We start from the raw sequence: 72,089 nt of genomic DNA on the forward strand, positions 1-72,089 counted from the left end.
ACTTCCACTCCCCTCTGTGTTTGCCTTTAGTTTTGCAAGCAAATGCACATAAAGTCAGCTCAGAGACAGACAAAAATAAAGAACCAATCCTTCGCTCCCCTCCTGCAGTGCATCTAAAATCAACCTTATATATGTATATATATATACAGCTATACATATACAAATATATACATACATATATGCATGTGTATGTAACATACATATATGTACGTCCCATCTAGACGACGGCTTTGTCAGGAACAGCGAGAGTTATATTCGCCTTTGTTACCATGGATGTTTGCTTGCTTTGACTTTTCCCTCCCTTCCTCCCTCTGCTGTTACTCTTCAGAGTTACATTTTAGGCTTCCTACAGTTTCCACTGACTTCACTACACGTCTTTCCATTCAGCAAAAAGAAACCAACCTTTGCAACTACTTTTCAAAGAAGTATATATAAAATAATGTGTGGAATCAGAAGAATGTACGTGTGGGACAGTCTACATTTTTACTTAGTGTTTCGGACATGTTTCTGACATCAGGTCCTACAATGTTCACTTTTATGTATGCTCTATCCCTGTAACAGGGAGAAAATGCAAAAAACCCCTTTCCTCTCTCCACTAAAATCATCCAGACAAGGCTTTTGCACCATTGATACATTCCTAATGTTTCATTTACAGACGGCACACATGCACTACATTACACATATCTCGTAAGTGCTCCTGTCATTACACATCGGCAGCTGATATTTTAACTCTGACTGGCAAAGCAAATCTTGATTGCCCAAAGTAAATCTAACATCATACTTTAAGAGTAATAAATGCATGACAGCCGGGCTGAGCATCCTTTAAAAGTAGGCATGGGATTTTTAAGCTACAGCATGTATGCATATAATACCTATACACACACATATATATAGAAGTATATAGTACATATATATATGTGTGTATTCCATACATGCACCATAATTTCCAAGACAGCTACAAATTTCCACATGCATTAAACTATCTAAAAACATAGAAATAGGCAAGTCTAATAAGTGGAATTTTCTTAAATTATATTTGAACAATAAACAGCAAGAGTAATACTGCAAAGTACTGCTCTATTCTCATGTATATCTACAATAAAATTCTAGGAACAGTTGTCTCCCAAAACATCCCCCAATAAAATAAAATAAAAAAAAAGGTAACACCCAGTGTCCTATATTTGTATATTCATTGTCAGTTCAAAAAAAAAAAAGTAAACAAAAAAAAGAGAAAAAAGACATCCCCACTCAGAGTTGCATATTTACATTCTTCAAACTGTAGCGGTGAAAAATAATTCTATTAAGTGCAGGACATTCCTAGTGTTGCAGTAGTGACATTTTAAAGAAGTTCTTAATGAAAACATTTCTTTTTGTCTTAATAGTGATGCATTCCATGACTACGTGAAAATTCTATTATCCCCTTCACTTGCAGCCAGTGGTTGAGTCTGGATTGAAAAGCTCCTTGTATAATGGAGGAAACAGTGTGTTCACTATATCTGGATGAGATTGCTTAAATACCTGTAGTTTCTCTCCGTGCAAGTTGCAAAGTGCAGTAATGGTTGGTATCTTGGATATTAACTGTGAGACATTGAAATAAAAAGAAAAGGAAGAGGAACAAGGCAAATTTAGTATAAATTACACTTTCCAAAATGAACTATGTTAACATCTTGTTGGGAAACTGAATACAATAATCTGAATTCCATCAAAACTACCCATCCAAAGGATCAGACATTGTTCTTACTGCAAGAGGCTAAAAACAATTGTCCTGGCACTTAGCCAAGTGCCAAAAATGCGTTTAACAAGGAACCGCCTCCAGTAGTACTTTTTTAAGGCAACCTCATTCTTGCTAGGGTACCAATTAAGAAGACTAGTGGATTGAACAAAAAAATGGAATAAGAGGAACCAGGGACAAGAGTAAATCAAGCCTTACTTCTCCTATACATTACAAGCATATCGTGTGCTGCTTTTAACTTAATTCATGCAGCAGTATATGGAGAAATGGCTACCAAAAAAAAAAGAGTCGCAAGCAAGGACTTTTGATTCTTTGTTATAACAATTTACCTTTGTCAAAGTCTCATCATCGAGGTGGTTCTTCTGGATCACATGTTGAAGTGCAAAGTAAATCTTTTCCTGAAGCTTCTGGACCTTCCTTGGCTCTATTAACCAGGCTCGATCTGCAAAAAAGGAAAGGAAGAGCTAGAGTCAAGAATGCACAGACATGGGGCATGCTCATGGATGGAACATAAGGTCCCATCCTCGCAAGCATTCACAGGAATCATAATTCCCGTAAGGAAGGACTGCATGAATTAAGATATGATTTCAGAGGCAAAGTATCTTAATCCACTAAAGGATCACCTAAGAGTTTAAGGAACAGATACAAAGTGTACAGGAACACAATGCTGGCTCTGCATCTCTTTGTCTAAACCAGGATGTTAAAGATGGAACTAGAAATTAAACAAGGCCCAATAATTTTATTATTCTCTGTTGGTACAACCAGTGTTATTCTAACTTCATACTGGCTAGGTGATAAACATGTCATGTTATCTCAGTGTCTTAATACATAAATAACACAGATCAAAACAGTTCTTGAAAATAATAGAATACTATTATTTAAAAATTAAAATAAAATATATCTCATTATTTACTAGGCTAACATTTTGAGACCAAATATTATATTCTGAATAAAAAGAAATGGCTTCCTTCAAAAGAATTTCTTTAATAATTCAAAAGAATTATGAGTTGTTGCAATGTCTTGAAGTGCAAATTTCTCATTATTTAAAAATGTTCTCTTTTTAAACAACAAAAATTAAAAGACTATCTGGGCGAATAACAATTACAGACACAGTTGTCTGGAAACCTATATGGCTTCTACTGAACTCAAACCCCAAGTGTAGGAGGTCTTCCTTAAGATCTATATTCTCACAAGTCATAGCTTCTGGAGACAAACACACAGAAAGAGAAGTAGCAGATCCCAAGACAACACCAACACCATTAATAAACACAGCATGTTTACAGCATCATTAAACCTTTTGTTTTCCCATGTTGCGAACTTGTTTCTTTCTCCCTCAATCCAGACCAATTTTGGGTATAGATTTTATCTTTCAAAGAGGAAACAAGAAAATCTACTTTATCACCGGGTATGAACCTTTGTGTACAAATGGAAAAGTGTAGGAAAATCCCTTTTGCTTTCAAAGCTGTTTTGCCCACTCCCAGTCACTAAAATAATCCACAGAAATAATATAAATTGACCATTTCAATGAGCACACATGCCACAGAGGCTGGAGCTGAACAATATTTCATCACTAGAGGAGCAGGATTCTGTGACTTGTCTGACTGTCTGTGGAGAGCAGTGTACAAAAAGTGTCCATCACCAAGTGCTGTGAAAAGAGACAAACCCAAACCTCTAGCTGCCTAACAGATGATCAGGAAAATAAACAATCTTTTTGCAAAGCTTAGAGAATCATGCTCCCAGAAGGTAAGCCACCTGTGGCCATAGAAACAGAATTATCTGAGAGCACACGCAGCATCTACACAAATAAGCACACAGTAATATGTAGACTTCACAGGTTAGGTGCTAAATTCTATGCTACTGCAAAAAGATACCTTTCAATAGTGTTAAATCAAGGCCTAATGTGGCAGACTGGAGCTAAAACGATTCATCATAGAGAGCAATCCTTAAAGATTTATCTTTCTGTCACAAGAATAAGCTTAAAAATAGACTGAGGCTGTTGGAGGAAAAGTTTAATCACTTATCTGTCAGGGACCATGCTTTATATAACATAAGAGTTCTTAAATTCATGACAAGAGCTAGGTGAAACTTTTACAATGGATATTAAGTTTGTCTCCCCAAATATGGTTTCTACCACCTGAAAACTATCTGCACATTTGGCTGGAATTCCCCAGGTTCCTCTAGTTATGTTCACAAAAGTGCAGGAAAAAGTCAATAGATCAGTGGCTACGCATACAGGGTATAAGAAGTGGTTCAATTCTGTACTTTTCCTTTTGGGTTTTGAACATGTGTATCTTTAAAGAGTGCATAGACCACTAGGCTAGAGAATAGTGGAGGAAAGAAGATGAGGGACAACTAACAAGATCGGCTTTTGCCAAAAGGAACATGGGAAAAAGGAACAGCACCAGTCAGAATTTCAGAAGAGCGACTGGCACACAGGGAGTGCCCAGGTTAGTGTCTTGCCACTTGGCTCTGCAAGTTTGCAGGTGGAGATGCCTCCATAACCTTTCCAGGGCTTCTTCTACAATGTTTTAACCTTTGAAATCAGAAATCAAGTTGAAGAATCATCTCCAAGCATAGTGGTTAGGTCCACCCTGAAGTGGAAAATCTGGATTTGTGCTCCGAATTAGACGGAAAATGGGTCTGACAGTGGGCTTTGCAGCCTTAGCAATTGTATTAATGGATGTTCTTAGGTTCCCTTACTCCTGATGGGACCACTCTGTTTCCTGTAGACTACCTGAACACTGAGATCAAGGGCAAACAAATCACCTTTCAGGTTGGTGGCTTCTCTAGAAAAGAAACTTGAGTATGAGTACTTCCCATAGGGAATCTCTGTGTACCTATATTAGTGGATGGAAGGACTGGTGCAGGTACTTCCATGAAGCAGTGCTTAATTTTAAAAATTTTTACATATGTTCCAAAGATGAAACACTTTATTGTGAAGAAACTGGAACATCTAGTGTGGAAGGAAATTATTTCTTTCTCTATTGTTTAGTATTATCATTTTTGTAAGAAAATAAATGGCAAATTTCAATGTCAGTTCAACCTTTACTGATTTTCCCTGCCTTCCCACTTCCAAACTTAGTAGCCTTGCTGAAATGGGAATTATTTGCACAATCCAAATTTGCGGTCTTTTTATGGAAGAGAGATTGCTTTCACTCATGTACATGCTGCTGCAGTCCCTTATTTCTTTCTTAATGCACCTTGTATGACTAAAGATACACATACTTACAGACTACAGAAACAGGCAGTCAGCATGCATCAAGCACTTTAACATTACCTGGTTTTGGTTAAAGGAATAAAAGACACTGTGTGTCTATATGCCCTCTTGCTTGCAAGTATGAAAAAGCCAAGTTGGATGTTGGGGAACTGTGGATTATCAAAATATTTCATCTCATAGCACCACCTTCAACCCTGAAGCTTGATTATAGTGGAAAAAACTTTGGAATTGCTTCTGCTTATCTGTGGTACTTAGCAGAAACAGAAGCTGCTCTTTAGGAGACATCCAGCTCTGACAGGCTGTATCAGGACTGATGTATATCAGGACTGAAATGCATTACTAGAGTTAATGGGAAAACTTTTACAACACATGCTTGCAATACAGCTGGCTCAAAGCCAGTGCTAAGCTGCTAGATTTTTCAAGTACTTAGTACAGAAGTACAAGAAGTAGAAACGAGTCTGGATACTCAGGCAACATGAGATGCTGGCAGAATGGAAGATTTTTGTGCTTTGCAAACTAAAGGGACATATGTAGAACTGCATCAGAATTTTGATTTCCATCTAATGCCTACCTGCAACTAAGTACATTTCATAAATTATTTGATCCAAAATCCAGTAAAATAAATGGGAAACTTTCCATTAATGCAATAGATTTTGCCCAGGCCTAAGGCACAGGCCTCTCTGAGATGCTAGAAGCTTTCTGCAACCAGATTTTGTTGAACAGGGCTATACTTGTTGTCCTGTCCAAGATTACATGGGAGACAAAAACATGACTTCTTTTCAGTTTGCCTAGAAATTACATAACTTCACATTACATTACATACATACATACATTACATTACATTACAAACATCTTTCTTCCTACAGATGAGATGCCTTCATCTGATCCAAAGTGCTTTGATGTCAGCTTCAAAATTATCTTATTGTTTCTGTATGTTCAGCTAACTCCTACTTTTCCTGTTCCTAACTGTAATAAAATAAACTAAGAGTAAAAATACCTCTAGCTGTTACAAAAGAGAAATACAGATCCTGCTTACAAGAATCCTTGTAATTACACCACCCTCTTCCTGCTTCCCTTGGCTTCATAATGTGAAGCCAGCTGGAAACACTGAAACCATCTTCTGCAGTCTTTGTTAACATGTTACTGGAGAAATTCACAGCCCAGATCCCCCAAAAATTTCTACGTTGTCTTTGCGCTGAGTCGGCCTGGTGAACAGGCCACTAATGTAAACCAGGAGAAAGCACTGGCTGCATATCTCTGTTGTGCTGATAGCTGTGGCCTTCTTAGACTGAGAGAGGGCTGATGGACAGGGACCCATCAGGGCACTGCAAGTCCCCTGTCTCAGAGGCAGTCAGGGTGTCTAGGGGGCAGCCCACAGGCAGCTCTCATCCCTGGGACAACACTGAGGTGGAAATGGTGGCTGTTTGGAAGGTTCTTTCTGGAACGTCGTGGCCTAACATCATGAAAAGCCACCAGCTCAACCATTTCACCTCTGAGCAGATGACTGCAAGAACTGCTCAAAGGGAAAAGAAAAGCAGCAGAGTCCTTTCAGTAGGTATTATTAATGATGAGAATGAACATGTTGACACCATCTGTGCTAGTCTAATTCTGCCTAACATAATCTGCACCACAGATGTGCAAAAGGGCAAGGTGACCTAGAGGAAGTCTTTAGCAGAACAGGATGGAAAAATAATTTATGGTGGGATTATGTGTAGAGGCCTTTCAAGAGGCTACTCTTAGTGAGAACTGGGGGTCTACCTCCCCTGAGGCATGTTTGAAAATCCCCCACTAAACTGTGAGCTTATCTACTAGATCCACCTTCTGGGATCAGGAAGGGTTCAATCACAAACCCTTCTTTTCTGTGGTCAGACAGCCAGAACTCACTGAATGCATGCTTGCCTGTGCAGTGTTATGGTATATGAGTAACCTGATCTAGTCGAAGATGTCCCTGCTCCTTGCAGGGGGGTTGGACTAGATGACCTTTGAAGGTGCTTAACTACTCTATGATTCTGTGAATACATGAAAAAGAGCATGTTGCCCCTGGAATCACCACCTCTCACCTGGAACTAAATTCAGGCAGCACCTCATACAGATTTTTACTGCTTATGTTCTTATACATGCAGAAAAAGCCCATCATAGGTAGGACTATATAACCTGCTCAAAGCTGTGAGGTTTGAGCTCCCTGGAAACGACAGAAGGCACCAGAACTCACTTCCTTGAATGCTTCTCTGTACATGGTCTGAAGGAATGCCAGCCTGCACTGCTTGTCTGCCCAATCCTGTTCCACGTCTGTTACTCCTACACTTTGGATGTTTCCAGTATGTGTAATTCTGACAGTTTACCAAAAACAGAGTAAGGTATACTTGGGTAACTCAGGTATTCTTCCATTGCTTAATACATTTCTTAATACTGCTTAATAGAGCTTAAACAGCTGTTTAAGTAGGTAGAAATAGAGGTGAACAAGGGTGAAAAAAAAATCATTGTGGTATTTGGAATAAAAAATTACCTGGTGATATCAGAACAGCAGATGAAAACAAGGCAATCTCCTCCTCAGTCAGCTGTAAGGAACATAAATTCTTTGCAAAGTCAAATGCTTCATTCACCAGATCATCAGAACCTGCAGACCACAGAGGACAAAATCAGTGCTAGAAATCTATCAGCTTTTTAACCTGCCATGAAAAGTAGATTGTTCTGGTGTTCAAAAGTTGTGAGCGAGCATCTATACTTCTAAAACAAGTGCCTTTCATCAGCTATTAAAAGTCCACCTACTTCAAAAATGTATCACTAAAATACCAATGAAGCACAAAAATTATCAAGAATTAGGGGCATGAGCTCTAAAAAAATTGCAGACATCTTAGAAAAGGGTTTTCTTTTCCCAACGTAGAAAGAAATGCTATTTCTAAACCAATATTAATCTAAGAGATATGAATGACCAGTTCTAAATCACTTTCATACATATAATTTTATTAACAGTACAAATATTTATGAAAATTAGTGAAAACATCATAAAGACCAAAAAAAATCAACTAATGCACATTCATAAAAGTATTAAACTTGCAAAGTAGTGTTACATTTATCCATAGGCAAATAACAAAAACATATACCTATATGATAAATACAGACATCTGAAGCAAGTATCTCTTTTTTAGTTTGGTTCTCAATAAATTTCAGACAATATATCATTCTCATAGATGGGCAAAAGACATTCATTTAGCTACTAACACTTTACATAGCAGTCAATATCATGTCAAGAAACAAAGTAATTTTTTCAATATATGAATCTAAATGAGCTTAAAAGTTTTATGCAAAACAGTATTTTAGGTAAGTAGTTGTCTATATTTTGTAGTAGTTTGTCATTTTAGTTCTGTCATTGCTGGGGCTAAAATTGCCTTCTGCAGGACACAATTAGTGGTAGTGATTTGATATATCAAGCCTAGCTCAATGGTGAAGATAAACTGCTTGGCTCCTGCCATAAACTCATGTTTTATCAAAACTTCAGATGGCAGAGTAAGAAATCTACCTGAAAAACCTTCATGCTGCTCTTTTTTTAATAGAGAAAAAAACATCTACCACTGCTAGCAGCTAGTGGAATCGCCTTTTTTCTCTTCCAGTTCCAGCCTAGAGACCTGGAGGCTTGGGGATTCAAAATTTACTGGAGATTTTAATTGTAGGTCACTATTTTCAGAAAGACAAATCTGTCACTATGTGACTTAATGTAATTAGTTGAAAAGAAGAAGATCAACATACCCAAGGCTTTAAACATTTGCATCCCTCCATACTTTCCTTCAAACAGAACAGTATTGTTGAGTGGGTTGAAGGCACGGCACATTCTCACCAAAACCACTTCCAAGCAGCCTACCAGACACAAAAAAGATCAAAAGCACCACACATTACTGCAAAACATCACAATACAGGAAATATCAAGAAAATATTTAGGAAGATATCAGCCATTAGAAACATCAGCAGGGATAGACACTCTTTGAAGGCATCTAGATAGTATGTTTCTGAATGAGAGAAAAAAATATTTCTGTCTGCATTGAGTATAGAAAGGGGTAATTTCTTGTTCAGCCTAACAATCTTTTCTTTAGGTTGATTTTTGCCCCATTGCAGCAAATTCGCAACCTGGACTTAATTTGAATTTAGACCTGGGCAAATATGTTCAAGATGAAGTATTTTATCTCGAAAATTAGGCATTTATTGAAACACCTTTTAAATAATTAAACCTTTTAAATATAAAAAAGCAACTTCTTTCAACGTGTATATAAATCCCAGCTTCATTTGACTGAAGGGGGAGAACACGATAAAGTGTTTTTAGAGAGGAAAATAAAAGTTAAAGTACTATCACGAACACCTCTGGGTTTTACTTTTGTTTCCCTTGTTTTTCTTTCAGGTTGGGGAATAGTCAAAGGAATCCTTTTTTTTTTTTTTTCCCCCCTTACTTTTCTTATTATTTCCTAACTGCAAAAATAATGATTTGGAAAAATGAAGAGAAAAATTTTAAGCATCCCTTAACTAAATCCAAATCTCCTGTAAAGGACCTCTGAATTTGAGGATTCTTTTGAAGACATGGTTTTGAGTGAAAAGGTTGGATTTTCTAACTCCTGCTCAGCATTAACAGCAAAACAAAAAATAAAATGTGACATATTTATACATGCTGAAGCTAAACAGAGTTGTCTGACAGTACAGTAAAATACAACTGTATCTTTTCCTGAAGGTGCAGTTGTGCTGTTAGCTTTGCCAGTCAAACGAAGAAAATTACTTGGGGTGCACCGGCATCTGCAGAATTTTTGAAATTAGTAGGAGATTCTAAAAAACAGTTCTTATGCCACAACTCCATTTTTTCTGGGAGGTTGCCTGTGGTCTCCTAGGATCTCTATATCCCTTCACTTCACACGTGTGCCCACCCTCTCGGTCCAGCTCCAGGTCGAGCCACAGCCCTCTCCGTACAGAGTGCTGAAGCACACTGGCTTTCAGTCTTAATGAGGAGCTCTCTCTTGAAATAGGCAGCACTTCTTACGCTTTAACGAGCCGCCTCACACAGCATCCTGCCTTTTACACACGGAGGGAGGAAGAAACTGATATGACAGGGTAAATGCAGTTAATTACCACTCGTGGTTCACTTGGTCATACCATTTTGCCTTGAGTTTGGTGGTGTTACTACATAGTCACAATAAATCTTGTCATGATTCTTCCGGAGGACAGAAATTACCGAGTCCCGTGACAGGGAAGGAAACCCTTTTCCCCCTTGCCCTTGTGTACACACGTGCACACCCAGGCACACATGGAGAGCATGGATGGAGCACACCGCTGTAATCCGCTCTCATTTATTCTGAAACCAACTGGCGCCAGCAGGGATTTTCCCTCCTGTGCACTGGCTGGAGGGTATTTCTGTAGTCTCATTAAAAAGATTAGAGATGACCACAGAGGCAGGCCCCGGTGAGCCTGCCTTCGTTTCAGTAATGACAAGTGGGGATTTTACAGGGTGGCAGATGACTGATTCGACCAGCTCAATTTGCAGGGTCCTTCCACCACATGTCAGGTTGGAGACTGCAGTTTCTGTAATGATCGTGTGCCTGCGTGCACTTAACAGCCACAACCAACTGTAGAGGGAAGGTGATCAGAAGGCAGTAAGACGATTAATGTGGAAAAATATGGAAGGGTTAGTGTAGCTAATGAAACAGACTGAAGTTAAGGCTTCAAAATTAAAATTATTTGCAGAACAAGATAAAAGAACAGATTTCTAATGTGCTGGGTGCCAAAGCAGTCTCAAGCCTCTGAGGTTTACTCACCTGACTTAAGGAGGAGAATTTGGTCATTCTGGCAGAGCTCCATGAAGCCTGTTATGCGCTTCGCAAACTCCACCACGTACTGGATAGCGTGGGTGATCTGAATGGCACACTGCTGCCACAGAGCTTCTCTGGTCTTCCGGGAAAACAATCATGGGGAAAAAAAAAGCGGTGAGCAGGGAGGTTCATCCGTGCATTAAGAGCTCCAAGTGGCCTTGCAGAAAGGTGGACGACTCAGACTCTGCCCCCATCCCCAGGCAGAGTGAGCACCATCTCTCCAAGGTGCCCAACGCTTTTTTGTTAGAAGGCTTTTTTCAAAAGCTGATTGCTCGAGTGATCTAAACTCTGGCACTGCGTCCTCAAAGGGGGAGGATGCACTGTCTAATGTTAAAACGGGATTCTAATGACGGCTTTTGTGCAAGCCAGACAAACAGTGGCATGAACAATGTAAACATCCCAGAGTACTTTTCAGGGAAAATTGGCACAGTGCTATTAAGATATGCAACAGAATATTTTTGCTGGTTTGAAACTTAAAAAAATATATAATTAAAGCATCATTGCAATCCGAACACTGATTGCATCAAAATTTTGTTTCCTTGACAATAACTTTCCTTGCACATACAGCTGTGCAAATGTAAACGGATGCTCTTGATTTGCATGCTACAGCTTTGCAAGTTGTGATGTGTTTTTATTCCTGCTAGTACTGTATAGCCCCTCAGCTTCCAATGAACAAGCTGGAGTTTCTTCTGTCTCTTGTGTGATCAGCTAATGTGCTAACAGAAATCTGACTGAGGAATCATTGCTCGTCATGCCAGTCCAAGAAGCACTCAGATTTCTGCTGACTGGACTACATCTGAAGAGGTGTCAGTGGCAAATAGTCTGAACTTGGCCTGAGAATCACAGAGGTAGAACAAAAATGCAGTGTAATGAGATAATTTTTCCACCCAGTTTTGAAGAAACTTTCAGTTTGTCATTATCTATTGTCTGTAAGTGACAGTTATTTGTTATTCAGATTGAAAGGGGATGTGTATTCAAAATCATAAGGAAACAAAGTTAGGTTGTCTTATTTGCTTAAAATCATTACAACAAAGGATCCAATTCTGGTCTCATTAAAGTCAACTGTATTTCTGCATGATGTTTAGACCCATGATAACAAGGAAACCATGAAAAGTTGGATTCCATAACCATGTCTAAGCTTCATCATTAGCAAACATCCCAACATGCTGGAAAGCTGCTGCTTCTTTTTATGAATTGTCACTCCTTTGCTTTCACTAACCAGCTCCTCAAAGATATTTAAAAATCTATTTTGACCTATATGAAACTCATCAGCATATCCTTGCCAAATACATTACACTGTTAACAATTTCAAACCATAGGGAGCAGAAGAAAAAGCATATTACAGGACTGTACCTTGCTCTGGTAAACCTTAATTTCTTCATATGTGTGGGTCTGCCACGCTAGCTGGTGTAGTTCCTCCATTGTATATTGACATGTCTCCAAATGAGATTTAATGATATTCTGTGCAATTCGATCTGCCAAGAGGAATAAAAAATAGCTTGTATGAAACAGTGAACAGTGATTTGCAATAGCAAAATGTTGAAAATGTTAAAGTTGTTGGAAAATGCAGATTTTAAAAAAAATATTTTCTTTCCACTGCTACCTTTCTCATTTTTTTTTTTTTAAATTTCTGAAGATGACTGTTGCAAAATGTTTTAGTATTCAACAAAAAGCCAAATGATGCTTGGTAAATAGTGAACCTGCACATGAAAATAACAATGAATCTTGTGAAACTATTCAGACTCTTTCATTCTGGAAGTGAACTTTTTTTCCTCTGTGTTTTAAAAAATGTCATTTGGAGACTCTGGTTACTTGATCACTTCCGTCTGCCCCAAGCCTGTGCCGCTGCCCAGCTCTGACTGCTCAATCCTGACATGGGCATTTGCATTACCTTGGGGTGACTCGTATCACAGAACCAGGAAACAAGTCTCCTCTCTTTTTTCTCAAGTTAATTTTTCAGCTGGATCAATTTCTCATTAAGCTTGATGAACACAAACATGTAGACTGGCGCTAGCATGGGCTGAAAGCTAGAACTTGTATCCTGGGTATTAGAAGGAGAGATGGGGGGAATAGATCTTACATACAGGATTAAGTTGCCTTAAAGTTATTCTGAAATTTCAGCCTTAGAAACTACTAGGTAACATGGAATGCAGGATGCAAGGGGAAAGGGAAGCATTCAGTACTGGCCTGACATCCCACTGAAACTAAGAGTAAACTTCTCAGGGAAGTATTTTAAAGATATTTGCCCTAAAAGTCACTTGAGTGGATTAAAAAGATTTTCACAAAAACTTCCAGCACGAATTCATCAGCACTGAAAGTTCAAATGTTTTGATAAAACATGCTATAGAAATGTGGTGATTTCTTATTTTGCAGCTTTGAGACCTGTATGTCTAATGAAGCTCACTGCTTCAGCCTAAAGACATTGCTTTAGCTGAATACCTTTTAAACAATGGAACAAAGTCAAAGTCACAGAACTGAGCTGAAGCCCTTGTGGCAGAACTGGCATTTTGCAGAAAACGTTTGTCAAAAACGAAAGGACATTGACAATGCATTAGCCAAATCTGAGCATGGGAAGTAGAGAACTAGGAATGTCATCTTTTACTCATTCACATCCTCAACAGTTTGCATACAGTGGGTGGATCTGGTGCTTGGAGTCCCAAAACAAGACTGTTTCTTTGGCCAAATGTTGACTGAATTTAAAAACACCAGCAAGAAGGAAAGCTGAAAAATGAATGTAAACATCTATATGCTCCCTGCAATGCTTGCTATAGGAGTGTTATTTAAAGGAGAGATGCCTGTGCTACTGTCACAGCTAATAAGCTGAGACTCAGTGGAAAGGCGCTGAAGAAACACAAAAGAGTTCCAGGTTTCTGTAGGAACAATAAAACCTGCTCAATTCAATCTTTGCAGGTATGCCTTTAAAGGTCAACACTATCTTTAGGTTTTGATGGAAGAATTGACTCAGGCATAAAGATAACTAAAAGTGTATATTAGTAAGTAAAGGGATCTATCCATCGTTCTTTTACGGAAGGCCGGATGCAAGTCTTAACCCATGATGGTAAGCTATTGTGTTTCATAGTAAAAACCTTAAAAATAAATGAGCATGTTGGAAAAAAAGGGATGATACATTTAAACAGATTTTTTTTAATAGGGTCAGCAAAAGTTTATTCGCATTTCTTTAACCAAGAAAATCAAGCAAAATCCACCTTTTTTAGAAATATAAAATTTCATATGTTTACCGCCACATTGTTTTATTTAAAGTACAGTTTTAACAACATCATCTTTCTGGAAACATCCTTAACCACAGTAAACCTAACTGCAGAAGTTAAGCTCAAGCTATAGGTTTTGTCACTCATGTTCCTGGAAGGATTTAACCACACAGCACTGAGGTATGGTTAGAGCAACATCGAGACCTTGTATCTAAAACACCAGCAAAAGAGGTATGATTTCAACTTGTATTACAATTCTGCAGCCTGAATGGTGACAGATTTTGCTCTCTGCACTCACTGTCTGGTCTTTTTCTCTCTTGTGCTTCCTAGCCCAGCTCTCTTAGCCTCACCATTTGTTACAAAAGCTGGAACTATTCACACTCTTAACGCAAAAAAATGCTCACAACAAATACCTCAAATACTTTAATACTACTGCATAGACAGATTTTGAATCAGATAAGGCGACGTGATGCCAACAATCTGAAAATAAGACCTTTTAATGTCACTGACCTCAAAATGCACTCGATTAGCAGTTCTACACTATTGCAAAGACCTTCAGCACCAGTCCTTTTCCTACCGTTTACGTATTTACCTTAGGACCAAAGAGCTGACAAACTCTTCCATGGTTTTGCAGGGTTGGCATCCTGTGTTTTACCCTCACATATCCTTTCCTTATCTGCTTGTGCTTATGTTGGGCTGACACTAAAACCCATTTAGGTTTGTGAAGGCCTAGGGCAATCGCAGCAAGCAGCAGCTCCAAATCCCGACATCCAAAGAGGAATCAGGTGCAAGACAGACTTGAAACTCTTGTGCCGCAGGCTAGGCAAGGCTGAGTGTGTGACGCAGAGGCTACTCTAGGTCTCAGGGGAGGAGAGGACTGCTCATTCAGCACAAGCAGCAGAGGAGGCCGCTTGCTTACACTCAGTGCTGGTGTCCCTGGAAGGAGCTTTACACAAATACAGCACTGACTGGGTATGCAGAGCTGGTACGATGCAAAAAGTAAAAGAATTATAAGCTTGTCTAAACTTCTCAGATGGTCCAGCAACAAAAGATCCAATGTGGGCAGAGCAAAGAACATTAGTCTCAAAGGACTTTGAAGACCACAGCCTTTTTTCCTGACATTTGCAGAGTTTAGCATCTTTTTGCTAATAAAGTTGGAATCAGTACATATCTTGGCAAATTCCATGCAGAAAGAAGTTCCTAAACCACTGGCAATAACGTAGTGACATCTAATGCAAGCCTGTCCTGTCACATGGCACAGGCATGGTGCTGCACCCAAAGTACAATACATAGCTGTGAGACCTGGCAGCTCTGAAGCACTGCTGGCAACTGAGTTCAATGGATCAATTATTTCAGTAGAACTAGAAAGAAGGGGCCAATGAGGACAGAAAGCAAACAGCCTCACACAGCAGGAGGAGAGCTAATGCCTTGGAGCAGAGGCTGCAGCCTCAACCCTATGGAGGTACCCTGCTGGGGTAATGCTCCACAGCTACGTCCCTCCTGTTCTCCAGGCTAGAAGAATCCACCACAGTCACTCCATGCATCAAGTCTTGACTTTTGTTTACGTTGTTTTAAAAAATTTTGAGCCAGAGATTTCAAGGGTCCCCTTACACTGGGAAGCTGCACGGGCACAATTAAGAATCCTGTTTGGATGGGCTGCAAGGACTCTGAAAGACAATTCCCTTTTTGTGACCTCAGTGTATTCCTATTTCAAATGTTGTCAGCCTCCACTTTACATAAGTTACAGCAGGTTTGCAAGGTTTGCTTTATGTAAAGCAAAACAAAAGAGATGATGCTCTTGCTAGTCTATCTATAACAGGTTTTGAAACCGAAATCAAAGTCTGCAACATTTTATTATACAAGTACTGACTGCTGCAACTGTTGAGTGAAAATTAATAATTCCAAGTGAAAGAATTACTGAGCCTGCATGATAGTACACTATCAGCATTATAATAACTACTGCAGGATTCGCAAAGCTTATCTGCCATAGTGTGTAAACACAAATGCAGACTAGGTGCTTTACTCATCCCCTTTTGTCTATATACTGGATTTATTATATTGAGGCTCCGTCTCCTACCATGCATCACGATCACTAGATATTACACGATACCACGAGGAATCTGAAAGCCACAGCATATCCTGGCAGATTGACTTTGTCTGGGAAACATGGCCTACAGAAAATAACATGTTCCCAGTGTCTGAACTGGGATGCACTGTGACGTGGAAGCATTTACATTAGATAGCTTGGTTCTAAATTTGAAGATTTCTTAGTATTGGTACCTTGAAATTTTTCAAGGAAAGCAGATAATTTTTGTATAAATGCTGTGTTTCATTAAAAAAAAAAAAGTACAGAAAAAAGTATTTTCTCCCAGAGAAATCAGAAACAACATAATCAAGGAAACAGTCAACAGTTGTAACTAATACAAGGTCTTGAAAAATCAGAAATACTACAAGATTATCAAAAAGATTTGCTCTCATTCAGATAAAAATATATGGGTTTCTTGAAAGAAATACTGTTTGCCTATATGGAATTTTACGGTCTGCGACATGCAACTTGTCAGACACCATGGCCTCAATGCCTATGACTAGATGGAGCTACAAAAAAGTAACAGAAAGATGTACATGTACTGTGGGTGAAACAAAGGCCATACAATGTGCAAGGGAGTATGGAATAAAAAAACATTTACAGAATGCGCTTCTGGGCTTGTGGCTCGGTGGTTACAGATCAGACTGTTGAGGCCAATACCTGAAAGAGGCCACGTGCAAGTATTTAGGGGAACTGTCCTGAAGCATAACGAGGGACCTCACTGGTGCTAGCAGAATTAAGTGAAGCTATCAAGGAGAAGCAGCACCTGAAGGGTGAGATGTGGAATACAGTACATAGACAAGGTACGGATGAGGAGGACCATGAGAAAGCAATGGCGATTTAGGAAAAGAAATAGCTTTTAAATTTGACCTAGACTACCTAAAACTACAGAGGGAACAAAAAGACTTGATTCTGTGAGGATGGCCCAGTGAACAGTGAAGCTATACCACAATCAGTGCAACAAACCCATCCTGGTTTCCTACAGAAGTGTCAAATATCGCTTGCCATTCCCTCTCTGACCTCCCATCTTCCGTGTCTGGCTGGGGAAGAGGCACCATGAATGTGCATGAGGGGCTGGTCTGCTCAGGCCAGTCGGCCAGCAACCACCACCTTTGGGGGTGAACACAGGCCTGGGTCACAACTTCTGCCTTTCCCTAAGGTTGTCTGTCTCCTTCATCTGCTGAGAGGCCTCTTTTCCAGAGCCTGTGGAACCCAAGGGTCTGAGATTTCTTCCCTTCACTGAAGCTGCACAGAAGCTAAAGAAGTATTGGACTGTCCTGACAGAAGGACAGGGCAGAGAGCAAGACTGCAAAAGCCCTATTCCATCAGCAAAACAGGCCAAAAGAATATGTCGCAAGGGAAAAGCAGCAGTGTATAAGCTATACACCTCTCTCAAAAACTTGAGACTTAGGCTCACAACTTCCAGAACAGCAAATAACCTTCTATAGTTCCAGTTTCAGCTACTCTGTTGGGCTCTTCTTTTTTTTTTTTCCTTTTTCTTTTCCCCTATTGCAATTTCTTATTTTAGATTTCAGTAGACACCTCACAAAAGGCACTCTCCAAAGGTTGTGATAGCTCAAACGTGGGTTAGCAGCTGCTTAAATCCTAAGTACATACAGAAAAATGAACATTGCAACCTAGATAATATAAATCAGCACAGCACAGACCTGCAGAGGTCTCTCAACAGCTGATGAGTCAGTTCTGCCTTTTTCACACATTTCCTTGTAATATTCAGAGATGTCAAACTACAATACTGAGGAAAATCTCCAACTTGGGGTCAAGTACAATGCTGGTGGGGATGGGTGTAATAACTCCATGGACTGCACACAACACTCATCGGTTGTGAATTTGGCCTGCTAAGTGCAAATTATCCACAGTACTCGGCAACGTCTGTTTCCTACAGGCTCTTTAGTTCTTTCATTTGTCTCTCTTTTCTCAGGAGAGAGTCTAGTTTTTCAGAGCATTCCCTTCTTTTGCACTGGGAGCTGAAGAACTTTGAAGTGTGCCTCCTAAAACACTGATAATCATCCTCAATTAAAATGAATAAAGAATTTTTAATTTGCCACTTACCCTTAGGATCCAGTTGAGTAGCTAAGAGCTCATCTCAGCTTATATCCTAAGTTGAGCTCTCGCAGGGATCCATTTGAATTAATGCTGCAATAACACCACAGCTTTGGATGGCTGCTGCAAGCATGCATCTTAGTTTGTACAACTATCAAAAGTCCAACCAGACATTCTAAATAAAATTTCCATTCCAGGACCCAAAATAATGTCAAGCTAGTAGCAGATCAACTCTTCTGTACCCTAAATCAAGAGTATTATGACTGCAAAATGATTATGAGTATTATGACTTTGCAAACTGGTTTCATTACACACAGATTACCTCAAGAAATTCTTAGACAGTAGTAGAAGCAGTGATGCAGGGAATAAAGCAAAAATATGTCTTGTGGTTGCTGTCAAACATGAGTAATGGGTCCCAAATTTTTTTAAATGAACTGGCTGAAAACTCTGAACTTTTTTTTTTTCACAGAAAAGCATGAATGCTGCTTCCTAAAAGTGGTTGCAAAAAGCTCATCCCACTTTTCATCTGTTCCTGGCGTTCTCAATGTCATAATGTACAAAAGAGTTCCCTTTCAAAACCTGTTATAGATAGACTAGCAAGTTTGATAACCCACATTTGTTTAATAAATTTGTAACACTAAACAATATGCAGCCAAAGAAGATGATATGAAACACTAAAACACTCATATGAAACTAGAAGCGTTGGAATTTAGTTCAGGAATAACCCTCCCCTGTGTTCAAGTTACTGAACGCTTACTGTCAGGAACAGATTGCACGTTGAGGCACTGTTATGTGTGTGAATTCTGTATTTCCTCTCTGTCCCTTCAAAATAAATCAGTGCTTCATTTGCTTTTCAAAAAATGCTAACAAATTACAAGAAATGACAATATAGTTGAACGAAGTCCTAATCTGGAGGAACCTAGAGGATGGACCCAGAATTCTGTTAAATCCTAGAGGATCTTTAAAAATGCTTAAAGGTCTCCACTTAATAATACTTTTCCTGGGTCTCAGCCAATTTAGTAAAAACCGTGTATTTTGTACTAATTAGAAATCATTTAGCTGGCAGCAAAAGCACTAACCAAGGCAACAGCTAGAGCTTACGGGACATGGACTCTACAGGCACCATATAATTATCACAAATTTATTGGGATGAGCTGTTTCCTAACTTCTTCCAGTATAGCTCACACAAAGAGATCCTTATACCGAAATAGGGACTGTTCTGAAACAAGAACACGTTTTCATTTACAATTAAACAAAAGTTGCTTTGAGCAGACAGTGTTCACTATGAAACCTAGAAATATGCACGGAACAATTGGAATATTAAGGATTTTAACCTATGGTGGGAAGGGTTTGCCCTGTCACAGTCTGCAAAAGGCTGGGAGAAGTTGGACATACATTTTAGCACTTTCATTGTCAGAGGCTTATATTTAGCTTTTTATAAAGATTTAAAGCAATCTAGGTATAGAATGCTTTAAAAAGCAATGACAAAACATTCTACGATGGTTCTGTTTTCCTGTAGTGTGGCAACTGAGTTGGAGCAAAGTGGTGTCAGCATATAGTGTCACAATGTGAAACAATCTGGGTATCAAAAGCAATGCCAGAGATTTCACTGATCAAGAGAAAAAATGTTCATGCAGTCAAATAGTAACACAAGACAGCGCTCCATGCCTTAATGTCTTGCTTTAACTATTCCAATTTACACGTGACTTTCATCCCTGCAAGACTGCTGCACTACAAAACCTGTGCTCTGATCATCAGTTTCAGCATTTGTTTGAGCCCTATGTCTTGTTGCATTGCATTTCTCCACTAAACACATCCATGTTCCTCACCTGTGCGTTTTGCTCCAACTTTTTCTCATATCTTTTCACTCTTGTATAAAAGAATTGTTGCTATTCTGTGAAATACCAAAACTGAATGGACTGAAGAAAGACATCATTACCTATAGAGCCGGGAACAACATCACAAACTGCATAACAAGCAGAATTACATTATTCTCAAGAATAAGGTGGAAAGTAGTGAAAAGCATGAAGTGAGTGATTAAATCTGCCAGACAGAAGGCACGTAGTGTGAAAAAGTGAACTATGGCCTTGGGAAGTCAAACTTCGGATGTTGCATGTGCACTGGGAAAGAAAAATATTTGTAAAACCAAACTTCTATTGGCTTCCTTGTGCCTGAGGACTGAAGAACGATCGCACAATGTTACCCAGGACGACTAAGAAATACAGTATGGACCCCAGATTAGGCTCTCAGAAAGCACGAGGTGAGTATGCGTATTGTCGGTGCTGACTGCCCAGAGACAACACGTACAAACATTAGGGAGAAGGAGCATTGACACTGAGATAAAGGGGCTGCTCAGTTGAGGAAGTAAGCAACAGATCACTACGAATTCAAACCACACCAGTTTTTGCAGATAGTATGCCACTTCCATATACTACAGTGATTCCTAAATCATCCCTGCCTTGCCCTCTTGATTCTCATCCCACAGTGCTACATTTGCCTCCTTGCAGGTTTTGTGTGAGAGACAACCCTGAAAGACAATACTCTTCATTTGTCCCAGGCCCTCCATGCTCTGGCACCCTTCTCTTTCTTGATGGTTTCTTGCAGAAAGCCAGTTATCACTTCTTCTGCTATTGACGTTGCTGCTCTGAGGCGTACGACAGGAAATCAGCCAAACAGCTATTCCTGTGACTGGCAGCAACAGCACGCCTCCGTCCTCGTTACACCATTAGCTTCACATTGATCTTTTTGTGTGATTTCTAATCTGACAATATTCACAGCACAGTGCTATTCCTGAGAAGATTGTCATGATATATGGTAATATATGGGATGTATGACACAGTATTTTACATATTTTGACTGCTACAAATGGTTGCTTTCTAACTGCTTTTTGGAGTCTCAATAGAATGAACATATTTTGTCAAGTTTGGTTATGCAAGAAAATATTCACATCTTTTGTGAAAAAGAGGAATTTTATATACTTGCTTTAATGGATTAAAAACGTACCCACTTTAAAGACCTATATTATCATGCTCTAGAAATAAAGTTAAAGATAAGATTGCTTTTAATACCATTTAATGCATCTTTTAAATTCACTTGTAAAACAATCCGAAAAGTAAATAAAACAGAACAAAAGATCACAAAAGGCTCCCTATCCTCAGTCTCAGTTAAAAAATGTCACTGATTTTATTAATTTAATTGCTTAATCCAGCTGCTTATATTGTTCCAATAGTCATAACCACAATTAAGACAAGACATCATTTTCTTGGGTGCTGCAGTCAGTAAAAAAACTTAATTTCTTGAAAACATGCATCGTATGTCAGAAGTAATTAAACTTTACCTCTCTGTGAAAAGAACTCTTGATTGCATTTCCACTTGCAACACTTAACCCCACAATAAACATAAAGGGCAATATTTAAAATGGCACTTTCTGCAGCATCTACAGTGCATGGTATTCCCAGCTAGGAATGCTACCAATGGCCACCATTGGTAAAATTGTTGTGATGTTACTAGTTGGCCTGCATCTGGCATATGAATTGACTTAACTGAAAGAGAAGTCAAATTGCCTTCAGAAATAGCCAAAAAGTTTTACAATTTGCAGGAAAACCCAATCTGAAGTATACTTTTAGGCTATCTACTGCATTCTCAAATAATTTTAGACTAACTGCTTTACTGTATAAATCTGAACTAGAGTTAGTAAAAAGGCACACTGCATTGTTCTTATTGAAGTGCTCTAATTTGTGTTAAGCATAGTCAAGCAGGACTGCCAGAACCAACACGTGACGGATCCAAAGTCCACTGCAGTAATTGTGAGGCAGTGCATGCTCGGTAATTTGAAAATCACAGGGGGAAAAAACTGGTGTGTCAATACAGTATCTTCTAGAAAACAGTCTTTGTTTTTGAAATCTACATCAAGAGTTATAACACAATCTCTGCTCTCCTGAAGTATTCTTAAATCAGTAAGTGCTAAAATATGCACTTAGTAAAATACAACAACGTAATCATTTATTTATGAAAGTTTGGATCACTTTAACTAGTGGGCTGGACAACCCAAACTCATTAAAGCCTTTATGTAAAACTGTAATTAAACTGGTTTTGGTCTAAACTTACAAATAAACAGAGATTACTACTTTGGAGGTGGGAAAAACCAGAACGATAAAATTTTACAAACTTTCAAAATTATTATATTTTCCCCAATATTTCTGCCAAATTATTTGTTGATTGTATTGGTTAAATTTATTTCCAAATATATGCTTAAAAATCAGAATCTACAATTATAAAAAACCACCCTTCACTTCAGCATCAATTCAACTAGAATGCTTCAGCATCATAATGCTCTAACTCTTAATTTATTCCTCCACTTCTCTAGCCATTTTTATGAAGTTAAAGTGTTTTCCTAACTGGGCATCACTGCCAAATTAGTTTTAAATCTTGCAATTCTCGGTTCTCTTCTTTGAGTGTACGAAAAGGGGAAAAAATTAATTAGTTAAGAAAAAAAAAAGGCAGAAGAAGTTCTAAGCTTTGTCACATGAACTGAAAAGAGTACAGAGCTGAAATATTAATTTATTCTGATTGTCACCTTTAAATAGGCAATGACGGTAAGGTACACAGTGCCCCCGGGGTATCCGCGCAGAAGTGCACACGCTGCACATTTTTAATTGCTCGCTAGATGGCAACGTGGCTCCGCTGAAACACGGCTGCGGACACCTGCCCTGCGAAATTTCCGCTGTCACCTTGGTAGGAGGGATATGAAACTACGGCTTAGGAAAAGAGGTGAGAAAACATTACACAGGACTGGAGTCACAAACCCATCATTTCTGCTTCACTGTGTGGCGGGCGGTGGCCCTGTAAAGGGAACGTCCACACAGAGGCTGTGGATGTCACCTGAGGGATGGGGTTTCGTTGGAGTTCATTGCATTTTGAGTGTGCTGATCCTTACAGTGTCCCTTCAAATAACACCTAACTGACCAAAACATGTTCAGTAAGCTGTGCATGAAGACAGGAACAAATCCTGGAGATACACACAGGGGAGCTAAAAGAATGGTAATAAAAAACACTTATCACGTTGGAGAAGTGCTTTTGCAGCCTCTAACAGAACGGCACAGCATACTTTGTAGGACATCAGTCTGATGTGTCTTGCCTATGCAACATACAGTGCTGTGGACATCCACAAACAGTACAGCCATGGAGGAATAAGCTAAATTCTTCTAAAGCTAATGGGAAGATTTCTACTGAAAGCAGAAAGGTGTGGGACTGGCTTTCAAATATTTCCTTAGCAGAGGAGTCGAGAATGTTTCCAGTTGAAGATCTCCTCTCATGATGAGACAGTGAATGAACTAAACGCCAAGCTCCTGCTTGTACGATATTGCAGCAATGGAAATTTAATAACTTTACAGTATATAAATTTGTAGGTCCTGGGATGAACGTATGAACCCAGCTAAATGAAGGCTTACACATGCACAGGGTGCCGTGTGCAGCTACCAAGGGAGCTTTTCTTTTACATTCCCATTCTGAGCCAGTCTTTGAAACACCTTGAAGGTTTTGCTTTACTGTCACTTTCCAGTCAGTGGGTCAGGGTCAAAAGAGCTGTGCGCTATGGTGGATTTGGCGAGCAGGGCAGGTGATGCCTCCCCTAGTTCTCACCATGCAGCTGCCCTAGGGAGCCATCGCCCACTTTCAGACCCAGACAGCAGACCAGGGTTAGAGGGGCTGGGGAAAAGGAAGATCCAGCCTGAGCCAATCAACCTTGTGTACTATTTGACTTTAATTTTGACAGAAATGTGAGCTCTCCAAGCCACTGGGTACCTTCAAATAGCAACAATATTGAAGAAATGCCATGTAAATACACACAAACAACACTTTTTTCTATAATTATAGAGGCTGAGCTATGTGACCTCCTGTATGCACCAGTGGTGCCTTATTGACTACCTAAATACACACAGCTATAGGGCACTCTTAAATTTGACCTAGAGTGAACCCATAACTAAATGGTTTTCTCTGCAACAGTGTTTGCTGATAATTTTTCCTCATCTTTAGGAAATCATAGGCTGGTAATCTCAGCTGCAGTCAAGGCAGGGAAACCTTTCCATTAAGTTTTACAGACCAAGATCTGAGACATGTATTTTGTGAGGAAAATGCAAGGTTCAGCTCAGTGACAGAAAAGATTATGCACATATATTTAAACAAGATGGTCTTTAATTTGACCAAGTCTAAAACCAAGACTTTAATACCTTCTAATTTAAAATCACATTTGGTAGCAAGTGTTGCCATCCCTCTGTGGGGCTACTGGGTCAGGAAATGGAGCTCCCTTCTCCGTTTAGGATTTCCCAGGCACCAGCTGACCTCTGCGACTCTCTCTGTGAGGAAAAAGCCATTCTGCAAATGACCAAATTCTTGCTTTCGACACCATGAGCACATTTCACCTTGGAGTTTGAGCTTCCACTGCAGCATGAGGGATCTGTGCCTTCCCAGATGTTTCTGCCTGCCCAGACGTGCAGATGGCACAGTGGTCAGGGCGAAACAGGGCTGAGTGGCCAGGTCCCTGGCAGCACGTGTCCTCTGGCCATGGGTATCTCCCATGCCGACAGCATCGCTAGCTGGTGGGACACATGTGGGCCGTATTACTTGTGGATGGCAGGGCAGGTGGAGAAGCAGCCTGCCCAGCTCATTTTATCCAACCTTTCTCCGTCGTAAGCTCTGTCAGTTACATAAGAAATTTGTGTCTGTATCTGAAACTGCTCTTTCTTATACTTAGTCCTCTCTTCTGTAGGAGACATGACCTATCCTGCTTCTCATAGTGATCAGACAATGTGTGTTTGCACCCTGGGCTGTTCAACTTATTTGGAGGAATATACTAGTGCTAAACACGTGTGAAGGAGCCCTATATAACTTCCATTTGTCAGCACCTCTTTCCTCTACACCTATTTCCTGGTGCAGTATTTAGAGATACTGGTGAGCATGCAATGTAGGATAAACCACATTTTGCTTGCAGTGTCATTCTAATACTATGTGTTGAAATATTTGCTGTGTAAAAATTTTGAATTTCAAAACTGTTAGGTTGAACAGTTTCTATTTCCACCATAAAGTCTACTGTAGATGGGCATGTTCAAGAAAAAGAGCATTTTCCCACTCAAATTAAAGCACAGAACTGTTAAAGATAAAAGTAGGCCTGACCATTTAGATTCCTTTTAGGTGGAATTAGAAAACTAATATGTGAAGAAAAGAATGTATATGATCTGTAAGTTACGCCATACACTATCTTAGAAAATATTATTTTTATAACTGAATCAAACTGACAGGGAAGTGAAGACTTGTTACTTGGATTTTTCAGAGAACCTTACTGTTGCATAGCAAGCAAAAAGTAAATACTAAAGCAATTTATGCAATTGCAGCAAGTTGTTTAGTCAGGTGCAGGAGGGACCATTGCTAGAACTTGTTTTACAAGCATTTAACATTTTCATTAATAATCTGAAAGAGAGGGTTCACAGCATGCTAATTAAATGAAGACATAATTCCAAATTGAAAGAAGTCACAAAGCTTCAATGAGGACTGAGACATAATGTAACACAACTGAAAAGGTTAGAAAAATAGGAAAGAGAAAATGAGATTCAGATTTGGAAATGTGTGGTCAGAGACAGCTTAATAAAAATTGCCCTACACAGGAGAGAAGCGAGTGAGAAACAAGCAAAGCAATAACAAGGAATAAGTAAGTGAACTGGATATTGGTTGGCATGTGATGCAGAAGCTGCAAAGACTATTTTGATTCTGGGCTGCCTGTGAAGAAGTCTGTCCCTTGGAGAGCCTACAGCAACTTTTAGGAGCTCAAGAATGGAAGGAGTCTCACACATTCACTTATGAGGAAAAAATTAAGACGGTTGCACTCAAGATCAGGCAAGTGGCAAGTGAGGTTGCACTTAAAAAAATACATGCATTTGAAGAATATAAAGACCAGAAGAAAACTAAGATTGGAAATCTGAATCTGGTAGAAAGTCTTCAGTGAGGAAAAGAACTAACATGATCTGGGATACTTAAAGTAACGGTTCAGTGTATTATTAGACAAAGCAGTATGAAGAAACTTCTGGCAGGCACGAGGACCAATGCAGTATAGCTTTTCCATCTCCTGTCTATTCTCTACGACTTCATCTAACAGTTAAGGTAGTAACTTCCATTTAACACGGGTTGGGCTTACTTCTAAATCTCACTGGAGTGAGTAAGATAAAACGCTGCGGTGAAATTTAAGCACACAGTAATATGAAATCAATGCATCTCAGTGCTTAAGAGTCTTCCTGCTTTGACTGCAAGACTGCAGCTTTACAGATGGTCCAAATCCACTGCAGCATTAAGAGGCATTTTCTATTTGTTTTTAAACTGCCTGTGCACTAATCCCAGTATTTTATGGTATCGCTTGTATTTTCTCAGTTGTGTCAGCTGACCTGTTGTACTACATTATCTCCCATGAACACCTTTACCTCTCTGCTGCAGGTGCCACAAATGACATACAGTGGTACTTGGGTAAAATCCTAGCAATTTAGGAGCCTCAGTTCCAATTCCAAAAGGAAAAGAGGTAAATCCCAGCACCTGCATTTTGCTATGCCCTGCTCCCTGTGTTCTGGGGTTTTTCCTGCTTTGTGTGCTCCAGAAGGGGAACACTGGCCAGATGACACAGAAGACAAAAGAATGGGAAATGTGGGGTGGTTTTAGGGCTGGCTGGCTTAGGGCTCAGAGAGCAAAAAAAAGGGTGAAAATTTATGAATGACGCATTATTTCTAAGTGATCCCGTAAGAGGTAAAGATTAAATGACTCTCTAAAGCTCCACAAGTCAAAAGATCTCACTGACTTCAGTGGGATCCTTCAGCCACTAAGGATATAGTCCCACGGCCATATTCTTTCTTTGGGCTCACTTCTGTAAGTAAGCACAAACCCTAATTCATGGACTATCAGAGTTGTCATGTTTCTGGTACCTCCTTTGAGTCTCTCTGGGAACATTTCCCTTTGGTACAGTGTCCTGCAGGGAAACAACACTTACAACTGTTTAAATCGTCTCTCTGCTGGCTTGGAGTACTGCAAACCACCCTGCTGCAGAACTGAGGATTGCACAAGCCAGTAACATTCATATGGCCCAAGAGCCAAGAGGGAAGTTGGAGCAGATGTTCCTCACTAATCCTCTGCACTGCTATGCTGTGCGTGTAGCACTTCACTGGACAGCAGCCTAGGCCAAATGTGATAACAAAACGTGTCCCACCAAACACAGTGACAGGAAAGGATAACTTTTTCCGACACAATTTGCAACTAAAGCACACAATTTGTTACACAGCTTCCTGGAGATGAGCATCCACGTGTAGAAAACATGCTACATATTCTAGCTGCATCTTCATTTTTCTCTTATAAGACAGTAACTACTACATACATCCTTTCTGCCAAATGTATCAAGTGCATGCCACATTTCCAGGGTTCTCAGTAGATCTGAGTACACACATAAATTTACACATCTCAGTGTACACCCATGCGGCAGCAAGGCCAGGCCAGAACTACAGAGGGTTTGTATGATGTGACATTAATTAATTTGTTATGGGTGCTCTTGAATACCATCTTTTTTTTTTTGCTTCTTCTTTCTTTTTAATTAAATTCCATTAACAAAGTGTTACCCTTTGATTATACTCTCAAGCACAACTGACTCAGCATACTTTACTAGTTGAGGTGGGAAGTACCTAATTAGCGTGTCAATCTTCTTTCATGTTATTTCTTTATAATAAAAGTAGTACTTCCAGTTGCGTTGAAGAGGTATGACTAAAGACATTAGATGAACAGAAATCCTCCTTAGAGAAGAATCACTCTTAGCTGTTGCCTTTCAAACCTTCTTATCTCACAGAGAGGTCTCTTTGCTGCTTTTCAAAGAAGAAATCAAGTGACAGGTTCTCCAAGGCATTCAAGCAGAGGAGCAGGGGCACCCACGCAACTACATTCAGAGTTTGTCCACCTCACAAATTCAGTGAACTTGCCCTGCATGTACATCCACACACCAGAAGTGGTGAGCTGGTGCTTTTTGACAATAAATACCCTAGAATTTGCTGCCATGGGGATTCTGGATGTTGACAAGAATATGGATGTCTGGCTGAAGAGATCATTTAACCCTGCTAGTAATGAGCTCATTTGAAACAAGCTCCCTGCTACTAATTATCTCTTGGTCTTGATTGATTCATCACCTGCTTTGGTGCTCCTATTTCATAAACAGAACATGAACTGCTGAGTTTTAGAAACTGCATAATTTGCAGATTTTGGTAAAAACAGAACTGCCTCAATATTGTGTCAATTACTGCCAGACTGATTTTCTTTCCCTTACTCCCTGCATGTGTGTGCACATATACACGTATGTGAACATGTAATTATTTTATACCTGTGCACGGAATGCATATGTAATATTTAAAGAAAGACAGTGTTGCAATCTAGCTTATACATACACACACTGCACTAGAGGAATAAGAATTTTCCTTACCTATTTCAGTCATGGATATCCCCGGAGCTAACTGCCCATTGTTGAAAGAGCTATAGGTAAACAAGTTTGGTACAGAGGTGAGGTCATAGATAGGTTCCTGCTTTATCTGTTTGATTCCAGTCATGTCTAACCCAGACTGGTCTGGGGAAGGCTGGGCAGAATCCACGTTATAATAACCCTCAGACTTCGGCAGGTCGATGACGTGCCCATTTGAGTAGGTGTTGCCAGTTTCATTATTCAGGTTGCTCAAGCCATTGCTGATGCTGTTGCTGTAAACCCTGGCGAGGGCTTCTGCCTCACCGCTCTGCTGCTGCCGCTGTTCCTGCAGTCGCTGCTGGTGCTTCTGCACTTCAGCATACAAGCTATCCCTCTGCTTTTTGGACATTCTTCCAAACTTCACAGCTGAAAAGGAAAGCACAATGTGAACCATTGTTGTCTTTCATTTTTTCTTGATTCCCCTCGACCCCACCACTCTTTTGATATTTACTTTCAGTGTTACTTTTGCTGTGGGAACTCGTCTTTTTCTGTGGAAATGAGAGAGGATGCAAAGCTTTACACCATATGCGTCTCAGAAAGGAGAAAGTATTGTGTGCTTGGATTTATAAGGTGAGGACAATGACTCCTGTTTGACAGGAAGGCCTCAGTCAAGCAACTCATTTCCCACTGCGAATGCTAAAAAGACCATGCATCCTTTTATATCGCTGTGTTCACTGAACAACAACCCAAAGCTGTATGAAATGTACAGTCTGTAGATTCATATCCCATGTGATTTACCAACTTTCCACAAACCTTTAAACAGTGCACTAACAGGATTAGTACTCTGGATGAAAACAAGCCCTAAAGCCTTATTATCACATCCTTTCAATGGGGTGTTATCCTCTCACTTTAAAAAAAAAATATATTTAGAGGTCAGAGTTAGAACCTAGAGGAAAATAACAGATTTGAAGGTAAACAGCACAAATGAACGTCATCTTTTCCACAGAGGAAAGTCTCAGAGATTTACACAATCATTTTACGTAATCTCCATGCACAAATCCATGCATTCCTTCTGATGAGAATGGGAAGAAAACATCACAGTGTAAACCACTCTCCCCAGGAACAGTTTATTACACTGAGATTGAAATTTTAAAAAATGACAGGCTGATTGCTGTGGAACTAGAAGTAGTAAATCCACAGCCTGAATATACAGTGGGTCACAGCTGATTATCTTCCCCCATCCCCTCAGCCCATCTCTCTGTAAATTCTGGCTTTTTGCTGGGCTAGATCTTGGGATCTCAGAGCAGACGCAGTTGTTAATTGTGCTCTAAAACAAACGATGGATACATTCAGCAGAATTTATCAGAGCACAGATACAAGGACATTGCTCTAGAAACACTAATTTCATCAGATTATGAGACGTATTTTCCAACGCTGAGTATTTCCAGTCCAGCTCCAATTGGGATCAATTCAGAATCATCACATTTATGAGCACAGGATGGGCTTGGCTCTCATTTTTCTACCCCATAGTTCAGCTACAGCCCTTGAGAAGACCGGTAAATGTGGATGAATGTGAAAATCTTCAGTCAGGAAAAAGAACAGAAAAGGAAGAGTGTAATGCAAAAAGAGAGCACTAGAACATCAAACACATTGCAGCCTCTTCAATTTATTTGGACTTTTTTGCACAAGTCTTTTTTTTTTTTTTTCTTATTGCCAACTTCAGCTTATTTGCAGCCCTTCGCACAGGCTGAAGCTACCTCACGCGAACACAGCCTGCCCCTGGAATCAGTCCTCCGTGCACTGCACACCCTTATGGACAACATATAATGACTGTATTTTGAAAAACACAACTGTGTATTTTCTTCAAATTTAGGGCCTCAGTAATAAAAATAAACACATACTGTTTATTCTCATTATATATTCATTAATTGGATTCTCCAGCTGCTGTCAATTAGCATCCTGCCTCTGCATGATAAAAATGAATCTGTTACATGGCTGAGAGGTAAAAATCACATTCAATTTCTCTGTTAAAAAAATCCATACAGCTTATTTTAAGCTTGCAAGAGCTCTTAATATTGCTAAGTATAAACATCCTTACATAAACAATGAGAGAAGAAAGCAGTGCTGTCAGAAGAATCACTCCCTTTGTCTGTATGCAGTGGTTCCTGAATTATAGGTTGGGAAGACAGTGCTGTCAGTCACATTAAAATGCCCCTGTGATACCTCAGATCATTGGAAGATATTACTTTGAGCAGGAAAGCACGTCTGCTAAATTACTGAAATGTTACTACTTTAATCTCCTCTAGGAAGAACTGGGAGCTAAGGCACCAAGTAAGCTGCATGCTAGGACCAAAAAGAGTTCATGGATTAAAGGCTAGACTGCAAGGCCCCTCCCAGGCTGGGGAGACTGGAGAGCAAGTTGTTTCAGTGAGACAGGAGACACACCGAGGTAGGAAAAGACTTATTACAGTCCAAATTTAAAACAAGTTTATAATCTGTGGACTATCTGAAGAAATAGCTCTTTAAGTAACCTCTCCTTCAGTGACAGTTAATTTCAAAGGACACATTTTGTGTAAGCTTTCTAAGAAAGAAAGCTGCTGCCAGGCAATCGAAATTAATATAACCTGCCTTCAAAACCAGAACATTTTCTTCTCATACATCTTTACCATCTAAAATGTGTCTATGAGGTAGAAACCCCCTGCATGAGCAGTGGTGGAAGGGGCAGGTCAGCTGTGGACAGCCTTGGCCAAGGTTCCCACTGCCTGTGGCTCTGGTGTGGTGCACACCCTCAGCCAGCTGATCATGGCCCCTCACGCCACAGCCTGGAAGTTGGACCAGACCTCTGCAAGGACCAAAAGGATACACTATGAAGCTTTCCTCTGGCACAGTGTCCATTTCAGTGCTAAACTTTGAAACGTTTCTTCTATAGACAAAGAGAGGGACAGGGGCAATGTACAGGCCAAAAAAAAAAAAGGTTTTTTAGCAATGTGAAATATTTGGTCAAGTGCTCTGAATAAAGCAAACAGAAACCCCTAACGCTATCAAGATGTAAATTTTTTCTAAACTGTCCATTTACTGTCACAGACTTTTAGGGATCTCAAGGAAAGGGACGCTTTCGCACATTAATATTTAATGTTAAAATAAATGTTAATGTTTAATATAAGAGGTTATCTAATCTAGAATATAAATCCACCTCTCCAAAGGTGACTCTTTTGTTGTTTGGATCAGAACAACACATTTCACTTCTTTGTGTTCCAAACTAATACTGCTCTCCATTCTGATCTTCCCACCCTCCCCATGAAAAATAGCCTCCTTTGTTAACTGAATGGCAAAGATCCGTGTCTCACAGTGTGTGCATTACAAAGCAAGGAGCTTCTCCTCTCTCTTTTTCCAGAAATCTACAGGGAATTTAAGTAAATCAGCAGTGAAGAAGAGTTTCAAAGGGTTTAGGCGTGGAAGAGGAATCTGACTCCTTACCATCTCGAGACATTCCCAGGGCAAGACATTTCTGCAGTCGGCAGTGTTGGCAACGATTTCTGTTGGTTCTGTCAATTAAACAGTTTCTCTGCCTTGGGCAGGAGTAAGAGGCATTGTTCTGCTGACTCCTCCGAAAGAATCCCTAGGGGCAAGAGAGCAAGACAGACCGAGTACTACCATGTGCATATATGTGCGCACACACACACACACACACACACAGAGAACCACGCAAATGACCACAATAAACTCTTATTTAGTGCAATGTTACTTATTCTATAACTTTACAGATGTGTTAGCTTTGTATAGTGAAATTAAAAAACATTTACTGATAATAAGGAGAATTGTCCTTAATTCTGTAAAGAATGTAATTCTACTCTGTTAAAATGCAAAAAATAATGTTGCAGAATGCATTCTTATTGTGCAATAATGACCATGTATCATCTAATGCTTGCTCCTAATACAGGAAAAGCTTGTCAGCATTTGTAAACAGATGACTTTAAAGTACTTGTTCTGATTATTTTCTTCCTTTAATGAAAGAGACTGATAAGAACCAGTACTGGCTATGCATAGCATTAGAAGCTGAAGTCTGCTGTTCAATTTAACCTGGCAAATGTTGATCTGATCTGGAGGGACCATACACTCCAGGAGTGAAAAGTAATTCAAATTCAAGCATCACAAAAGCACTAGGATTTAATGACTGTATCAAGTAAAGCCAACACACAAAGGAGAAAGCAACACCTGTGGACACTACCATGAGAAAGTAACGACATTTTCCATTTTAATAGAATATAACATTATCCATTTTATCTACGTAAAAATTTGCAGTTATCCTCTCTCCTAGAAGGTTTTTCTGGACAGTTGTGGGCTATTTGGCTAAAGATCAGCGGGTCAGAAGGGCAGTATTAACCTATACCTAAGGCCTTACTAGCTCCCAGCTGCAATGAAAGACACTGGGAGGAACCAGAAGTGACATGAAATGGCAGAGGTGACAAAAGGAATGAAATTGGGGGTGAGGATGAGAGAGAAAGAGGGAGAAGGCATTTTATAATATTCTCTTATTTCCTGTAAAACAAACAACAGTAAGGAACAGCAAGTCCAGAGAGAGAGGAACAAAGAAAAGAAGTTCCTTGGCCACTTTGGCATCTTTAGATGCAGGCAGCTGCCAGGTTGTGCGGAGGGAGAGCTAAAGGGTAGACTAGACAGTGCAGGAAGCCAGGAGGAGAAGTGCAGAAAGCATCATTACTGTAGTTATGCTAGCCACCAGAAGTGATGCCAAAGTGGTTCTGTCTTTCTGGGCTGGTTTGCAAACAGCTCTGAATGGAGTGAGAAAGCAAGAGCCGACTTCATTTATCAGGCAAAACCAGTGTTATCTCAGCACAGGCTGACATATACAGCATGAAATCACAGCAGCCGTCTGTTTTGGGGGAATAAGAGTGGGGAAGTAACAAGGAGACAGTGTCAGAGAGCTTGGTTTGCTTTTACAGGTAGTGCCTGAATTCCCTCAAGTCCTGGTGAGCCAAATGAGGATGGCGTGGGGTGTCAGTAACAAGACACGACAGGCATGGTGTCTCACCAAGGACACCGGCAGTGCTGGTTCCTGAGGCTGAGCATAAACAGAGTCACTTCATCCGGCCAGTGCTGGTCTCATCAGTGATTGCAGTATATCTAAAAACTAAACTAAGTTTTATACTTTGTGCTTTTGAGAACACGGATGTCCTTTAGGAGAACTCTGAGAAAAAATCCGGTGGGGACTTATCCGATATTGGCTGACCAAAACTTTCCTCAAACTGTGGAGGTGAGTTTAATTTGAGGCTAAATGGGCACTAATTGCAGATATTTCTACTCTATTTGCTGAACCTTACAGCCAATTTAGTTTTTCACATGTGAGGGAATTTCTGGTTTAAAGGTTTAGTTTAGTTTTAGTTTTAACACCTCCTATGTGGATACAGATTTGAGAGAACAAACAAATTAAATAACACTAAAAACCCCACACAACCATCTAGCACTGACTGTGCCTTATCCTGCAGTGCTGTTTTGTCTCATTAAGGTTGATCTCTCTCAGAAGAACTTGTTTGCCCCTTTTAGGAAAAAATCAAGGGTTACATAATAAAGTAAATCTACAGCAGGTAATTTATTTTTCCAAGGAGACTTTTATACTCTCTTTCTTTCTCCTGCATAAGATTTAAATGTTGTCTTACAAAGCACAGACAATCCTCCCATTTCATTTTTAGGGGATCTTTATATAATATTGGGTATGTTCACTGAGAATAATTTAGGGGAAGGAGGATGCAGTTCATTACCGAGGAGCTAAGGACAGGTTTCTCAATATTCCCAATGCTGACAACAAGTCTTTGTCCACCTTGAACAAGTCACTATCAATCACCAACAGTCAATCTGAGGAGGGAAATGGTTATGCGAACTACTGTCTAAATCATGACAAAAGCGTGGTAGCAAATACTTTGCTCTGGGGATAGGCAGGAGAGATGATAAAAGGCTTCTCAGCAAAAGAAGGAGCCACAGAGACAGACGAGGTGGAAACCTGTCTTCAGGTTTCACCCTTTCAGTGACGACAGTGGCAGAGCTGCCATTTTCTTCAGTGGGCCCAGCAGGTTATTTAGTGTACGCAGGCGTGCACACGAAACAGCAGTAATATTTATAACGCCCCTTCAGCAGTTACAATATGTGTTTGCAGCAGCATAGCTAATACAGGGATACAGAGCTAAAGGATTTCCTGTCCCTTGAAGTCCGCAGCACTGCCACTGGCAGTACAATCCTCGATGCCATGTCCCGAAACGCTGCAGCTCTCTGGTCCCTGCCTTAATGTTTGTGGATGCTCGCCTCTTTCTTCCGCACATGGTCTCCCTCTCAATTAATTCAGATTTCTAACACATTCAGGCAAAAGCAGCCAGACATGACCAGTTATTAGTATGCGGGCTGACCAAATAGTTATTTAAGTGCTGGGCAATAAAGAGTAGAGTTGCACTGCCGGAGACAGCGCTTACCTTAAAAGAGAGCTCTGACAGACTGAGATGCCTCCCATTAGACCTGATGTGAAAACTGACATCTTTTTTTCACAACAGGCTCACAAAACAAGATTAGACTAATTGATCTGATACCGCAAAACTGGCACAAAAACAATGGGGTTAAAACTGTCGTAAGTGGAAGAGAAGCTCTTTATCTCAATAAGCAGTCTACACGCGGAGCTGAGGGGTATCATCTCCTTCTGAGGCACACACAAGGGCCAGCATTAACCCTAATCACATCTACAGGAGACTCTGCCCCTAACCGCTCTCTGGGCGCCGAGTACTGAGTCAAGACGCTGTTTTTCTGCTTAAAGCACTTTCCTCCTGTAGCTTTTGTGCCAACTTTGAAGTATCAGATCAATTAATCTAATCCTGTTTCATGTAATCATCATAAGAAGATGCTTAATTCTAGTCCAGTGTCATAATAAGACAGTGACACACTGCGGGCTGTTCCCTTTACAATTGTTAACATTTTGAATGAAATCTGATTTTTGACAATATATTGCTTCTCAGTGTGTTGGCATTAAAAGCTTTCTTTTGGGAATAGGTGCACTCAAATTTTCAGATTTTTCAGATGTTCTAAAATTTTGTAAATTTTCACTCTACATATTTAATTCTACAAATACGCACCAACTTTCAAGTGTACCAGTTTGTGTGTTTCCACACAGAAGAAATCAGATATGCTGCCTCTCCGTCTTTGCAATTTCACATTTACAGTCAAAGCTGAAATACCAACATGTAGTATGAAATTCTGGTTTTCCATGAGTAGTGATGTAATTCCTCAGATAATAAAATCACAGAGTGTTTTTAAAGTTGAAAACTGAAGCCGTTCTTCCCTTGGCTTGGGGTCTGATTGGTGTTATTGGAACTAATGCCTGCGATCAGCAGCACGGGAGGGGTTTTTTGCCTTTTTTTTTTTTTAGCCTCCAGTTCCCAACAATTGCCCTGTGCTGGAGCCTATATGGAAGAAGACTAAGGATTCTTTTACACCACTCATAATGTAAGGCATTTTTTCTTTTGGAGATTACAATGTGGCCTGCAGAGAATACAAAAGGGATAAAATAGGACCCAACTGACACCTGTAAGCTTTTAAGATGTTGAACTGAGATACTGTGCCAACTTTTAATGCTACATGGATTGTATAGGAAACAAGATAAGAAATCCATCTCTCAAGCTAATTTAAGGTAGAACAGGTGTGATTTACAGTTACCAGCCTCTGTATCAGCACTCACACTGCATCAGATGAGATTAATTCATGTTTCAAATGAAGAAGTAACTCTAAAGACTATTTGGTGAAAAGGAAAGCAACTAGTAAAATTAGGCATGAAACACATCTACATCAGCAGCAGGCTTTACAGCCTTTGGCAGCACTTGCTTGAAAGCGTGTAATAGTGTATTATTGTACACAGATGCCTGAGGCTAATGCAGATGCTGATGACTGTGCTGTATTAAAATCTCATACCTTGCAGCCTTCACATGTGATGACTCCATAGTGTATTCCAGAGGACTTATCACCACAGATTTTGCACGGTATCACTTCGATTTGTGCTGAAAAAGAAAATAAGACAAATATTTTGAGTACATAATCTATTTAATTTCTTTCTTTCTCAAGTGAAGATCTTAAAACTAAAACTACACAACAGATAACCTGTTCACTCCCCTTACAATATAAAACTCCTTTGCATTGTACCGTGTTTCTGAATGCTTTGATTTGGCAAATTTTAATTGCTTCACATTATGGAGTTTTTACCATACCCAACAAAACTCTTCAACAGTTTAAAGTATCACAAGTTTTTCCTCATATTATCTTTTTGCTAGTTAATTTCAGCATCATTATTGCTAATGACAATCATTAGGGGTCCCAAATAATTATCTAGATTACTCTTGCCTACAGATTTCAAATATTTATGACTTTTCATTTTGCTGAGGTAAAATTACATGGTATGTTTCGATGCATTTTTCAAAGCAGCAGAAGTGATGAAGTTTTCACTTCCTTCAAATTGTGGGTTCAGGACGTACAAAGATATCAATCCTACTGGCAGAGATGGGCTTGCAAATGACTGCTTACCTCTCCTTCTCTTCAAACTATTTGTTGCAGCACCAGGTCATGGGCAGGCAAGGCCCACAGACCTGGGGGCCTTTTTAAGTAGCCAGTGGCAGCGTGCTGGGAGAGGCAGGTATTATCTGAAAATATTTGAACATGTATATGCTTCAGATACTTTTATAAACATAATGGTCATTTAATTCAGAGAAGGAAAATATATTTCACTATCTTCCATATTTTTTTTTTTGCTAACATAGCTGTTTGCTTCCCTCAACTATTTTGCATTCTGTGTGTTTTTCCTGTGATGATGCTGTAAGAGCACATACTCTGTAATGCAGGGAAAGATCGTGCCTTTATTCTAGTCAGATGTGCTGAGAAGAAACGGGAAAGCTATTTTCTTTCCCTTTGATTTGTTTTCCTGTGTGGGATGCATGCCTCTCTGCAATCCTCCTGACACTCGGAAGTAGCATCAAACTTGGTAAGGATCAGTACTCCTGGCAGATATCTTTCCTCCACACCCATGGCAACAACAGCAGCAGTTCGGTACAACACAACTCACTCATCAAATCCTTGGGCAGCCAAGCTGAGAGCTTGTGTAGTGGGGCTACCCTGTGCACAAGGATTGCTAACCATTAGTACTCTAACTGGACATGTTCAACTCCATAATTAATTGGGAGACAGGGAAACAAGATTATTGTCCAGATGCTCATCCTAAGAGGAGCATCCCATTTCAAACTTGTGGGCAGTTGAAAAGGTTATAACTGCTGGAAAAAAAAAGGGTACTTAAAAATGACTGTACATTGTAAGCTAAGCACTAAGCATGCTTCTGCAGTGAGTGCTGTGACAATGCAATGATATAATCTGGATTTTGCCCCTTTTCTACCTATGGTCATAATTTATCACCCTTAGCAGAAGCCAAGAGTTTCCTAAGAGTTACCTTCCTACCACCATGTGGCTAAACAACCAAAACTCAGAACTGTGTCCCTCAGAGCCGTTACACTTTCCACTGAAAGCTGCATTGCACCCCCTACTCCCCTAGCCCTCTAATTAGCGTAGGGGCCTACCAAGGTAAACTCCACAAGCTGAATGCAAGCAGGCCCTCTTCTCTTGAAAATCAAGGAACTGTTTCCTTGGGACACCATATCACAAAGGAACCAGGGAACAGGGACGTTCATGCATGGCTAAAGAGACTTTAGTTCCTCAATGTGAGCTCAGTTTCCTCAGATGCTGTCTCTGATCAAGCACATTTTTAGGCAAAGCTTAGGCAAACAAACCAGTTTTTAAGCTACTCCTAATCCAGGATGGATAGGATTAATTTTAATGTAGGAAATAGCAATTTGTTGTTAATATGTTCTGGATGGAGACAACTCAGAATCAAAGTCTTGCCTGTCTTTGTACTTAAGAAAGTTCATGTCTAGAAGTAAAATTTTCTATGTCATCCACCATTTTGGGTTAGCTTCTGTATCCTGTTTTGTTTTCACGGAATAGACGGTGGTAGTTTCTTCCCTGTCTCAAGAAACTACTACACATTAGCCATCCTGGCATGATAGGTGCATAAAAAAGAAGGCATTTCCTCGCAGAAGAGCATCTGCAGTTCCTCAGCAATTTTGCCAGGTTGATGCTGCTCAAAAATTCCTATGCCTTATCCCCACTGAGATAATAAAAGCATTTAAACATGCACCTTCAGGTGCTGCTGTCTGAGAGGCTAGTTTGAGTAATCGCTCACAGGTCTGTGCTTAAGAGTCATGTGGAGGGAGCAAGGCTCAGCCCTGGGACCACACGCTACTCTACGTTGACAAGCCTCAAAGACATACATCAACGTTAGAGGCAGGAACTACTGTGGGAACATGAAGAGATCTTCAGGAAAAGACATGACAAAGGAAGGGAAAAAAAAACCAACAAAACAATACAAAGGTAATTTTAATGTGACTTGCATATACAGTTTGTAACTGCGATAGGAACAGAGACAGAAGAAACTATTCTGTGACACTCATTACATTTAGTACAGTACTTGTTACTGTGAGCAGTCAATAATGCCATGCATGACTTGCAATTACGAGCACTACATTCATGGTAAATATTTGTGGACCAAGTCACTAAATGCTAAGGCTCTGGTTTGAAATAAATACTTCACACTTGTGATTCATCAGTTAATTCAAACCCGTACTCAAAACTAGCTATTCTATAAATCAGTAAATACAGGATGTCTAGGAAATTGCTACCCTGGCTCCCTTAGACAGCTCACAGAAAAGGCAGCATCTTTAGAACACAGGAGGCATTTGAAGAAGTTTGGAAAAGCAGACTCTGCTACTGTCTCCTAGGCATTTATTTTTGTTCCTAAGACAGTAGAACAATTTAAGGATTCGTAAGAGAAAACTCGAGTCATTAACTGTACAGGCCAGATGAAAAAGAAGCCACTGTATTCCCAGAAACCTCTTGAATTACTGTAATTAACACCCAGTGTACCAGGTTTCTTTTGCAGATTTAATGATTGTCAGAGGCTACTACACCTTTTTCACATTGTATCTTTGTTCGGCTGCCTATAATTTCATGTTGTTTTTCTTCTTCCCTTCTCCTTTTAGACCAACAAACAGTTTAGGGACCTGTATATCCTACCTCTCCTTATAGCTATTATAAAATAAGCAGCTTGATTCTGACTTCCTTACAAGTATAAAAGGCATTGATTCAGTACTGCTTTCTGAATATTGAGGCAAAAATGGAAAGAACTAATAATAGTGGAGTTGCCACAATGATAACTTTCAGCAGCACAGGAACAGAACTTATTTTCTCCCAGTGTAGTAAAGATAAGGGCAGAATAAGAGCAAAACTACTTATCTCCACTTTTAAAGTCCTTCCACTTGCCTTCTTACCCATCAACTTTATAAATGTGAATAAGCATAATGACACCTGCCTCTTTTCAAGCAATAACACAAGTCTCAACTGTCCATTTGTCCAATTTTTCAACAAGCACATTCAGTTTTCATCCTGTCTTGAGACATATCATTCGATAAAAGCCTGCAAAACCATTACTCTGATGTCTAACACAACATTTATAATGTGTAGATACATGCCGCATTGTGATTGCTCCTTATCACCAGCTGTAGCTTCTCTCATCAGTACCACAGGGTCATCCCATCTCTCTGCAGTATTAATTTCCTATTTTATACTTAAGGGTAAAGTTCTGAGGGGCTGGGAACTGCCTCTAGTTTTACATGGCACTCTACAAATTAGAATGCCGCAATGGAAATTAATTAATTCTACATGACTAGTAATAACAATTCACAGATGCTGGGTTTAGCACCTGGAACCTAATTCGTTCTCACAGGACAACAGGAAGAAGTGTGGAATTCTATTAAGCAGGCAAATACAAAACCCTCTCACACATGTGAAATGAGCACTTGGATAAAAACAAATATGTACTTAAAACCATCTTCCAAACCAAGCGTTAGCTATTTTCTCAAATGCTGCCCCAAGAGAAATAAAAAAATACACTGAGCTGTTTTGGGGTTTTTTTTTTTTTTTTTTTTTTGGCCAGAAAAAAAAATTACTCACAGGCACAAAATTAATTATCCTAAAAGTAGGGCAACAATCAGGTTTCAAGAAGTGTTATATTGGTGAAATTAGGAATAAATCTGGAAGCAGATACACCGTTAATTTGCTGAATTCCTCTTGAAACACAGATAAGTGTTAACAAGGCACTGGTTGTGTATTTGTGAGGACTACCACTCACATGCATATGTTGTCTAACAAGAAAAAAAGCAAAGCTCCTGTTTTATATAATCTCAGTTTAACATTTGAGTAACTTCATTCGGGAGAGACAGAACTATAATCTCCCAGACCTGTAGCTTTGGTTCCAAGGGAAAAAAAGACCTGAGCTTTCAATATTTAGTTCTTGATCAAAAGAGGATACTAAAGTATGCTGGGCATGACCTTTGAAGTGGAAGTCCTCTCTCTAATTTCTTGATCCAGGAGGGATTGCTCTTGGAAACATAAAGGCTAATCAAAGAACCAACAGCAAAAAAAAAAGCAGCTCCTTCACCTTCCATGGATTCCCATCCTCCTTAAGCTGGAGTTCTTTGAAAAAGGCTAGTAGACTGGCCCAGTTCACTTTTATGTTTGTATCCCTAAGTGATTTCAAATTAAGTATATTCAGCATTTTTATCTGGTTGCCAACTCTGCTTTTTTTTTTTTTTATCCTGACCTCTGTGAGTAAAACAGGCTTTTTTTTTTCTTGCACGTTACCATCAATAGAAGTTTCCACTGTGAGTTAGGATGCCAGCTAGATCTTGGTATCTCCTTTGCTACTGGATTAGATATTCTTTGGCTTCACAGCAAGACTTCATGTGCTTTGCATTTGTATTTAATAATCTGAAAATACACAGCTGAGGATACTATTCATGTTTTCAGCCTCTGTCATACCTCATGTAGTGAAAGCTACACAGTTAGCAACATCTCGGCAAGATAATTAATGCCAGCTAATGTTAATTAATGTGTTTGTAGATACATTTGCTGTCAGCCATGCCCCAGATGAGCCATTAGAGTAAGCTCATATGATGGAATTCACCCAGGAAAATAACTTTTTCATAAAATCTTAACATTTTTGCACAGTGATACACACAACTCTGACGGTGAGCCTGGACTCTGGACTTTGTCAGAGCTATGAAGCCCATCAGGTTCACTCTGACCAGGGCCCTCTTGCATGTGCAGCAAGGTTGGTGATTCCCAAATATGCCAGTCCTACAGCTCATGTGCAGAGATGTACAAACTCCCCAGAAGCAGTAGTTCTTGTGCATCTATACGTCTTATTGGGCACACACAGTAGATTTGATCTGTACATGATCTGTAAAAACTTGTCATGAATGTCAAGATAAGTGGCAGTCTTGGAAGTGGGATATTGAGAAATATGATAGATCCTTGCTTGAAATAGAATAGTGATAGATTACTGCAAAGAAGATTGTTTCTCCCATAAATCCACAAAATTGTCAGGTCTGATTTCTTTCATGGTCTCACACTGTTAGCCAAAGTTTTTTTAGCTTATAATCAATCTCACTTGGAAGGTTTTTTGGTGACACATTTGCTTTTCCACTTCCTCTTTTATGATTTTCCAGTGGAAAAAAAAAGAAGAAAAAGCACTGAATTGTACATCAACTCTTATTCCAGATCAACTCTGCCCTTTATTGCATGGCTACTCTAAAGACTATTGGAAAAGAACCTTTTAAAACCCCAAGCTTTTTTTTTATTAAAAAAAAAAAGTCTTTATATAGTTTCCTTGTAAAATTTATTTTTTAAAAGAAAAGGTAAGATTAAACTTTAGAAATATGCATTCCAATGCCTGTAGACTGATGAAAATTTTCAGAATTACATACTATACATTAGCCTGTTTGTAAGTTTGGGACATGAAGGAAATATGTTCATATCTGCACCATAGATACATACTTTGGAAGACTTCTTTTATCTGTTCCATGGCCATAATAATGTTTACAGGCCATTGTCAAATGCTTTGAAATAGACAGAGGAAGGAATACGAGTTCAAATGATTATGGCTGCTACAGAGCTAAAGGTAATCTTCAAACTGCTCATATTATCCGATCTTTTCGTATCTTATTGTTACATACTAATTTTGGAACAAGTCTGGAAAGAATGATCTGCACAGATTACTTGCCTTTAGATTCAGCAGAAAAGAAGATATTATGGGAGAAAAATGAGTGCAGTAGAACAACCTTTTCCCATCACAATAAGAACTGAAATAAGAAAAAATGGTTTTGTTCAAATATCCTTTCTTTCCTTTCCTGAATGTAACTACAATGGCTCTAGCAGTGTTATTTAACAATTTATGCATAGTAAAAAGTTGCTATGCTTGTGATGGTCTAAGGATATAGACGCAATGAGAACTTTCAGATAGATGTAATATTTTTTATTAGACCAAGGGACACGCTCATTTAAAAAGAAATGCTTTTGGACCTCTAGATTTTTATCATACCTTTGATAGGAGCAAATGACTTCAAGCTTAAAACAAGTTAAAGATAATTGCTCAGATGTGAATTTCATTATTCTAATCAATTAGAAAAGCTGCAAGATTTGCCAAGTTAGATGACGCTCTGTGGAGCAAAGGTAGCTGTGAGCAAGAGAGCTGTAAGAGTCTGAAGAGCAGTGACATGATGTTGTGGGATAATTGATACACACTTATTTTGGATTATTGGTATTTTTTTTTCTGCAGAAGTGATGATTTTAATGAGTTAAACACATTTGTAAATTAACAGAAAACCTGGATTTTCATAGCGGAGGTGATATTGTTTCCTGGACTCCAAATGAGAGCTGCACAGCTTTTTTTTTTTGCCAAGAATAGCAACTCAGCACTCAACATAACACCAAAAGGTTAGGAAGATGTCAAAGGCACAGAAATTGCTACCTAGCAGCTTGATTTTTTTCTTTATTTTGGACAAGAGAGAGTGGTTGAAGTGTGTAAGAAGGCTGTCCTGGACTTTTCTGGGATGGGTCTGAGGCAGGGAAGGCAGCAGAAGAGAAACAGAACTGCCTGTACCCTCTGCAGGGCGGTGATGGCTAATGCAGACAAGTACAGCCCAGTGTCCAGATCCAAAAAGAATAAAATCAGCTCCTTTCTCAGAAGCTGTGGCTCAAAGCTTCACCCTGAAAGCCTGTGCTCAGAGAGGTCAGAAAGTGTCAAAGGATCAGTAAACTCTGACAAGTCACCTAGCACTCTGTAAATCTGTACAGAAGCATTTTTGTTGCCTCTCAGTATGGACTTCTCTACACTAATCTATGAACTCTTTTCCCTAGTAATTTATGTGCATGGAAATTATGTGTGTAACTTCAAAGGCTGGTGCTACAGTGAAACAAGTTACCACACAACAAAAACAGGTTGCCAAACTGATTATTTGGGCTCCATAGGTGAGTTCTAATCAGAGATATTTAATTACATTCTCAAAGCCTTATCCTGGGCCCCATAAAGAGCTCAGAAGCTTGCCTCATTCACAGGGAAAGACTGAAGTGTATGATAAATGCAGAATTATTACCATACAGTTTTTACTTCCTTCAAAGACTCAAGCAATGGTTCTGCTGATACTGCACACTTTCCCTAAAGAGATTATTATAGTAATCCCAAATATTATACTACCCAAGCTATCTAAGATTTGAGCTCATCACATCCAATGTTCTGCAAATAATCTCTAGCAGCTTTAGCTAGTGTTTATATAAGCTGGTCAGGATGGCTATTTGAGTAGTGAGGACCATGTTTTCTATGCAATTCCCTACTCAATAAATGTGCACTCGCTCAAAAAAATAGCAGCCTTTACAGAAAGTACCTTGCATACGTAAAGTTCTTTCCTGTGAGAAGTACACTTAGTATTTACCCTGACAACCTATTTGTCAGAATTTGTGGATGTTTCACTTAAACGGTTTATGATGTAGGAGGCATTTAGCAGGACAAACTCTTTTCCCTCCTTGTCTACTCAGGGTGTGCCCAGTGTTTCTGAATTGCTATTTCCTGACAGACAACAATTCATGGTGATTTTTTTTCTTCTCTCTTCAGGATAAATGTGCTAATGAACTTTGCAAGTGAAGAGCCCAGATAGCATGATAAATATTTACAGTCCCTTCTGCCTGCAGAGAGCTGGCTGAAAGTTATACAGTACTCAGCACCTTTTTTATGTTATATACACACATTTCACTGCTGTACAGTTACAAAGCCTGGTAGCACAACGAAAAATGTTGCAGGAACAGGCTCTGAAGACTTTCTGTTTTCAGGGCTGTGGGATCGCACACGACCTTATCTTTCCTCACACCCACCCAGTGTTACTGCTTGCTGGAGTGGGGTGGAAATGAATTTAAAACTTACTTCAGCTTGCAGTGGAAGGAAGAGTTTAGCGCTTATTCTCAGCTTTGTCTGCGGCAGCACCCTCTTCTCCAGCTCTTTCCCACTGGGCTGGAGCTGCAGCACACTCACAATCCTCACACTGCTCCCCACCTCCCACTCTGTGTCGTTTTGTTTGAACACCCCCAGTTTCCTACACTTCCAGCATCGCTCAAACCCAGAATTTGATGCCATGCAAAATCATCAGGGGAAACGAGGACCGTTGCACAGTTCAGGTCTCCACACAGAAGCAGCTGACACTCAGCAATCTGACTACTCCTGACTCAGTTGCCACTAAATGGAGCCTGAAGCCAGCCTCCGTACAACCAGAGGCTTCAAGTGTAATCCTATTTAATTCCTCTTCTACAACTGTTTATGTTCCGGGCTGCTTCTCAAGCATTTGCTCTGATAAAGGGAAGAAAGGCTGCACCAACACCTGGGAAGGACAGCTATAAGAAACAGCAGCATCACGTGCGATGGCTGCTAATAGTTCAATATTACAGTGCACTGTGAATGATTAAGGATTTAGGAGGTTTGTTCAGTCTGTGAATACACAGAAAACAGAGTTTCTGGACCTATAAGGAATGTAGCTTCGGAGAAAGTAACAACTGGGTCAGAACTGTCTTCTATTGTTCCATCTCTCAAATATTTTTTTTTTCCAGTATTTATACTTTATGCAAAAGTTGTCTGAGAATTATGAAATACTCAGAGTTTAAAATGCTTTTCTTCTTTTGGTAACATGTAAGAGAAGAGAGAAGAATCAAACCATCTAAATTTTTACTTCTGAAAATGAGTAGGTTACACATTGCTAGAAATAAATACAATTTAAAATATGACAGAAAAATCACTAAGTGATAGTTAGAATGGAAAAGTGCTTTACCTTCATATAAGTAAGTGAGCTCACCATTCAAATAACTGGATATTTATGTTTTCTAATCCTCCATTTCTGTGAAAATCCATATTGATTTTTACTGAGGTATCATTATGTTCTATTTTTTACTAAAAAAATATTGGAAAAGGAAAGAAGGGAGATTGAGATTTGAAAAAGTCCAAACCTAATACACACCCATCAGGAATAACTAGTGCCATTTTTAAGATTTCACAGGAAAAAGCCATGTTTAAAATGTGAGGCTTAACAGAAACAAAAAAGCACTTCAAAGTCCAGAAATCACTACATAAGGTAGCATACTTTAAAAGTCTAATAATTTTGTATCCTGTGTGCACCCTTAAAAAACAAATTTTATTTTCTTTTGTAACCATGGTTACAACCACCTTAAATATTACCTCTCAGGATACTGTTCCCAAAGACGGCATTTTACTTCACCAGTTACGAAAACATGACTTAAAATGCCCTAAAGACAATGTTAAAGCATACTCAGTGATCACTAATGGCTTTTTCAAACTTTGAAAAACATTTTCCAACTTTTCTCTCTCTTCTACACATATTCTGTTATATAGAAGATACAGAAAAAACTTTCACATCTAACAATGACGTGTAACAAGGATATGTTTCATATGGTTAAGTATTCTGCTGTGGAAACCACGTACAAAATAAAATAGGGTTTCTTTTGCTTTGTCAATTAGCCCAATACCTCATTTGTCAGATTAACATAGCTGACTGCCTGTATCACATTGTTATTAGCAAACCATCCCTCTTTATATTTATTTGAATATGCATGCCTGCAAGATTGTTTGAACACTGAATGACATTAATTGATCATATTCTCAATTTCCCTCAAATGTTACATCCCCAGTAAGAATTTTCATAGTTGTGTGACTTACTGTAGCAAGTAAATGTCCCAAGAGTCAAATTTCTGGAAATTTATCTCTGGGAGTTTTCTTTTACCTAATACTGAAAATTAGGTACAAAAGGTAGCCCTGCACTAACTCGTGAAGAAGTATATACACTAAGTCATCCAAACATGTACACTTAATTACAGAAAAGCCAAAGGACTTTTGGGAAGTCCTGCACACAGAGCATCAAGCACTATAGTGTATCATGAACAAAGCTGTGGGAATGGCGTAACAGGGTGTACAAAGTGTTATTTTGCACATTGATAAGTAAAATTCCTGTCAACATCCCTGCTTTTCCTCCCCTGAACCTTCAATACTCCTATTCTGTGGAATGTTTCTCATTTCTGGAACCTGTGTAAATCTATTTGTCCACTACAAGTAAAACTGCTTTATTATACTCTTTTATGACTACATTATGCAAGATAATTTGAGGAAAATTTTAGCTGACTTAACTATTACAATCATATCCTTTGACTAACAATACTTCCATGAACCATAGGGCATGATGCAACTTAAAAACCCAAAGCATTTTAGTAAGCTAAATATATTGTATATTTGCAGTCCTGATAAACCACTAATTAATGCAGCTTTTAATGTTAAATGTTTTACAGCTTAAAGATTCTTGCCAAAATTGCTAAGTGTAATGCTCAAGGAAAAGTTGAGAGGGAAGAATACATAAGCATAGTTTATGTCTTTATTTTTGTTAATGAGCATGATTCAGTAGCAAAAGATTTCTTAAAAATGTAAGTTGCTTTTTACCTTTTTTTTTTCTTTTTCCTTTTAAGACAGAAAAACATCAAGCCGGCTGCCCAAGGGAAAAAAGGGATGAGGAAATGTGTTTCTGCTGGTACAGATCTTGGTTCTGAGTGGCACTGAGTAAATTTGGAGTAATTCAACACACTCAAGTAGAATTATAGCAGCGCAGCAAAAACGAGGATCTAACTTGCATTGTCTGGGACTTTATGTAACTGCCATCACAGTCAATGGAATAATTCCCCATCCACTTTCCTGGATAATTTTCCTTACAATACCTTCCCCTGTATATTAGGCAAAATATAACTCTACAAGGCAAAATCACAAGAGACACAGGCAACAACAAACAAATAATAAAAGTTATTTCAGTCTGAAATTAATCTGAAATCCTTCTGATGTTCCGTTCTTAGAGCTTTCTAATCATATTTTTGATCATCACTATGGATTTTCACTTTTGCACATTTTTATTTAAAATCTTTGCCCCATCTTTTGAAAAGCAATCAAATCAGCTGGAGATATTCTTGGATTTGCATCTGTTCCTGTCTGAAAAAATGTTATACTTCCCAACTGTCTACTTACCAATTTAATCTGCCATCTTTTAGAACAGTAGGAAGAAGTAATCTTTAGTAAAACTCCAAGTGCAGTTGTCTCAAAGACAGATTTGTTACAGCATGATTAATATTTCCCTATTTATTCTTCATTGGACTACCTCACATTGATAAAGAAGGGAAGAAGAAAAATGTTTCAACTCACCAGTTGCATCAGTTTTTATTCTGGGTTGAATATCACACATTTTGCCGTAAATAAATAAGACTCGTAGGAGCAGAACAGTATTCTTCCTCCTACCCTAGTTATTCACCGTTACACCTGTGCTGTTGCAAAAGTGGAGTCTTAACAGACTGCATTAACAAGATTAAATGGAAGAAGTGATAAAGGCATAGACTGTTCCATTTCATTAAGGAAGGGAGGAAGACTGCTGGAGGAACTAAGTAATCACACAACATTTTCTTTTGATACCGTCTCCACGTAGAATGCATTTCTTATTCCAGCCCAATAATTTAAAACCGATACTTATTTTCTGGAAACTCTGAAAATAAATCTCAGCTGTCGTGTACCATCAATTGTTTTTGTTTCAGACATATACAAGAAATGGAGGATTTGAATGGCAGATGTAAGATGCCAAATTATTAGATAAAAGCTCCAGCTTGTGAAATAACACCTATATCGTACCTACCTGCACCCAGAGCTAGAACGTTAATTTTCTTACTGTGTTTTTAGGCTCCATGTGACAGACCTGACTGAACTGCCCCACTGGACACTCACTACATTAAAGGAATATCCACCGAATCCCCGTTGCCTTTAGTTTGTATGGTCAGGGACAATTCAGAGAATTTAGGGGTAAGCCCTCAGTATGAATCCCTAACAGAGTTGCTCAGAGCCTGGAATTACTATTTTTTTTTTTTCCCCCTAGGCTCCCACCTTGGCTAGATTTGCATCGTGGTTCACAGGTTACGCTTGCAAGGGCATGCCGTGGCTGTTGTGCACTGAACACAGTATAGACAAACAGAAAGCACTGCAAGCTTTACACAGGCTTTCTGTCAAAAACAAAACAAAGCAAAACAAGACATAAGAAGAGAGCACTTTTACAAGACAGCTAATACATTAAATACAGTACCTCACACTAATTCACTTTTCCCTCAGGAGTCTTTGCAGGTTTCTGAGCTTCAAAAGAACTCCCCTCACTTCCCCATTACATATGCCCAGGCTTTTTTTTTCTGGAAATGCTCTGGAAGGTTGCTTCACTTCCAGGTAACCTTTCCTTGTTAAACCATTTTCTCATGTCCTAACCTTTTGCATCAAGTACTTGTTGGAATCAGACATGATTCAGGTTTTAACAGTTCTGTCCTGCTAACTCCATATATTCATTCCCTTGTAATTTGTACCAAGGATAAAATAGAGAGGACTTCATTTTCAAGATTCAGTAAGTCAGACTCATACAGAAGACTGTTAATCCTAGATGCTATTAAAAAAAAGATGTTCCAAATTGCCACCATCTCAGCCACTTTGCTTTGAATGCTTGTTCTGGTTTGACACAACAGTTAAGGAATTTTTTAAAAAGAAACCAATGCAAGGGGAAATATTAGGGGAGAGTTCCAAAGTTTATGAAAATAAGGAGAATTCTGAAGATTAGGAAAAGTACAGAAAACAAACAAATACATGAGCTGGGAATAGGCAGCCTGAAAAAATATTTTTCCAATAATGAGGAAAACATTATTTCAAGGATAATAAGAAACAGGATGAGTTAATTACTTATAATAACTCATTTAAATCTGCATAAACATTACACAGCTATTTTTTTCATGACTGTTCCTAGAACCAGTCACGTAGGCTACATGTGGTGCTGTGGGATTATAATCTTAAATAAGGTCCCAAATTCTTGGTCTGCTGCATTTCAGATGAATAAAAATTCCCTGGCTTGCTAAAAGAATAGGAATTGCCCTCTCTCTATTATTTCATAAATAGAAGCCTTTGATGTTATGGGGCATAATTTTTCTTGACTGGATAAATAATTGGTGTATAATTTTCCTCCTGTTGCAACAGCATTTCATTCTGCTGAAGTAGTGATTGCCTAACAAGATTTTTAAGTCTCACTGTTTCATAATACATTACAGTTCCCTATTAGACACACCACTTTCCTCTCAGATAAAAAACATGGATCAAAGAAATGGCCAAAAGAAACGAACAACATTTAAGGGTTCTTTTTCCCTTTTCTCCCTCTCTAATTTGTGTAACTGAAAATTAGTTCTGCATGAGTCAGAAAGAAATCAATAGATTGTTGCCAACTATTATAGACCCTTCCAATGCAGAAATTAGTATCAAACTGGCACTGAGCAACGATTCCAGACACACTGGCTTTCAAACTGAGAATTATTACTTGACTAGCAGCCTAATAAATCACTCTATATGTCCTGTCGGGCGCGTTCTGCTTTTGCAGGCATCAGGGCAGGCAGAATTCAGATGCAGAAGTCTTAGGCAATGTTTGCATTTTGTAATGAGAACTCAGTTCCAGAAGAAAATGGCAATATTAAAACTCTTACAAAAATATAATGATATGACATATTTTTTAATTCTAAGTTCATATTTCTTGAAATGTACCCCACTGCCTCTCAGATGAAAAAAAAATATATTGAGGAACAATTACAAGAGCTGAACAAATATAAAATGAAAACTCCACTCATCTATAACATAAGAGTAAAGCGAGCTCTGACATCCATGCATTGCTAGCTGCCTTTTGACCAGGAAGCTGTTTTACGAGCTGGCTTAAAAGCCTGGACCAACAGACAATCTGAATAAAAGGGCCATGTCTTTTTAATTGTTTCAACACAAAGGGATGATAGAATCATACAACTTTAAAGGTCTTCTAGTCCGACCCCCTTGCAATGAGCATGAAAAGGTCCTGTTTGTACATTCATGAAATAGTGTTGCCTATGTTGGCCTCTGTCTGAAGATGTTCAACAGAAAAGAGATTTTTTTTTAATATCATAAATATTTTTAAGATAGAGAAAGAGGGGAATGTGACATCAAAGAATGCTATGGAATACAGCCTTATTCCTTACTGTCCTGACAATTAATTCTCTCATCAGTCTAATTTGCTCAGCAGTTTATAGCATCCTGTAACGCACAGTCACAGGATTAACTATGGAAGGGAGGAATGTAATAACTTATCCCTTTAATTTAGAAAGAAAATAAACTATTAAAGTTGTTGCACAGAAACTGACTCTTGCTCTAAAGTAAAAAAAGAAAACAAAACCACTCTTCTGAAAGACAAAAGTATTCAAATATTTAAAATAGAGGGAGGCAGATTCAGACTGGACATTAGGAAAAATTTTTTTACAATGAGGGTGGTGGAACACTGGCACAGGTTGCCCAGAGAGGTGGTAGATACCCCATCCCTGGAAACGTTCAAGGCCAGGTTGGATGAGGCTCTGAGCAACCTGATCTGGTTGGAGATGTCCCTGCTCCTTGCAGGGGGGTTGGACTAGATGACCTCTGAAGGTCCCTTCCAACCCAAACTATTCCATGATTCTATGAAATTCAAAAAGGTAATCGATGCGATATTACAGTTTTTTTTTTCTGGAAATACTCAAGGACATGGTCTACTGGAGCCACCTTGTGCACTTTGATAGCTTAGGGAGTCCTTCAGCTGTTGTAGGTAAAATCTATCCTAGGGAATAGCTCTGGCAAAAATGATTTGGCTAAACCAAGGACAATATGGCCATCGCTTCAGAGACCAACTAATGTGGAGATCACAAGGGAGGCAGGGTGGGATTTACTTCCATCCAGCCACCTTGCTCTCGTTAGGAGCAGGGACCAGATGCATCCACAGACAGGAACTTGTTTTCTCTTGCTGCTCTTGCTGTTTTTATCAAAGAGCATCCAGCTGTCAGGGGAGTAAGGGGAATGAAAAAAAAGTGTGCGTGTATGCAGGTGCAGGCAAGACTGTACTGGTTCAGAACCTCATTTGGTGTGAACTGGTGCAGGGCTGCTGAAGTCAGTGAAGCTGTGCCAAATTATATTAACTGCGGGTCAGGTCCTCTTGTCATTTATTCCTACATTGCACGACAGTTGAAAAATAAAGGAAAAGAGGCTATAGGTAACTGTATCACTCTTCTCCTGACGGCCGCATCTGATACACCCCCCTGGCCTTAACTGCCCGAACTACAGGAAATTGAGCAGCGCCTTCTAGGTTGTGGCCCTGCACAATTTCAAAGAAGGTGTTTCTGTTCTTTCATTTTAGGAAGCAGCTATTGTCCTTGGGGAATGTGATGAGATGAACCTTGCTCTCTTTCGCTTTGTGTATTCTCCAGCCATGCAAGCTCTGATCCACCTTGCAAATGTCCTTTCAGATGTTGGCCTTCCTCCCTTGTGGATTCAGAACAGAAAGAAAAGTCTTGCTGCATCCTCAAATCTTGTGATCTGTAAATCTGAGTCTCTGCAGCCCTGGGGACATTTCAACAATGTGAATCAAGTTCTATTCCACTTGCAGGCTAAAGATACAAAAATGGTGATGCTACCTCCTGGTTTAAAGAAAAATCAATACGAATGTATCGAGAATCCAGGTGCTTTAATCACGGCTGCTGTATATGGGGGAGTTGTAGCAAAAGGATTAGCACAAGAAATTGGTAGCAGTAGGGCTTTCTGTTGGTTCTTTTTTGTTCTATTTTTTTTTGCTTTCTTCTCGTGAAAAGTAACCCCACCAAACTGGGTGAAGGGGAGGCATGAATAAGAGCGAGCATGCTCTTAAGGTTTATTAGTCCACTGTGCAGAGCATTTTAAGTTCAAAGACTCAGAAATGATAAGAGAGGCTATGCCTTTATGTGCAGAAAAGAAGGATCTTTGGAGAACCTTGTAACATTAAGGTGACAGACTTCCTCTATTGGTATGCCCTCTAATGGCTTTGAAAAACACTGGATGAGTTTTAAGAACTAAGGACTAGATAGTTATCCATAGAAAATCTGAAGAAAATCATGGGCATCTAGGAAATAGCATCTTTGAACAAAATTGAAAGTGCTGACCTCAGATTTTTAGCTGGTCTATTATTATACTTCCCTGTGGAAACTTGCAGCATCCGGGTGACTTGTTCTGAGTGTGACCTTTTTTGTCTCACCACTTCTTGTTTCACCTTCCAAGGACTGACAGATGCCTCTCAATATAGAAATCTCTTCCCTAAAATGGATGCTGCATCTCCTTGGTACATGTAAAGAGAAATTTATGGGTAAACCCACTCAGAAGCAAGTCAGGTATTTTAGACTTTTACAGTCCAGATGTTCACACACTACTTAATCAGACTGCCAAACTTTTGCCGTACGAAACCACTGGTTTTCCACACCAATTACTGCTGTTTTAATGATTTCAAAGCTCATGTGTCACATGTCTCATGTGTCAATCTCTTGCTATTGGATTTTACCACTGGAGCAAATCCTTTGTCATCGGCTACTGCCTGTAGAACTATGGTTTATTTCCTTAGGTCCATATACTTTTTCTAGCGTGACTACAACTGTCACTGCTATGAAGATGTACCTAATGGGGCTCTTTTGGAAGCACAGTGGCCACCTGTAACAGTAGAGCAATTAGGCATATTTTTGTTATGCCTGGAGATCATCAGAACTACCACCAAAATTCATACTAGGTTGCAAATAAACAGAGAACTCTCTTCCATCCTACACCCCATATATGATAAATTGCAGCACATCTGTACGAGGAGCTGACTCAATCTGTGTTCAGACACATTTCCAAATATTTGAAGCACTGAACAGTCTCAGTCAACATGATATGCTCCAATCTTCACTGGTTGCCCACTTTATTGATATTTTTACTACGGTTAAAATGGCTAGCAAATGTTCTTTTAATTGCGAGCCACCTTCTGAAAAGTAGGAATACTTTGATGGCTACTTTCTGGTTGAACCCATTGATCTGTATTACTCGCTTTTTGCTTCATAGTCTGAATATGAATTTATGTAGTTTGGCTATTTAAGAGTAGATTTATTTGCCTGCATAGGACTAATAGTTACATGCCCCAAATGTGGCCATTTATAGAAACGATTTTGTTATGTTACCTGCTTAAAAATCCTCATGGTGCTTCCTCCTATGAACCAAAGCATAATTCTGTATTTAAGTGTAAATGTTACTGCCTCTCCTTTGCTATCCACTGTGACTCTAATAACCCTGTCAGCTGTTTTCTCATGTCTCTTTTATCCCTAGACTGACGTACCAGGCTGATCTCTATGCTCCTGAGGATCCTGGGGGCTGATGGATATTGTAAAAGAAGAGTTCAGGCTCTTCTGGACTCTTCTCAGAGTGAGAAAAAAACTTGCTCTGGTGGACTCTCACTGACCATACACACACGAAAGCTTCACAAGAAAGTTGTCAGCTGAACTGCTGAATAAACATGGGAAGGAGAGAGGAAAATAAGATTTTACCATATTTTGTGGCTTTGCTACTGAGGTTCAACAGACTTGACAAGAATCAAAGATTATATCTTCATGGGTCTCCTAAGCCTATGAAACCTCATTCTCTTGCCTAAGTCTTTGTGCCTCCACAATAAATTTCAGCTTTCTGGAGCAACAGAAGCATTGCCTCCTGAGAACTTGGTCTGAACTGTTAAGGAAAGCTGTGGTTTACACAAGCTTATCTCTCACAAGAAAAGCAGATATAAATATAAGGTGATATTTAGTTTGGTTTTTTTTCTTTAAGAATTAGTAAATTGCTTTCTACAGCTCTTTATAAACCAGAAGAACTGGCAACTCAAATATTTTCCTGTAATTACTGAAGTAATCTGTTAAGAAGAGTAGCCCTTATATCTTGAAATTAAAAAACCAAAGCAGGTTTTCAGCAAGTTTGGTAATTAAATAAATCATATTAAAAGGAGATATTTTCAAGAGTTTTCTACTGTCTAATGCATGTCTTTTAGTCTTCAATGCTTCAAGCAAAGTATGAGCTGAAACCTCTTCATTCTACTCCCATGATCTACTGTAACTGCAGTCTGCTTCCTATAATTAAGTCCACTTTAAACTCTCTGCATTGCTCTCTACAACTATATTGTCCAGTTGGAAGCCTAATAAGATGGGACAATTTACCCGGCAATGACCATAATCACCTTCAGTTAGTTAGTGGGGCCAGTGTAACTATACATAGTTCAGTCTGAGACCTCTGTATTTCCACTTAAACATAAGGAAACAATAAAACATCTCTAGCACCTCCGCATTATCTGTATCAGCAAATGACATTTGATTGGCAGCAGTGCTGCTTCTGAGTTGTGCCTGTATCATGTCCCTTCAGTCTGCCCAGCCCAAAGATTGGAAACAGTGGGGTGAAATGACAAACACAGCAGAATTATTTCAGTGGAGACCTTGACCCCCTCATGAATTATGCTACATCCAGCTGGGGGCGGGGGAAGAACGGGGATTTTGTGTCTTACATTAAACTCAAATAAGCTTTCACAAATGAGAACACTGCCTGCCACGTTATAAGGTCAGCCACAAAGAAAGCACCACTGCTGGGTTTCTAATCTTGAATCTTGTGCTCATTAATAATACACAACAGAACATCAAACCTTTCTAAAACAACAAGCCCAGAACTTTGCTTTAATACCTCTGTCAGCACTTCTCCTTTGCACTCCTGAAGATGTGGATTGTGCTTTTGACAGAAAGAGTGAGTGCTTTTAAGTCACTCTTCTAAACACTACCACAGGCTGCTGTTTCCAAGTGCAGCATGTGAATAATAGATGCAGAGGTCAACAAATTCAAAAATAATGAAAAAATTAATTACTAACTAAAGATCATGTCTGTTGCAGGCAGAAGATGTATAGCTGAGGGTAAGCATGAACCACACAATGTATCGTGCTGTTATTTTAGCTATTGCACTCAATAGGATCTCCAAAAGCTTGTGGCACCGTCCTTGAAAATCCTCCAGGAAGGCACAAAACGGAGTGGAGAGAAGCTGCAATCAGTATGACAGCTTCGTTCCGACTGGTGACATGAAAAAGATAGTCATTCACACTGAGATATGCTAGGGCCAGATCCAAAAAAACCAAAGAACAGAGATTCCTAAAACTTTGGTGCTCAGACACCTGTCTTTGAGAGCAGTTTGATTCAAAGTTGGATTAATAAATCTGTATGAAGTGCCTAAATGCTTCTACAGGGTATAGGCAGTCCAGTGATTTGCCATTGGATCTGGCCATTTGTGGACTGATCGCACACAAATGCCGGAGAAGAAAATAAAATACCTTAGGTGCCTTAGGTAACCTATTAAGGGAAGTTTTAATTTTGAAAATTTACCCAATTTCCTTCTCAACAGCAACTAACCAATAAAATTGTACTAATGGTGTCAGAATATAGGGGAAGTAGTGAATGAGTTATTCTTATACATTCCTTAGATACACCAAATGCTAAGCATCTGCTTACAGTGATGTTTTTGCCCATCTGCTCTAAGTACCCAACTCTTTTTCTGACAAAGCTTTAGTGAACACAGCTGTAACATCACTAAAGCTAAATGAAATACAGCTTTGTCATCCTAGCTATATAAAACAGATAGGGTTTTTGTTTCTTTCTTTGTTTTGACAAAGCTACAGAATAAAGGAGAACCTGTTCTTAAGTCTGTGCTTAACAGTTAGTATCTGGGTTGTGACCATATCTGAGACAAAGTAGAATAGCTTGTAAGCCTCACACAGCAGCACAGACCAAGAAATGCAAAATGTTCCAGCCTCACAGAACTTTGGGGTCATTTAGTTAATTAGGCAAATATGCGTGGTGTACTGGGAACAACGTGTCAGAACATTTTCACAAGACGCGGTGAAAGCCCTCAGTTAAGAGACGGTCACCCCTTTCAGCAACTGATAAAGCCTATCACCATCTATGGGATAAAAGGAAAGTGCAATACCAAATGAGTCACAAGTACAGCTTCCTGCCATGCTAGTGGAATAATACATCCTTGTCAGAAGCCTTTCATATGACCATTTTAAAAGAAATGAGAACAAGCAGTAAGGAGAGAAGAGGCCACCAGTAAAACAGTGGTGTTACTGTAATTTTTTAATCACTGTCACACTGTTCTGTCATTAGGTTGGGTTCTAGCTTCCCCTTCCAGGAGCTACCAATGAGTTTAAAGAAATTAAATATAAACCTTTACCACCTAGCTCTTAGAAACCCCCCTCGAAATAAACACCACTAGGGACAAAAACTTTATCTATTGTTAGTCAGCTTCATAAACCATAAAAACATATGGAAAGGGGATTCTACTTTTCTAGGCCATGAAATATAACCCTTCTTCACTGGTATATTTTGATTGTTCTTGAAAACAGTAAGATATAATCTTTGATGAAGACAGTGAAATGATTAGATGCAAATTTGGTATCTCTTAATGAGAGAGGATAGCTGATGAAATCTAAGAATCAAGTAAGAAAAATACAATAAAAAACATGTTTATTGTGATTTTTTAAAATTCTGATATTTATTTGCCAAGACATCTCTATTTGTCTTACTGAAAGATTTTCCTACCTTTTATAACTCTAGGTGCTGAGGAGAACTTAATTTGCTTTAAAAAGTTAAATGAAGGGTACAGTAGAGCAACCATATTTATCAAGGTCAAGTACTAAGATACCGTCTGTTGTATTCTTAAACATGGAACTACAGTCATATTACAGCTGTCAGAAATGACATTGCTATTAAAAATGTTTAATGGTATAGCATACACAGGTCTGCTTATAACGACCTTTTAATCAATTTTTCTTCTCTCTACAAATGCCCTTTCGGGGTGGGTGGGGGAGTGTACAGCATCTGCCCCTTTGCGCAGTTCTCATGCATAATGTAATTACTACGATTTTCTGCACCTCAAAAGTGCAGCCATTTCCCATAACTACACAGACAGAAAGAAAATGACCCGAATTCAAATTACTGTACAGGAGACAGACCTTACATAGCTCTTATTACTTAAGATGACAGTGAGTAACTGCAGGTAGCATTAGTATTTCCAGTTCAGGTGGCTCTACACTCGATTATTAACCAACCCTACCTCATGTTCCCTTGGACACTAATGACTTCTGATCACGTGACTCAGGAGAGCTGAGCAAAACTGCGATACTGGTCCCACCGAGAACGACCTACCTACTCAGGAGGAAAACAACACGCCAGGGATACATGCCATAACTGCAGCCCACGTTAACATCTTCTTACTCAGTGTGGCTTTAGCTGTTAGAGCCAAGAAGGCAAACAAAACATTAATTCCTGCAGTATTTGGAGTCTTTCCTCTAACTCTTTTAGCAATTATTGCTAAGCAAACCTGGTATTCAGACACAAATGTTTTGCTTTGCAGAAAAATGCTGGAAAAAATTATTAAAAATGTCAGAAAAAATTGTTATATCTGGTAAAAATCACAGACATTAAAAAAAGGAAAGAAAAGCAATTAAAAGCAGATGTTTTCAATATGTCTACCTGAAACCTTTTATAACAAAGTTCTCTCTCCACATCATCGATCTAAAGCTTTAATTGGCAGACAGTAAAGTCTGATGGGAAAGTAATGGTCTTTTAAATACCTGGGAATGAAAAGCAAATTGAGTTAGCACAGTGTAAGAGGCAAGTAATTGCATAATGTCAATTCTGTTTTATACAGTTCAGTCTTTAAACAGCATGCAAAGAAAAGACATGTCTGGGAGAAAATAAGACTCTCCTTACTTCAAGTGACTCGTGCTCTTTTCCCAATCAGAAGTTAGGGCTACTACGCGTAACAGCAGGCTCTTTGCGTAAGGGTTTCTCAAATGCGGCTGCCGCTAACAACTGTTAGTTTGTGACTACTTAAGATTTTTCTCTCTCTCTTGTCAAATCCAAATGTCACTCACTAGCTGTGACAGTACAAGCCTTCATTGGGCAACTTCCAAAATGACGCTCTCTCTGCAGAAAAAAAATCTATTATCTCAGAGTAAAAACCCCACAAAAAGGAGACATAAAGTTCTAAGGCTGATTGAAATATATACTATGCAACTGCATATTTTCATTGACATATTTAATATGGTGAAATATAAGTAAATCACCGAAAACAAACAAAAAAGACGAGTTTTAGATGGCTCCCGTCTCAGTTCTTCACTGATTTTGCACTTCTCAGTTTCCTGTATCTGTGTTTGTGTTTGTACCATCACTTGTCCTTATATATTGCTTCAGCAGGATTTCACCTAACAGACTTAGCATCAGAGAAGATGTCTAGAAAATGGGGCAAGAACTGACAGGAAGCCAGAACTCAGTACCAGATGTCAGCTGATTTTTCTAAGTGAGATGGTCTTGTGGTTCTGTAACGTTTCCAGGATATATTACCTCTTGGCTTAACCTTGAGTATTTCACATTTGCAAACTTCTACCTCAAGATTGTCCCAGGTGCAAGGATTACCGAACAGCAATCACTCTTCTCCATTCCATACAGGAAAGAGATGATCCTGGTTCACAGTAGTATATTTACATGAGCAGCTTTTTATTATGTGTGAAGACATGATCTTAGAATCTTTTGCGTAAGTAACGCACCTAAATATATTCTCAGTAGGATCACAGACACTGAGCTCATAAAGAAGGAATTGAAAATAGCTATTACAACTATAATTTTCTTTTTTAAAGGCCTCCACTGTTACTCCTAGCAGGGTGCATGCAATTAAGTTATGGTATGGTACTGAGCATCTTGAAAGATTATATAACCTTCAACCACTTGGCTCCCTCCAAAAAGGGATGGATTGAATGTTTCTCCAATTTAAGTCCATGGTGAATTTGAACCTTTTCTTCTGTCAAGGTGCCTACAGGCAGCTAGAGAATAATGCCTGAGTCTTCTTTTGCCTTTTCTTTCTCCTCTTTCTTACAGATTTCAGAACAAATGAATTCAGCACTGTTGCTTGCCACTCAGTCTCCTTTCCCAAAAGCCAGCTTAAGATGCCTTTCTGCTAGCCTCCCAATACTTTAACTACTCATCTTATGCTGAAACCCTACTTGCCACCTCCTTTCCTGAAAGTTCTCATGGATTTTATACAGACATATAAAAAAACATATTTCATAGAATCATAGAATATTTTGGGTTGGAGGGGACCTTTAAAGGTCATCTAGTCCAACACCCCTGCAAGGACAGGGACATCTCCAACCAGATCAGGTTGCTCAGAGCCTCATCCAACATGGCCTTGAACGTTTCCAGGGATGGGGCACCCACCACCTCTCTGGGCAACCTGTGCCAGTGTTACACCACCCTCATTGTAAAAAAAACATCTTCCTTATATCTAGTATAAGTCTACCCTCTTTTAGTTTAAACCCATTACCTCTTGTCCTATCACAATAGGCCCTGCTAAAAAGTTTCTCCTTGTCTTTCTTATAAGGCCCCTTTAGGTACTGGAAGGCTGCTGTAAGGTTTACCCTATTTCTCTCTAGCAGAAGTAGAATGCATGAATTCTTTCTTTCAAATTTCTCATTCTTTCCTACAGCCAGAACAAAAAAAAAAATGGGAGGCTGTCTCATTGTTGGCTTTGTTACTGCCATCTCTGACTCAGTATGCCATGCACAATTTTGAAAGTGGATGGTAGGTTTTTACTGCAGGGATCAACTGACTGCCTATTCACGACCGTGCCAATGACTCATACTTGCTCACCTGCTCTATATGGTGGTCACTGATTGCAAGTACGCTACATTACACACAGGGTTTTTTCCTGATTTTTTTTTCAAACTTTAAAAAAATTTCCACAAATTACAATTATTTTGTTGTTCACAGCAAGCAACTGCAGTGCCACAGTTCAGCTCTTGCCAGGTGGAACTGTTACAGAAACTGTCCTTGGTAAATATATTCAAATGAATTTTTTTTTTACATACAGGCCATGACCAGTCAGGAGAAAAATAATAACAGGCTATTGGAAGAGATCAGAATCGCAAGGCCATTAGCATCCACAAGTCAAATGTTGTGAAAAACAATTTTTACCGATCACCTGGAAGGGAGTATCTGTTACACAGACTTCAGTGAAGCATTAACTAGGGATTTTGAAGTAACAGTCATGCTACATTTGCTAATTATGTTTTTGTTGACCTTAAGTACCTACACAAGTTTATTTTTCAAAGCTAATATATTAGTTAAGCCTTTTCTTTACTGAAACTTCAAAACAATATGAATTAAGCAACTGAATAACTTTTCTAGAACAGAATTACATTTATTGGGTATTTAAGTAGTAGCTACTGACACATTCAGGAAGAATATCCTGACTGATGAGTAGCTGAAACTGCCACACAATGATCCAAGGTATTTCAATTTTGAAGTGCATTGATGTAATATAAGACACGCATATGTTTCTTCTGATAAAGACATTTGGACTGTAGGCAAACATACACTAAGAGCCTTCTGATGGCTGGAAAAACAGAATGGCTAAGCTGTGCATAACTCAGACCAAGTGTTCTATTTTTCTTTTTTTTTCAGCCATTGAAATCTCTTAATTCTTTCAAAGAATCCTTTTCACCTTGACATTTGCCTTAGACACTAACCAATATATCATACACTGAATTCTTACCATTTATTTTATTAACATTTATTTCTGAGGCTGCTTAATCTTTCATTACTTAAGTGTGCAGATGAAACAACAAATTTGCAGTGCATAATAAAGAAGTGTTTAAAAACCTCTTAGTAATTTTAGGACCTTCACTTTCAAAAGTGACATAGAGCTTTTGAAAGTCTGCAGATCTATCCATCATTTTACTGCGCAAAGTCTAATGAAGGCTTGGTAGTACCAAGTAATTTTTGGTTTGGTAGTATAAAGTAGTTTTGGTTTCTAGTACCAGAAATACTTTAACATTATTTTTAAGAATTTGGGTAGCCAAGCTGAACTCTTTTTGGAAGTTGATGACATTTAAAGCCTCAATTTCCTGAATTACTTTTGAAAATAGCACCCAGAGCTTGGAGACCTTCATCACCTACTTGCTTGAAAACCATGCCTGTAAAGACATCTGTAAAATCCTTTCTGCTATTATATATCTCTGTATTACAGATGGAAGAGAACTGATGTCTAAACAAACAGTAGGACTGTCTTTAGTCAGAAAGATGACTTTCCCTGGTACATAATCAAAGCTATACTGTTAGTAGTATTAGTATTTTAGTGAAATGAATAAAATGTGATGATCTTCTTTACTCCAAGGTTTTTGTTTACTAGGTGTTTGTTTACTATAAGTAACCTGTCCTGCAGCCAGAAACAATAATTTATCCTTAAGAAAAAGATCAAATGTTTGTTGATCTGAATGCAGAATCAGCAAGGAAGTGGAGATGCTGACACTCCCTTTCACCCACAGATCGGTTAAACGATTGCAGCACACTTGCAGGATTAGTATTTCTTGCTGCCTAAGGGATTTGAAAGCACATCTCTTTTGTAAGTTACTTAACATGCTCCAGCAAAGTCTAAAATGGGATTTCCATCTCACTCAGAGCTGAACTGTCTTATTTCTGGAGCTGGAAAAGCTTTCTTCTGTTCCAGGACATGGGAATTTTACTGTAGATCAGATGCTTCCTGTGCCCAAAAACATTGGCTGCAGGAGCACAATCGTCTGGTTTAAGTAACCTGCATTTAACATACGGAGAATTCACTTCAGAAGGCAAAAGTAAAGACTCTGGTATTACGGATCTTACTGACCCAGTGTGCAGAGTGCCTTTATAAGGCATTCAGTGTAGGCAGAGGAGGAATCACGTGCCTGAGCCACTCCTATCTCCACTCCCTAGCTTAGAAAAGAGAAAGTTGCAACTTGAACCCAGACAGTGCTTCTTCTTAGTTTCCAATGTTTAGTAAAACAACTTTTTTTTTTTAAAAAAAGGACGTTGTTAAGTTTAACCGTTTTGAGGTTAACAAAGAACCAGCTCATTCAGAGATTTCAGCAATCAATAACTCTTGAGAACCAAATTGCCCCTGTTGTCATTTTGCAGGGAGTTACAGAAAACTGAGGAGGCTTTGCGCTCCTTTTGACATGAGTATTCAGAAAAAAGGTAAGAGGGATAAGATACTTGAGGAGTAGAAAGATGGCAGTTGGTAGAGGAAGGACTGATTTTTATTTTAGGGATGATGTTTATGCACAAGAATAAAGATCTCACTCCTGATCTCTCCTAAGAAAACATCTTATTTAAGCATATTTTTCCATTTAACCCTTCTGGATTACATTTCCAGTTACCTCCAGATGAAGCCCTGAGTTCAGCTGTTTCTTTAACACACACTCCATTAACAGAGGAAACTCTGAGCTTATTGATGTGCAGGGAAGTTTATCAGCTGCTATAGCTCTATGTGAGCTGTATCCCTCCTTTGCTGGCCAGGTGTCCATGGCTAAATTGGGAAGCTGTAGCACAGCAACAACTCTGGGAAATCCTTCTGTGAGATGCACAGAACAATTTTATTTGTGGCTGCAAATCTACATAAGCTTAGGTGCACATGACCTACCCAGAAAGTTAGCTCTCTAAGTATTTTGTTGCTATTTCTATTTCTTTTTCCTCAGAGGATGATTTCGGAAAGGCAAGAGATTTGAGAAGTATAAAGGGACATGCAAAACATCAGAAACAGTGTAATGTTCTAAGTCATGTCCCACCAAACTGAATGTAGGAGGGGGGCTTGTCCTGGAATGCTGGGAATATTTAAACTTGGTACTTTATATATCCATTGAAAGGGCTGTGAAAAACTGCAGAAAAAAAAAACGGCATTAAAAATTTCATCTTTGCTTTTTCAAAGCTTTTTTTTTTAACAGAAGATTTTATTTCATTTCTTCTAACTGCAGGCCCTGAAAGCTCAACGTGGGGCTTAGAATCAAGCAGGTTCTCTCTTATTCTGTAAATAAGGCAATGTGCTCATTTTGACTTTATTCATAGTAGCTAGTATGGGGCTTTGTTTTGGATTTGTGCTGGAAACAGTGTTGATAATACAGAGATGTTTTAGTTACTACTGAGCAGGCCTATTCTGCTTCTCACTCCACTCCACTAGCAAGTAGGCTGGGGGTGCACAAGAATTTGGAGTGGACACAGCTGAGACAGCTGACCCCAAGTGACCAAGGGAATATTCCATACTATATGACATGATGCTCAGCATATAAAGCTGGAGGAAGAAGAAGGAAGGGGAGGACTTTCAGAGTTACGGTGTTTTATCTTCCCAAGTAAATGTTACACATGATGGAGCCCGGATTTCCTGGAGATGGCTGAACACCTGCCTGCCGATGGGAAGTAGTGAATAAATTCCTTGTTTTGCTTTGCTTGCATGTGCAGCTTTTGCTTTACCTATTAAACAGTCTTTATCTCAAACTGTGAGTTTTCTTACTTTTACTCTTCTGATCCTCTCCCCCATCTCACTGTGGGGGGAGTGAGTGAGGGGCTGGGTAGTACTTCGTTGCCAGCTGGGGTTAAACCATGACAGGCAATAAGTGTTATCTAGAAAAATAACCTTTGTGTGACACACAAAGTGCAAACTCCTTACCTGAGTGACTATAACTATCTGGAATTTAACAATCAACCCGCTGATGCACAAAACCAAGCAGAACGCAGTTTGTCTTCTCTCAGCTGGTCTGGATCTTACAATAGTATAAAAGATTAAAATAAAACCAATGAAATCTTCCTTTTTGACTAAAGTCACTATAAAATTTGAATGCACAAATTTCAGTCAGAAAGTTTCATTAGAGAGGTTCCAATGTATTTTAAACAAACAAAAAATCCAAGAGTGAAAAACTTACTAAAAGAATGAGAAATGAAACCTTCAAACACAAACAGGCATCTCTCAAGACTTTAAAAAGTTTACCCAGCTACATATATATCTAGATAAACTTTCTTGAACCTGTGCTATTCTCTTTTTATCTACAATGAACCTAAGGAAAATTTTTCCAGAATTACCCTGCTAAGCAAATCCATCTTCTATATTAATCTTGATACAGTTAGGAAATAATTTATTTAATCACAATTTAAAAAGAGCATTTTCTGGTTTAGGAGCAAGTAGATCTTTTTAAAATGCACTGCTCTAAAGTAGCAAAATCCAGGTTAATGTCTTTGTTTCCTTAAAATAGATGCCTCCCTTAATTACTATGATTAACAGTGCTGAAAAGCTTTGATGGTTATTTTGATCACTAGTGGCTGATGCCCATCACTCAGTGGGTTTTCTTTGTGTTTTTGTTGGGTTGTCCCTTTGCCTTGAGGAGGATGCAAGATCTGCTAAAGTTCCTGAATCACACATGAGGTATCAGCCCCAATCTTCATTTGGGCAATACAACCCTATTAACAGTTTACACAGTATCACTTTGGGCAATACAACTGAAAGCTGATATTAGCTGATTAGATATAAATGATATGCAAGGCTGGACAGTCCTCATGACAGGTTAGTTTTCCACTACTGTTTCCTCTTCTCCTGCTTCTAGAGTTTCAGCTCCAAAAGCTATTTTACAGTTCTATTACATACGGGGACATAATAGCAGGTCTATTTTAAGCTTATGGCAATATTAGCACACAACCGATGTGTCAGTTTGTATACAAATAAATTGTTAACGATACCTCTTCTATTTGCCAAATAATTTCTCAAAGATACATTTCTGTGCTTGTCTGCTTCAAATATTACATATCCAAAGCAGCTACTTCTTAAAATTATTTGCTAATAGGAAGTTGTCAGCATATTTTCATCCATCACGGAGATCCAAATACAAAACTCAGTGCTCCAAGGCATAATGCTGGTTTGCAAGTGTTCAAAATACTTTGGACCCATAAATGAATTAATGCTTTACATTCACAATTCTATAAGCAGTTTGTCATCGCTGACTGTTAGAGTATGGGCAACTTTAAAGAGATAATTCAGCTATGTGCAATGTGGGTAACTTATGTCAATTAGACACACTATACCTTGCTAGCCTTGAGTTTTTCTTAGCCAGAACAACAGAACAAAGGCAAATACTAATGGTAATTGCAATGAAAAATTGAATTGAGCTGGAGTGGTCTGCTCAACACCAGGATGCTTAGATGAAGTGTAAATGAACAACTTTGTCACACGGAATGTATGCCCAGTGTTTACAGTAAGTTATCTGGCATTGGACCAATATGCAAAATTGACCCTGAGGGAATAAATCCACAGAAATACTCTTCATTTATCTGAGACAAGATTGTGTAACTGGGGTTGATGTTACACTAAGCTGTCAAGAGGAAGTTTTAGAAATGTGTATATATAGCAACCAATAAAAAGACAGCTGGCATGAAATCAGTTTGGTTGCAGTTTGATACACTACCAATGCTTTCTGCAGTGTCAGCTGCTTACTTGGTCCTGCATGGTTTATGATAATCTCTACCTCTAAAGATGGAGTTCAGAAATAAATTATTTTCCCAAAGAATTAGTGACTAATGCCAAAACTTGATTGGAAGGGGATATGGACGAAGTGATGGGCCATTCAACTTGACTAAGATACCACAACACAACTTGACCATTACTGAGTGGGTACGGTCTTTTTCAGTATTCGAAAGTAGTCATATTTACCTCGCTTGCTTTTTGTTCCAAAAATGGCAAAAGCAACAACGGCATTCTTCATGATAAAAACAAAACCAAACAAAACCATCTAAACAAAAAACCCCACAGTATATTTACACAGAGTAGTAATTTTAACTGTATAGATTCCAAAATATTCATCACCAGAACCTGACCCAAAGGGAAGTAAAGAGATTGATCTGAAAGAGCAAATACGGGAAAAAGGATAATTAAAATCATCACTGCATAATATCAGCTTATGGATCAAAGATGGACTGGCAGGTTTGTGTTAATGATGACCTGAACATGGGTCACAGTTTGTTGATACGGTGTTAGGAAAAGGCTCAAGTGATACATGTTAATTTTTCATTTTCCTTATAGCTAGAAGAATGGCAGCAGAAGCCTCCCTAATGGTATTTTTGCACTCTATTTATAAACTTCGAAAGAATCAGAAAGTTCACAGCAGCTGAACAGCAGAGGAAATATGTCAAATGGTTTTCTATACAAAGTTTTGTACTGTCTTTTTCAAAGAACCTCTTAAAATGGTTCATTGACAGCGGATGTTTCTCCAGCATATGCAATCTATTGTAAATTACTTTGCATTTCTATCTAAATAATCAAATAATAATTTAGTTTTGTGTGATTTTTGTATCAAATCTTATTTTGAATAAAATACACATTCCACGCAGAAATGCCCTTGTGAAAAGGGGCTTAAGAGTTATGCAGCTTCTGAAGAATAATCCAGTAGATGAGGAAAAAATGCTACAAAATCCATGGTGGGGGATAAACACAATACAGAAAAATCTTAAAAATATTATGAACTGCAATTTGCACAAAAATTAATTAAAAATATACTATAATTTTTAAATATTTGTGGTCTATGAGATAAGGAAATGAGGTATAACTACTACAGGCTTGCTTTCAGTGAAACAGAAAGGCTCCAGAAAAGAAAAGATTAGAGAAAAAGCTCAATTTATTCTAGTTTGATATAATCTACAAATACACTGTTTAGTCCAAATGACTTATATGAAAAATGGGACCTTTACAGAAATTGCAAGTTGCTATTAAAATGCTATGTAGGAACAAATGCAGCTACTCACGTTAAATTTTATCTTAACAATAAAAATGTCACAACCACTTTCTCAAAGAGCTAGAGCAGACATATTTCAGTACTAAAGCAGATAAAAATATGTATTTCAATATAGATATTGAAACATTACATTAGAATATGCATTTATTGTATGCGTTATATGCATTATATTAAAATATGTATGACCAGTGTCTGGTAAAATTATGGAGGTGGTCACTCTGGAAGTCATTGAAAAACACTTGAGAGGCAGTGCAGTCATTGGTCATAGCCAGCATGGATTCATGAGGGGAAAGTCCTGCTTAACCAACTAAATTTCCTTTTGTGACAATGTCACCCATGTAGTTGACCAAAGGAAGCCAGTAGATGTGGGTTTTTTAAATTTTAGCAAAGCTTTTGATACTGTCCCTCACAGTATACTTCTGGACAAAATGTCCAGCACACAGCTAGACATCTGCATAATACATTGGGTGAGCAACTGTCTGATGGGCTGGGCTCAAAGAGTTACAGTAAATGGGGTTACATCAGGCTGGCGACCTGTCACCAGTGGGGTTCCCCAGGACTCGATTTTGGAGCCAGTGCTCTTCAATGTTTTTATAAATGACCTGGACACAGGAATAAAATGTACATTAAGTCAGTTTGCTAACAATACTAAACTAGGAGGAGCTGTGGACTCCCTCGAGGGCAGAGAGGCCTTACAGAGATCTGTACAGCCTAGAGAGAGCTGGGCAGTCACGAACTGTATGAAATTTAACAAAAGCAAATGCAGGATTCTCCACCTGGAATGGGGTAATCCCAGTTCAATACGAATTGGGGGATAAGGGGCTGGAGAGCAGCCCTGTAGAAAGAGATCTGCAGGTTTCAGTGGGTGGCAAGTTGAATATCAGTCAACAGTCTGCCCTGGCAGCCAGAAGGGCCAACTGTGTCCTGGGGTGCATCAAGCACAGCATCACTAGCCGGCTGAGGGAGGTGATTGTCCCACTTTACACTACACTGTTGAGGGCCCATCTCAAGTACTGTGTGCAGTTTTGGGCCCCTCAATATAAAAGAACATCAAACTGTTAGAGTGTGTGCAGAAGAGGGTGACCAAAGATGGTGAAAGGCCTTGAGGGCAAGACTTCTGAGGAGTGACTGAGGTCACTTGCCTTGTTCAGCTTGGAGAAGGCTGAGGAGTGTCACAGTCTACAGCTTCCCCAAGGTGGGCAGCGGAGGGGGAGGTGCTGATCTCTCTCTGGTGACTAGTGATAGGACATGAGGAAATGGAATGAAGCTATGTTAGGGGAAGTTCAGATTAGACATTAGGAAAAGGTTCTTCACTGAGAGGGTGGTTGGTTACTGGAACAGGCTCCCCAGGGAAGCGGTCAGGGCACCAAGTCAGTCAGAGGAGCATGTGGACGATGCTTTCAGTCATATGGTTTGGTTTTAGATAGTCCTGCAAGGAGCAGAGAGTTGGACTTCATGATCCTTATGGGTCCCTTACAACTCGAGACATTATATAATTCTATGGTTCCATTTCAATATAATGGCAATGGTTAGCTGTGATGGCCTAAAAACATAGCTAAGACAAAGTTTAGTGTTGAGTTGAGTATATATTTATAAATGAGAAAGGCAGTCAAAGTTACAGGTACATACATTCTTCCCCAGAGACTTCAGCTTACTAGAAAAGCTTCAGATTTAAATTTCAGAGTGAAAGCTGTGGTTTCAGTTTATTTTATTGTTTAATGATACTAAAAATGCATAGATATATTTAAAAGTATATAGCAAGGAAAAATCTTGTCCACTAACAAGAGCATGGCTTGGGAGCACATTCATTTCCCATGGTATTTATTTACCCCAGCGCAAAACCAAAGTGGTAATGGAAGTCAAACACAGGTCACAAGTGAGCTTGGATGAACAACCTTAGGCCTTTTAAAATTTTCTTCGAAGGGCCATAACTCCAGGGAGAGAAATACAGAAAATGTGAATGAAATTACAATGATAGTGAAATATATTCTTGACTAGCCTTGTGCTTTGACAGATTTAGATAACTTTACAGGATTGCATTGATCAAATGGCTCTGTTAAAGTACAAAGTACTGTGTTCATTAATGTTCAGACTTTGATAATGTGTACATGGTCCCGTCGCTGCAGTCACATTCAAGGTGATCTTTGTGAGATCCTTTCAGACAGCATGTAGATACCATTCCTCACAATGTTTTAGCAACTACAAGCACTAGTCAAGAATAAACATAAATCCTAGTCACATGAAGGACTTTTTGAAAGAGTACCTTTACGTCCACCCTCAGAGGCATACACTTCATATAAATAATTCTAGTTATCTAGGAATCTAGAGGACTGGTCTGGGTAATTTTTGGTGCCTTGTTCTCACTTTCTGAGTTTCAAGCTAGGAGAAAGGACAGAAAGGTGAGCAGAGTTGACACCTCACACAATGCCTGCCCTGACCAGTTATCTGGGCTTTCTTGAGGCTGCCCCTAGCCGTCCCAAGATGGAAATATACAAGCAACAGGCTTGTATAGCAGAGCTCTAAGAAACACTTCATGCCTCACTGTTAGACAATGAAATACCCACAGGGTCAAAATAAATTTATTTAATGCATTCTGTTCGTTTCCTGACAGTCAGTATGAATGTGCTGCAAAAGAAAGAGTAGTAATTTACACATAATTCATTTAAAAGAGTTTATATGAAAAAAAATGACAAAAAAGTGTAGCTAAACATCTAATCATACAAATACCCCATATGCATATATATAAAAACACATATACTTTACAAAAGGTCCTCAGTTTTTTGACCTAATAATACCAAGACAGCTTCCTGAGGTAATAATGATAACCAAATTCTCTCCTGCACATGCTCCTGGAAGTGGCGGGCAAGATACTTCTTCATCCCCTCCATTTGCAGAAAAGGATAAATAACTGATTTTTGGCTTGCTGGCTGATCCAGAATATCACCGAAACCAGTTTCAACCTAAGACATCTTTTTCTTTTTTTTTTTCTCTGCAGAAAGTACAAAACAGTTTTTAAGCACTAAAATGCACCATTTCACCTTATTTACTTTTGGAGTTACTTAGGAAACTCCAAAACAGAAATATTTTTTCCAGATGTGGATTGAAATGCTTCCTTTGCTTGACAAGGTACTGTCATTTCTTCATGTAAAAATTGTACTTCCCTTTCCTACATTTGTCAGTATGAATTTTTTTTTTTTAAATTTTTCTCCTTACTTACAAGTATTTTTTTTTTCTCTGCTCTGCATGGCAGATCTGCCTACAGTGTTTTTCTGTTATGAACTCGGCTCTCAGCTCTGTTATTCATTCATGGATAAATGCCATTCCCGTATATTTTAAGTAACATTTTCTCCTTTATATTTTCCTCCAGTGAAAATAATCACTGCTTCTTCACAGGATGTAAATATTTTCTTTATAACTACAGTGTGAATCTGAAGCTGTTTTTAATCTTTGTGTCAGTGAAATTCTGCTTAGCAACTACAAAGATTTTGTTTCCCCAATGCAGTAAATGATTACTGCCTTCAGGCTGAGTAGCAAAGCAGCATCAATTCTGATAATGTAAATACAAATATCTACAATTTGCCCATATCCTAGGTCAATGTTTTTAAGTGGGGTCTGCCTAAGAGATGTGAAATTTGGTGGAATAATTAAAATACCTTACTAAAGAACTTGAACTTACTGGCTTAGAACGCACAACAGTGGATACATGAATCACTTGGAGAGCAAAATACAGCCATCTTCATTGCCTAGGTGCAGCTCTTTCAAGGCAGGTGCATGGAAGATGGAAAATTTTGTGTCCTGTGCAACATTAATGGTGAACTGCCTTATCCTCCCCTCCACACATAAATGTGTGCCAAGTGCTGTAATAAGAAGTAATCTATAGATATTCTACTATTTAGCATGCTTTCCCTTGCTGCTGGGTAGCTCCTGCCATCCTTAATCTTCAGTACACAAGAAATCTTACTAGCATTGGCTACACTTGCCAGTGCTAATATAACAAAACTTTGCTGAAGTTCCATTTTCTCTGCAAACGCTCTCTAAAAATAGCATTCTGAAGCTCCACATGCACTTTTTCTCTCAAGAATTACCATTCTAAATGCACTCAGTTTTTAAGTAAAAGGAGAGATTTCATTTGTCACTGATAGCTTTGTAAACTCAAATACTCACAAGGTCCCATTGGGTCCTTTTTGTATCGTATATTATCACCTGGAGTAATGCCTTTTTTTTTTTAGTTAAAAACCACAGCCATGACAGCACTTAACATTGAGAAGATGCTTTGCATTTGAACAGTGACAAAAATAAACTGTGGAGTTCTGAAATTCAGCAACAGTAGTGGCAACCAGAAGAGTCTCTTCTAAATGTCCTCAGCCTTCACTAGATGATCACTTTTTTTTCCCACTTTGTTGTAGACCTCTACAATGAGTAC

General features: G+C 39.0%; 1 protein-coding gene across 1 annotated transcript; it reads right to left on the reverse strand.

Moving 5' to 3' along the window:
- Positions 1-1,422: 1,422 nt before the first annotated feature.
- RORB (RAR related orphan receptor B) lies at positions 1,423-48,367 on the reverse strand. Its single transcript, XM_010115929.2, has 10 exons — positions 48,328-48,367; positions 36,576-36,700; positions 32,091-32,232; positions 28,638-29,039; positions 12,146-12,267; positions 10,739-10,871; positions 8,697-8,804; positions 7,456-7,566; positions 2,062-2,174; positions 1,423-1,578 (listed from the first exon to the last, which is right to left on the reverse strand). The coding sequence occupies exons 1-10, from the start codon at positions 48,365-48,367 to the stop codon at positions 1,423-1,425; spliced, it is 1,452 nt and encodes a 483-aa protein (XP_010114231.2).
- Between the last annotated feature and the right edge of the window lie 23,722 nt (positions 48,368-72,089).

Source organism: Chlamydotis macqueenii, chromosome Z, assembly GCF_036417535.1.
Source record: "Chlamydotis macqueenii isolate bChlMac1 chromosome Z, bChlMac1.mat, whole genome shotgun sequence".
NCBI lineage: Eukaryota > Metazoa > Chordata > Aves > Otidiformes > Otididae > Chlamydotis > Chlamydotis macqueenii.

Bases quoted from the DNA above. Each gene is read 5' to 3' on its own strand.
- RORB (XM_010115929.2), bottom strand. From the start codon at position 48,367: ATGTGTGATATTCAACCCAGAATAAAAACTGATGCAACTG. The intron at 7,567-8,696 runs GTATGTTGATCT...TGTGGTCTGCAG, and splicing joins GCAAATGTTTAAAGCCTTGG to GTTCTGATGATCTGGTGAAT. The intron at 2,175-7,455 runs GTAATTTTTTAT...CCTTTTTTGCAG, and splicing joins TGCTGTTCTGATATCACCAG to ATCGAGCCTGGTTAATAGAG.